A 68,238-nucleotide genomic window follows, 5' to 3' on the forward strand; every position below is an offset into this window, starting at 1 on the left:
ACTGGAAAGAGCTAGAGGTCCGCTCTTCAATCGACGTGATGCACGTGACGAAGAACCTTTGCGTGAACCTGCTAGGCTTCTTGGGCGTGTATGGGAAGACAAAAGATACACCTTAGGCACGGGAGGACCTGCAACGTTTGCACGAAAAAGACGGCATGCCTCCGAAGCAGTATGAAGGTCCTGCCAGCTACGCTCTTACGAAAGAAGAGAAAGAAATCTTCTTTGAATGCCTGCTCAGTATGAAGGTCCCGACTGGCTTCTCGTCGAATATAAAGGGAATAATAAATATGCCAGAGAAAAAGTTCCAGAACCTAAAGTCTCATGACTGCCACGTGATTATGACGCAACTGCTTCCGGTTGCATTGAGGGGGCTTCTACCGGAAAACATCCGATTAGCCATTGTGAAGCTATGTGCGTTCCTCAATGCAATCTCTCAGAAGGTGATCGATCCAGAAATCATACCAAGGCTAAGGAGTGATGTGGCGCAATGTCTTGTCAGTTTCGAGCTGGTGTTCCCACCATCCTTCTTCAATATCATGACGCACGTCCTAGTTCATCTAGTCGACGAGATTGTCATTCTGGGGCCCGTATTTCTACACAATATGTTCCCCTTTGAGAGGTTCATGGGAGTCCTAAAGAAATATGTCCGTAACCATGCTAGGCCAGAAGGAAGCATCTCCATGGGCCATCAAACAGAGGATGTCATTGGGTTTTGTGTTGACTTCATTCCTGGCCTTAAGAAGATAGGTCTCCCTGAATCGCGGTATGAGGGGAGACTGACTGGAAAAGGCATGCTTGGAGGGGGGAACTCAATAATATGCAGGGACGGATATTCTTGGTCTGAAGCACACTACACAGTTCTACATAACTCTACCTTGGTGACCCCGTATGTCGATGAACACAAGAACAGTCTGCGCTCCAAACACCCGGAGCAGTGTGACGACTGGATTACATGTGAACACATCAGGACTTTCAGCAGTTGGTTGGAAACACGTCTCAGAGGTGACACCACTGTTTGTGATGAGTTGTACTCATTGTCCAGGGGACCATCTTCGATTGTATTGACTTACAAAGGATACGAGATAAATGGGAATACATTTTACACGATCGCCCAAGATCAAAAGAGCACCAACCAAAACAGCGGTGTCCGCTTTGATGCATCAACCGAGAGGGGAAAGGACACATATTATGGTTACATAATGGACATATGGGAACTTGACTACGGACATGATTTTAAGGTCCCTTTGTTTAAGTGCAAATGGGTCAATCTGTCAGGAGGCGGGGTACAGGTAGACCCACAGTACGGAATGACAACAGTGGATCTGAACAATCTTGGGTACACTGACGAACCGTTCGTCCTAGCCAATGATGTGGCACAGGTTATCTATGTGAAGGACATGTCTACCAGACCGAGGAAAAGAAAAGATAAGGAAGCGAATACATCATACGATGAGCCAAAGCGGCACATAGTTCTTTCAGGAAAAAGGGACATTGTGGGAGTGGAGGGCAAGACAGACATGTCTGAAGATTATGAAAAGTTTCATGAAATTCCTCCCTTCAAAGTCAAGGCTGACCCAAGCATCCTGATAAACGATGAAGATTATCCATGGTTACGGCGCAATAAGCAAATGACACAAGCGAAGAAAAAGTGAAGACTTTCTCCCGCAACTATTATGATGATACCATGGCAACTTTGTAACAGACGAGTATGATACCATTGTTCGTTTTGTACACGAAGTGCATCTAGTTTTTGCCGTAACCCTCTCAACTTTCTTACACATGCTATGTGGATGAAATGATGATACCATGCCAACTTTCAACCTTTTCAGAGTTAATTTGAAATGCTTTTCAATTTTAGGGTCTTATAGCTCAAAATAGTTAGTAAATGCATGAAAAATAACAGGCCAAAAATTAAAAATTATGCCACCTACTGGGCCACCACGGCCTGAATACGATTAGAAACCCATCCATGGGCCAGGATTCAGGCCCGCAGAAAGCCTAGTAGGCCCACAGGCATGTACAGAGAGGTTAGGCCCGTAAGCCTGCTTTAGAGAGGAGCTCGACAGCTCAGGTGCACCGCACCTTATAAACAGGTGCGGCTCTCTCTCAGCCAGCGAGGTGGGACTAAACTCACCACCACGCCGCTGTGCAAGGCCATTGGTCCCGGTTGGTGGCACGAACCGGGACCAATTCCACCCTTTGGTCCCGGTTGGTGCCACGAACCGGTACTAATGAGGTTGTGGCCCCACGAGCACCTTTAGTACCGGTTCGTGGCATGAACCGGTACTAGAGTTTCTTACTAAGCAGTTTTTTAGTCCCACCTCGCTAGCTGAGAGGCACTAGGAGCGGTTTATAAGCCCTGAGTGCAGAGACGATGAAGAAGAGGCGCAATGCTCACGTTGCTTAGCTTCAAGCCTTGAGGAATAAGGTAGACTGCATGGAGCTATGTGCAGTGCAGTCTACACTATTCCGAAAGGCCTGAAGCAAATCAACGAGCATTGCGCCTCTTTTTTATTTTTAATAACTTATTACAACTCCGGACTTCTTGTGTTCCGACAAAATAAAATAAACTTTAATAAAATTTATGAAACTAAAATTAACAAAGTATTTTCTGTTCAAAACATTATAAGAAACCTCTAGTATTATTGAAACTAAAATCATATAAAATTGATGCAACTAAAATTATCGAAGTATTTTCTGTTCAAAATCATTAAAAGCAAAAAGAATTTTCATAAAGAACTTTTTTTGATAGAAACTTTAATAGCAAAAAGAATTATCATAAAGTAAAATAAATAAGTAATTAGAAACAAAATAAAATAAAATAAATAAGTTTTTTGTTGTAAGTAGAAACAAAACAAAATAAATAAAGCAAAAAAGAAAACAAAAAAATAAATACAGCAAAAAGAATTTTCATAAAGAACTTTTTTTGATAGAAACTTTAATAGCAAAAAGAATTATCATAAAGTAAAATAAATAAGTAATTAGAAACAAAATAAAATAAATAAGTTTTTGGTTGTAAGTAGAAACAAAACAAAATAAATAAAGCAAAAAAGAAAACAAAAAAACTAAATACAGCAAAAAAAATTGTTGGGGCGCTGTCTGCTGGGCCCTCCAACCCTCGGGTTTGCAAATACAGGCCCAGAAGGGCTAGAGGGCTCAACGGGCAGCGCGCCAAAGTTAGGCCCAGAAGCCTGCTATAGAGAGGAGTTCGAGACAGCAGGCGCAGCGGGGCTTATAAACCACTCCGAGCCCTTCTCAACTAGCGAGGTGGGACTAAACTTTTGGCCGCGACGCGGGCAGCAAGAGGCCTTTGGTCCCGGTTGGTGCCACCAACCGGGACTAAAGGGGTGCATTGGTACCGGTTCGTGGCACCAACCGGGACCAATGCCCCCCCTTTAGTCCCGGTTGGTGCCACCAACCGGGACCAAAGGCCGCCGGGACCAAAGGCCGCCGCTTCCCGCCCTTTGCGCTGCTGAAAAGAGGGCTTTGGTCCCGGTTGGTGGCACCAACCGGGACTAATGCCTACCTTTAGTCCCGGTTGGTGCCACGAACCGGGACTAAAGGCTTTGCTATATAAGTTGACACTTAGGAAATTTTCAGAGTTACCTAGCAGTTGCCGCCCCGACGACGCCGACGCCGCCAGGCTGCCCTGACGCCGCCCGCCGCCCCGACGCCGCCAGGCTGCCCCGACGCCGCCCGCCGCCCCCGCCGTCGCCGTCGCCAGTGCCCGCCGTTGCCCGCGCCCTCGCCGTCAGCCGCGCCCCTGCCCCGACGCGCGCCGCCCCGGCCCGTCCCCGTCGTCGCCGTCGCCCTGCCCCGCCCTTCGCCGCCTCTGCCCCTGCCCCGACCACGCCGCCGTCGCCTCTGCCCCTGCCCCGACGCGCCGCCGTCGCCTTGGTCAGGACCGGCACTGCCCCCTAATTCCTCCCTGTTTTTTTTTGCACATTTATATGCTTATATGTATATGTATGAGTATATATATGTGTGTATATCTGTTTATATGTCCTTTTTATAGATCTTTTTTTTGCATTTTCTCTGTGTATATGTATGTATATATGTTCTCTGTGTATATATATGTTCATGTATATATGCAAAAGATAGATTTTTAGAAAAGTTAGGATTTTTTTTCTGTTCATAGATTTTTTGGTGATATTAATTATTGTAGAATATGCAAATGTTTGTATATTCATATGAACAATGCATTAGGCAAAACCTTTACTTTTTTTCGAAATTTTCTATTTGAACATTTTTTTATGAATGAGAGGAAAAAGGAAAATAAGAAGAGGAAGAAAGGAGAAGAAGAGGAGAGGAAGAAGAGGAGAAATAAATAAGAAGAGGAAAAAAGAAGAAAAAGAAGAGGAGAAGAAGAAAGGAATAGAAGAGAAGAAGAAAAAATAGAAAAAATTCTATTTTTTCTTCTTCTCTCCTCTATTCCTTTCTTCTTCTCCTCTTTTTTTTTTCTTCTTTTTTTGTTCGATCTTCTCCTCTATTCCTTTTCTTCTTCACCTCTTTTTGTTTCTTCTTCGTTTTCTTATGTTTTATCGGGTCTGTCGTCGTCGATATACCCCTCTCCCGATAACTTCAACACGAGGGGGGGTCGATATACCCCCTCCCCGATAATATTATTTTCCCATGTACGTTCATTGCCGTTCTCGATATAACCCCCTCCCGATAACTTCAACACGTGGGGGGGGGGTCGATATACCCCCTCCCCGATAACATTATTTTCCCATGTATGTATGTCGTCGTTGTTGATATATATAACTCCCTCCCAGATAACTTTGACATGATGGACGGTCGATATTTATACCCCCTCTCGACCGTGATAACTTATACCACGGGAGCACCCCCCGGCCCTCTCGCTCGACCAAAACTCTCGATCACTCCCAAACCGTAGAAAAAAACGATGTCGGTCTCCTACCCCGTCCCGCCGCGCCCCTACCCTTGAAGCGTTGCTGAGGCCACCCCAAACCCGGAATAAGCTAGGTCTACGTTTGCACTAACCACCTGCTGTCATGTTTGTGTAATAATTGTCATGTTGTAATATTTGCAGAAACAATGGAGCACGGACGAGACGAGCAAGCAGAAGAGGTGTTGGGGACATAATCTTAGCCGGAGGTGATATCTTGTCGTATCTTAACGACAATGATGGTCTGGAATAACATGGTGAAGAAGCAGGCTACGGTGATCGAAGAGTGGAGGAGGAAAGACATGATTATGATGGCTCCGGTGACCCAATGCTGGTGCAAGAAGGAGCCCGTGGTGACGGCTCCGGTGACCGAACAGAGTCCGGCCAGGTAAATATATTAGTTAAGCCTGTGCTGACTAGCTAATTGATGCATTCACTGTTTTGGTATGTACACATATTAATTAACACTCGTCTTTCTTCTTTTTTCTAGCCCTCCGGATCGAGCACAACTGCGGTAAAGAGACGAGGCCCGAAGAGAAAGTTGCGCTCGGATGAAAGGTTTGAGATCACAGCAATCGCGCGCGACGGCCAACCGATTGAACTCATCCGGACAAAGGATGCATTTGCTGCTCAGTGCGGGGTTCTAGTTAGGGACAAGATCCCGATCAGCATCCACCAATGGTATAAGCCTAAGAAGGAAGACCCTGAGGTGTCTTATGTCAATGATATGCAGAAAGATGATCTTTGGACTGAGCTGAAGGCAAATTTCACCCTACCGACAGAGGAGGATCCGGAGAAGCCAGTTAAAGAGCAATTAATCAAGTCTCATGCTCTTAAGAAGATGGTAGACCTATTCAGGAGGTGGAAGAATGAGCTGAAAACGTTTATCGACAAAGAAGAGACACCAGAATTCATCGGCCGGTATGAGAAGATCAGAGATCACTGGCCCGCATTTGTGGCCCACAAGACATCGGAAAAGAGTAAGAAGATGTCAGCGACAAACAAGAAGAATGCTACGAAGAAGAAGCTTCACCATCGCACGGGGTCAGGTGGCTACCTCAAAGCCCGGCCTAAGTGGGCCAAGGCTGAGAATGATCTGCTTGAAAAAGGGATCGAACCACAGACAATGAACTGGACAGACCGTTGCCGGACTTGGTTCTTCGGGGCTGGCGGAACCTTGGACCCTGTATCAGGGAGGTGCGTTTGGACGAACGAGCTTTTGAGAATACCAGTCAAGAAGATTCAGCAATATATCGATGCAGCGCAGGATGGGACGTTCGTTCCAGACAGAGAGAACGACGAGCTCACAATGGCCCTCGGGAATCCTGAGCACCCTGGACGGACACGAGGCACGCCAGGCTCTGTTCCATGGAAGGCTGGTTTTCCGGATGCAGGCGGTTACAAAAGCCAGGAGAGGAGGAAAAAAATGGAGCAGAACCAAATTCAGAAGCTGCACGAAAGGGTTCAAGCGCTAGAGGAACGAGACAGCAATCGACATGCCGAAACTACCCCGCCATCTCAGCGGAGAAGCAGCGTGGCTTCCACCGAGCTGCTTCAGCTGGAGCATGTCTTGACGGCTCTTGCTAGCTACCCCGTGGATGCTATCACGGAGTCTCAACATTGCCACCTTATGGCGCAATGGCAGAACTTCAAAGTCAAGGCGGCTGTTGGCTCTGTTTTACCTCCTAAACCCGGCGCAACCTACCATTGCCGGCCGATTCCAGAAGGATATGCTAGGGTGATGGTGGATGAAATAACGGAGGGATTTGAGGACCTCCACTTGACCACCCTACCGGTGAAGGGGAGACTTGGCTGGGTTTAGCTCTGAAGACTCCGTGCCTATGGCGGTAGGAGCTCATCAACCTTCCGAACTGGACGTCTCCGGCGAGTAAGGGCAGTCCGCCTCCTCCTCCGCCTCCTCCTCCGGCGAGTGATCAGGGCACTCAGCCTCCTTCTCCGGCACGTGGCGGCACTCCGCCTCCTCCTCCGCCTCCTCCTCCGGCGAGTGATCAGGGCACTCAGCCTCCTTCTCCGGCACGTGGCGGCACTCCGCCTCCTTCTTCGCCTACGCCGGCGCGCCAGAGCAGCCAGCCTCCTCCTTCTCCGCCTCGTCAGCAAGGGCAGATGAGACCCGCCGCCGCTGCGGCTGCTCCGGCGCGTCGTAGTCCTTCTCCTCCGCCTCGTAAGCAAGGAAAGAAGACAGCCACAGCCGCTCCGTCTGCTCTGCCGGCGTCTAGCAGTACAGCTGCCAGAGGCGGGAGGCAATACAGATTCGGTCCTTCTCTGAAGACTCCAGAGAAGTTACCATACGAGAGGACCGAGGAGGAAACCAGGAAGATCGTGCGAGCCGAAGTGACAAACTTCTTTGAAGGGGTGAAAGCAAAGAAACATCCACCTCCGGAGGAGAAGGTAGATCTGGTGAAAGCAAAGCGCACTCTGGCTGCCCTGACAAAACCACCAAAGTCTCCGCCGAGAGGCAACTATGAGCGCATTCTTGCAAAGACATATGCCGAAGCAGAGCGGTCGGGAAGTACTGTCAGTGATTAAAGGTTAAAAGAACGACGAGCTGGGAAAAAAATTGCCCAGCTCGGCGAACAAGCGAACCAATCGTGCCCCCCGCTCAAGGTGTCAAAAGACATCGTCGCTAATGATCCGAGGATGGTGCCTGGTTATAGCAATCTTGGAGATTACCTGCCCGACGATGTACATTATGAAATCATGGAGGTGGACGAACACAAATACCATTACGGGAAGCCTCTCGTCAAAGATGAAAGATCTCTAACAACGATGATGCGAAGATTACATGATTGGTACATGAAAACCTGCAGAGAGTCTGATGGGACGAGTACTTTGACGCTGAGAGTTAAACCGGAGCATGACCTCGTTGGAATTGAACTGCTGAATGTTCCATTTGAGGATTTCTTCTAGTTTTACAATCAAAAGGCCCTCGATAAAACAACGATCACTTGCTACTGTCTGTAAGTAGTACTACTTCTGTCATTAAGTCTCTCTATATAGGTCAGCTCTTTCATTGCATGTATTTATAATTATCCTCACTATATTATGCAGATTGAAGATCGCCGAATTGAAGAAAAGACAAATCGGTGATATTGGGTTCATTAACACAAATCTCATAGATGCATATACGGTTGAAAAACATCCCAAAGAAGCCGATGCCAACTTGCTACAATCGTTGGTATTAAATCAAAACAAAGATATAATACTCTTTCCTTACAACTTCAAGTGAGTGTTACTGTCTTGTGCATATTCGGTTTCCCTTATTAGTCCAGGTTATGGTAATGTAATTGATAACTTATGCATGCATGCGCAGCTTCCACTATATTCTCCTAGAGATTAAGCTTGAGTAGGGACTAGTAACCGTCTTAGACTCGAGACGAAAAGATCCCCAGGACTATGCGAACATGACTCAAATGCTCGAGAAGTAAGTTAAATCGATCATTATCCACCATATCAGCAACTTTGTTCATTTCCTGATATCAAGTAATTGTTTTCTTTGTCTGGCAGGGTTTGGAGAAAATTCACCACAAAAGCTCCGGGACTGCCAAAGAAGCTGCAATTTAAACACCCGAAAGTAAGTACTATAATAGCATGTTCCGCGCATCTCCTAGTGATTCAAGTGCTAGTTTCATCAATACCATTTAGCATGCTTGCTTATCAGTTTGATTGACCTCTATTTCTTGAAAAGTGGCTGTGGCAGGAACCCGGGAATAATTACTGTGGATACTACGTTTGCGAGTCCATCCGCTACACGACCTGTGAGCCGGGCTACTCTGAAGAACAATATGAAGTGCGTAAGCAATAATATTCACAATTTTATTTTATTACCATCATTTGTGTTGAGTTTCATTTATTCATATATATATGTATTGACCCCCTTCTTCAAATTAGATGTTTCGGAAGCGGGATGAACTCCTAGCACCAGATCGTATGCGAGGAATTCAAGAGGAATTGGCGGCATTCTTCCTTGACCACGTGATCGCTGAAAACGGAGAATACTATGTGGACCCTGTGTTCTTACAATTTAATTAGGATATTGTATTGTAAGAGATAATTATTGTATATATGTAGCCGGTAGTGTCGGATAGATATACGAGAACTTGTTGTTCGACCAATCTCTCGGAGAAGGAGAGGTGGTCGATATCACTTCTCTCTGTATGCATATGTTCATGACGATCTTCTGTTTCCTTCATTTGATTACTAGCTAGCGTGTCTAGTCCTCTCCATACGTATATAGTACGTACCGTCGACCAAGCACGGAGATAAGAGAGGACACTTCTCTCTATTAATTATCTAGCTAACACAATATATGAAACACCTAAATTAACCCCCAACCCCCTCCCCCCCTTTAAAAAAAACAAAAACCCCAGCCCCTGAAATGCTGACGCGTGGATGCCTATTGGTCCCGGTTGGTGACACCAACCGGGACAAAGGCCCTGCCTATTGGTCCCGGTTGGTGGCACCAACCGGGACCAAAGGCCCCCCTGCCTGGGCTGGCAGCAGCGGCCACGTGGAGGACCTTCTGTCCCGGTTCGTGTAAGAACCGGGACTAAAGGGTTAGGGCTTTAGTAACGACCCTTTAGTCCCGGTTCGAAAACCGGGACAAAAGGCCCTTACAAACCGGGGTAAAAGCCCCTTTTCCTACTAGTGCGAGTGGCATGTCAAAAGTGGACTTGAAACTGGGTCGGTGTCATGCAAGTTATGTGGGTGAGGTTGATCGTGCAGTTGCGTGTTTGATGGTGCACGTGCAATGCCAAAAACACTTACATATGTACAAAACAAACTTGTAATCCTATTGAAGACATGCAGTTGCAGCCAAGGATGATGCTTGAAGTTGTGTGTCTAGCTAGTAGGAGACACGCAAATGCCCTCTCGAGAAAGCACTTTCATCCTTTAAGTAGCAATCGCATTGAAGATGAGCGAACTTGCACTTGTTGTGTGGTGATGGACATGCAATTGACTCTGATAAAAAATCATGAGTTTAAAAAATATTAATTTACATTGCAGAAATGAAAAACAAGAAAAAATAAAGGAAAACAAAAACCGAAAAAATAGAAAACTGAACAAAAACAAATAATGTTGCATGTCGTTTACATTGACAAACTGAACAAAAAAAATAGAAAACTGAACAAAAACAAACTGTGGGTCAAAACCAAGTTGCATGTCGAGGGTGGAGTTGCAACTGGGACAAAAGGGCCGCCTCCCCCAGGTAGTTGCATGTCGAGGGTGGACTTGCAACTAGGACGAATAATGAGTCAGGCCCAATGTATCAGGTGTGTATTCTCAACTTGGACAAAAAAGGTTAGGCCCCCAGTTGCGTGACAAGAGTGGACTTGCAACTGGGATGAATAATTGGCCAGGCCTCTTTACACGTTGTAGTGAACTTGAAATTGGGACAAAAATAGACCGGACCCCCAGTTGCATGTCGAGGGTAAACCTGTAATTGAAACAAAAATATGGGCCGGGCCCGGTTGCATGTCGGGGATGAACTTGCAATTAGGACAGAAAAGAGGCAGACCTAGTTGTATTATGATTCTATGGAAAACCCCATTTACACCTTTGAAATCATTCGAGTTTAATACTCAATGACAAACCAGCCATAAAAATGTTCTTTCTCAACATAGAAGCACAAAGAAAATTCAATGCAAAAGTTCTTCCTCAAGATATATGCACAACAAGAGAAACAACTATCTACAAAAAAAACAATGTTGAAAACACGCGATAAGAATTTATGGGGGCATGCACAAGGGTAGCACGCTGTCACGCATGCCACACAGACTTCAAAAGAACTCATGCCCAACAAAAAAGTATGAAAATACATGGACATGCCCGGTTCACGGTCCGACAAACAAGACAATATACGAAAGCAAACATGGCACATGTTGGGCATAGCACGAATCTTAGCAGGGTCATCCAACGGTGGGAAACTAGAATGTGCAATTGATAAATCTCATCTAGATGAGAATTAGCAAATCACAAAAAGAAAAATCACAACTCGCAACAACACAGTGATACAACACACACGACCAGAGGAACACAAACACGAAATGCGGCTCGTTAGGGGGACAAGCAACTGAGGTAGAAAAGAAAGTCGGGCCCAGTTGTGAGCCAAAGGGTGGATTGTAAACTGGGGGAAAAATGATCAAAGAGCTCAGTTGCATATCAATGGTAGATTTGCAACTAGGAAAAAAATGTCAGCCTAGTTGTGAGTCGATGATGGATTTGCAACAGGGATAAAATGGAGTCAAGCTGAGTTGTGAGACGATGGTCAACTGTAATTGGATTAAAAGCACCGGTTGCGAATCAGGGGTGTACTTGCAGCTAGGACAAAAAGGATCACCGGCACAGTTGCATGTTAGTGATGGACTTGCAACTGGGATGAAAAAAAGGATCAGACCCAATTGCGAGTCGTTGGTTGACTTGCAACTTCGGCAAAAAAACAACGATCAAGAGCCTAGTTATGAGTCGACCCAATTGTGAGTTGTTGGTTGACTTTCAACAGGATAATAAGAAAGGGATAGGCCTAGTTGCGAGTCATGGGTTGACTTGCAAACTAGTGCAAAAAAGTTAGCCCCTGGTTGCGAGTGGATGGTGGACTTGCAGCTGAGGCAAAAAAAAGTCAGACCTAGTTACAAGTTGAGGGTGGATTTGCAACTAATGCAAAAAAAGGAGAGTTGGGCCCAGTTGTGATACAAATGAAATATCGAGCCCAGTTGCGAGTCGAGGGTTGACTTGCAATTGTGTCAAAATATGCCGGGCCTAGTTGCAAGTCAAGGCTAGACTTGCAACTCAGACAAAAAAAGATCAAGAGCCGAGTTGCATGTCAATGCTGGACTTGCAACTAGAAAAAAAATGGTCACGCATAGTTGCGCGTGATTGGTTGACTTGCAATTGCAACAAAAAAAGAACAAGTGTCCAGTTGTGAGTCGATGGTTGACTTGCAACTGAGAGAAAAAAAAGTTAGACTCCTAGTTGCTAGTTGATGGTGGACTTGCAACTGAGTCTAAAAAGTCAGGCACAGTTGCATGGTGAGTGGACTCGCAACTAATGCAAAAAAAGACAAAAAATACATGAAAATTGCCAGAAAAAACAAAAATAGAGGTCGAACAAAAATGGCCTAACAAAAACCGTCCGACAACTAGACATTGCGACGACATGTGATGTGCGCGACAAAAAAGAAGTAGGCCCAAATTTGTGGAAAAGATTACAGCAAATAAATTGAACGAGCGATGACTTAGATAAAACATTGTTAAAATCTTCATGAAATTTAGCAAATCTGATTTCAAAACCGTTCAGATATTTTAAAAATGTTCATGAATTTTAGAAAACATTTTTTTAAAGTGTCCACAAAAAAATAGTAAATTTTATTAAGTGTCCGCCCACTTCAAAAAGTGCCTCACATGCAAGATCATGAGTTATAAAATAAAGAAAGAGAAAATCTAAAGTGGAAGAATAAAAGCGAGACAACAAGAAGTGAGATGCGGAATGTATGGGCCATAGAAACCAATAGCCTCGTTGAATTGTTACAACGCAGTCAGAAAAGACAAAAGCAACAACGAAAAACAGGCTGGCCCGTGCAATGCGCGGCCGGACAAAAACAAACAAGCAACGATCAAGTGACAGCTATGTGCGCGAGCGACGCGGACACGCCAGCGGAACGCAAATCAACCTTGAACGATAATTACAGCAGAATAAATCTAACGGTTAACAACTTAGATGTAACATACTTAAAAAAGAGCTCTGATTGGCGAGTTACAACTCGTAATTTCGTGTAACTCCGCCTCTGTTTTTTTCTAAACCGTCGGATCTAAGAAATGACTTAAAGGGTTTTTTTGTGTGCAAAGGATAGAGTTGTAAATTAGCAGGTCAATCTAATCGCTAGTCAATCCCTGGCACAGCCCTCGTCGTTGTTTAGGCTCCTCAATCCCCTCGCACAGGAGCCGCCGCCAACCCTGCCCTCGACCGTGGCGCCGTCGGCGTCCCTCCTATCGCTCGTGCCACCGCCGCCTGCGACCCTCGCACAGCCGCAGCCGCCTGCTCTCCTCTGCTGCCCCAGCGCCCCGAGCATCGCCCCGTCGAATAGGGCCTCCCCACGGCAGCGCCTCCTCCCTGGATCAGCCACTGAAGGCCATCAACGCCGGCGACCCAATCCATAGGAAGGTAACCCTGGGGCTTAATCTTCCGCCGCCGCTGCCGCCGAGGACGGCCCTGTTTTTTCATGTACATCCTCTGACCCCGTTCTCCTGCACAGTCGTCCGCCGCCGCCGAGGACGGAGAAGGTCCGGTGTCTATAACTGTCGATTCCGAAAGCTCAACAGGTCAAGTGACCTTGTAGAAAATTTTGCTATGTAAAAGTTTCACTTATGATCAACATGTTCTTGTGGTTAAAATTTAGAAATAGTATCTTAACCAGAATAATCCGAATGATAGAGGTAGTGTCGTACAGGAAATAATCTTTTTTGCAGTAGAAAACAGTCAGTAGATATCATATCTTGTTTAAGTGTTCAGTTGCCGGTTACGGTTTGAACACTGGAGAGTGTGCCTTTTGTTTTGATACAATTCAGTTAGCATGGATGGTGTTTGTGATTGGGTGATGAATTTCACCGTGGCAACTACGGACAAACGTAATATTGGGAAGACTGTGCAGTGTGCTTTTTGTTCCGATGAATACAGTTCTGTTAGCTTGGAGGGACTTTGTGATTGGGTGATAAATTGTAGGTGTAAAGATAAGAATCTGGTTCTAATGGGGCAGCGACAGTTATTTGTTATTTTTGGAAAAAGAGGACCGATGCTTTGCTTCAGAAATATCTTCCCTATGGATTCTAGGCGTTTAGTTGATAAAGTTACAGAGAAAAGATTTGTGTGATGTGCAGGTAGCAGGCTGCACAAAAATGTTGGGTGGGCAAGGAATTGAAGGATGGAAAAACTTTCGAGCTTCGCTGGAAGTTGCGTGATCGATGAGCTTCTTTTAAACCAGTCGCTTGTTTTGTAAGGGTGTTGGAGTGAATTGATCCCTTACAAGGATAGGTTGCTTTGTTTTGGCAGAGCGCCATCGTTGTTGCTCTGCTTTGCATGTTGTTACGTCTTGCTGATGGTTTATGTTTTTTTCTCTGAACTGGACAAACCTAAGCTTGTATTATCCGTTTCATGCTGAATGACAGTGGCTCACTTGAGCTCCTTAATTTTACGAAAATATCTATCTTTCGCTCAAAATATCTACTCCTATTGATTTTTATTGAGTGGAACTTAATAGAGTTGGACTTCAGGGATTTATAAGGTTGCAAGTGTCTTTTTATTCTAGCAAAGTTGCTGCCTCATTTATTGAGGAAAGTGTTACTAATACTTTTGACCAAAAGAAGTAGGACTAATGTTTGCTCACATGGTCTCCTATGAACAGTGATTGTGGGCGTCCACGATGGACGTTGCGGTGCAGGGACTTGTTTCAACAGCGGCATTTTGAGGTCATGCATATGAAGATAGGAAATACTGTTGATGAGGTGGAGTTGATCGGAATGGGATGTGTTTGGGATCATATCGGGTTCCCCTGCTGCTATCTCTGCAGAGACGGTTGAGCGAGACCGCAGTTCTTGTTCTTGCAGATGCATTCTTGGATCATTTCTTCTGACTATAGTGAATGCCTAATCCTACGGTTATATGAGCAGCATTGTTTTGATGAACTAGGCCTTGTGGTTTTCCACCCTGTAGCTTGATTGCATTCTTCAAATGTGGCAAAGTAATGATCGAGTTGCATTTTTTTATTTGTGGGTTTGTGTGTGTGTATTGGGGGTTGTATTGCTCGCCTTGTGGTTTACAGAAATTTAGACGGGTGCATGACCTTGTTGGGCGTTGTATTTTCGGGGCTCCTGAAGATTGATAAAGTTGGGGCTGCTAGATTGCACGCCTATTCTTGTCATTGCCTCGTTATATATTTGCTGGTGCATAATACAATGAGATCGCAATTGCGCTATGCAAAGAATAATGCTTGGTGGGTAAGTACAGTTATGTCATAGATTTGATCCCTGTTCTTTGAAAGGACAACATTCCAAAAAAGTGGTCAACTTGTCTCGAACCGAGGACCACAAGCTAGAAGTGCAGATTGTTGCCAGTGCGATATAAGGTGGTTTCTGGTAGTGAGCTATATATCTACATGTCTACTTAGGCAACCATCTTGCATTCATGGACGAAATATAGTGTAAAGGACAAGTTTGTCCAGGCAACACCGTTTTCACATTGATGTTTAAAGAGAAAAACACCACCAAAGTAGTTCACTTCAAAAGAATGATGGAACTCGACAGATAACATAAATTAATCCGACGGTACGAAAGATTGGTAAAAATTCCAACCTCTCGGAGAACAAAATCGTAAAGTTAATGTCACTAATGATACGCTTTGTCCCGACACGAGTGAAAACACACCGGAGATAAAAACTCAAAGCCTACTATCTTAGCCGTTCGGGCCCACAAGTATCGCTCTTAGTCGTCTAGGCCCACAAGTATCGATCTTACTAGTTTGGGCTAACTAGTACCAATTTTATTGTGCGGGTCCACACATACTGATCCTAGTCGTTTGGGCGCACATGGAGCTAACAAATTTACAACTAATAAATCTAGGCCTAAAATAGGTTGTGCACGCGAACATGACAGAGAGGACTAAAATAGAGGCCACACTTCTTCTGTTCCATATTTGTCGACAATGATTAGGGCCGAGGCATGATAATGCATTTGTAGCAACGCGTGCATAGCGGGCAAGAAATTCATATAAAGTAGGCATTATTCCTAATTGAGCCAATTCTGGTTTTCGAAGATATACTATACATAAGTACTGCCCATTTTATACAGCACCATACATTGCCTAAATAATCAGAACTATGTTTGATGCGCGGGTCATGTACGTCTTGAGCTCCCGATTCACCTTCTCCTCGTCCCATATGAACCCCTGGATGTTCTGCACTCACTCGAAGTAGCTCACCATCACTCCACCGGAGTTGGCCATGATGTCCGCTAGGACCAGCACGCCCTTCTTTGCCAGAATCTGCACCATGAACATGTACATTTCTCTACTATCAGTCAATGTGTGAAATGTGTCAACAAATGCAGCTTAGTTTTGTGGAAAAATGTTGGTGTTCTTGCCTCGTCGGCCTCGGGGTCTGTTGGGTGGTTAGCAGCCTCGATGATGTACTTCGCTTAGTTTTGTGGCAAAATGTTGGTGTTCTTGCCTCGTCGGCCTCGGGGTCTGTTGGGTGGTTAGCAGCCTCGATGATGTACTTCGCTTAGTTTTGTGGCAAAATGTTGGTGTTCTTGCCTCGTCGGCCTCGGGGTCTGTTGGGTGGTTAGCAGCCTCGATGATGTACTTCGCTTTGATGGCATCAGCATTGTCCCTAAGAGAAGAAGAAAAACTGAAGATAAACGGTACAATTAGAATAGGCAGGTATTGCAGATTTTCTTAACAAACCTAAGTGTCAAACTCGACTGGCAACTTCCACTAGAGATGTCTAGTCCATTCTGAGAAAGCTTTCCATGCTAATTAATGTGTGGACTGCTGATACATACTACGTACTAAATATGCAAGTTCAGAAGATGGTGCGTTCTGAATACTGAAGATAAATGTGGCACAGACAGAATAGTCAGGTTTTGCGAAAAAATAGTCAGGTTTTGCAGATTTGCTTAATAAACCAAGGTTTCAGACATGACTGTCAACTTCCGTTTGGGATAATAGTATATATATTGAGTCCATTCTGAGGAAGCTTTGCATGCTACTGAATGTGTGCTGAATAGCTGAGACATTATCTAATCTCTGAGCAGTTGTATTCGAATGTTTGGCAAATGCGGTAACAAGCAGCGAAACGACAGATTCTGTGAGGGGGTATACCTTGAGAGGCTCGGCGCTGCCCTCCGCCACCGGCACGTTGGGACGGCTTGCCTTCTCACACTGCCAAGCCAATCAAACAACTGTTTAGCTTTTCAGCAGAGTTGTCAGTTAAAATTTAGCAAAATATAAATGATTTTGGTCCTTCTGTCTTGTATCAATCCTTATCCAAGATGGCAAATTATGGCACAAATGATGTATAACTTATTAATATGATTCTTGCGCTTTGTAGGTGACGAACAATAACAAATTATGGCACAAATGATGTATAAATTATGGCAAGATGAGCTGCACATCGGCGGGGCCGGTGTCAACTGGGCGACCTCGACCAGCAGCGGCGACTGCAGCGTAGTTAAGGTCGACGACTAGATGCAGGCGTTGGGGACAACCTCCTCCGAGCGCGGCTGCTCCCCTCCTCGGCGGCACGGGCAGACTAGACCTCTTCTTTGTGAGGCCGACGTCAGCGAGGGGACGTGGTTGCGCGGGCCCGTGGAGATATCTCCCCCGCGCATGGAGCTCGTCCGGCGACGCCGCTGAAGATGCCGCCGCCACAACCACCCGCCTCCTCCGCTGAAGATGCCGCCGCCACTGAAGATGAACGCCGATCTGGTCGAGGACTCAGCTGTGAGGAGAGGAGCGGGGAGGAGAAGACGCAGGAGAAGCGGCTGAGCCGGCGGCGCATCGACCCGGGAGAGGAGGAGGCGAGCGGAGAGGGGATCGACAGAACGGGGAAGAAGCGTGCGGGGCTAGGTTTTCTTTTCTTTTCTCCCAGCCCTGCACACTAAATTGGACGGATCTACCCTTTTAGAAATTGATTAGCCCCACCATAATCTTGTAATGGTCCCACAAGTATTTGTAATTTTATGTAATCCTCGTAACTCCTATTTCTCCACCGTTTGATCGCAGTGAATGGACGGCTCCTAAATTCGCCAATCACTGTAACAGTTGTACTTAAAAAAACATCTAGATGCGTCTTAGCAATTTTGATTTTTTATTTGCAGAAAAACTAACCACCATACGGCGCTGAAAAATAACGCCAAAAAGGGGGGCTCCAGGTCTCAAACACAGGCCCTGTCACTAGCCCTTTGGCCAGTACAGCCACTCTGCGCATCAGGATTTTCTGTTTACTAGGGATAACAAATTTAGATGTATGAAAAGTAACACATGTCGAGCTTAAATGGGCTGCAGATACTGCGGCCCAGTTTGCACGCGCTATTTTTTTAACTACTTGCAAATGTAAGTAATAAAAGTTATGTCCAAATATTTGGGTGTTGTCCCTAGTTCTTCGGACTCAGCAAATCCTTCTTCTTCGGATTCCTCTTCGGCAGCTGAGATGGTTGAGATGATTGAGTTGGTGGAGGTCCATAATCTTCATCGTACTCCTCCCCATTGCTCTCATCCTCCTCATCCTCCTCATCCTCCTCCTCCTCCCCTTCTTCATGTGTGGCCTCCTCCTCCTCCTCCTCAACCAACCTAGACGACGAGGGAACATTGCTCGATGAGCCGATGTGACCCTGTGTGGCTACATGCTGATAAGCTTCAACCGACCCAGCTTCAGCACACCCATGCAGCCCTACCAGCTTGCGGCAACGCTTTACGAACTTCTGCACTCATAATGAAACAAGGGCATAATAAGTATCAGATTTATGATTGCAAGTGAACAAGATGCATATGTTTCGAGGAGGCTGAAATTGTACCTTCATCGTCCCCCTCATATTGTTCTCAGATTGTACGCTCCTGGGGGCATCACCTAGTGCATTTGAGGCTTCAAAGATGCATCTGTTCAACTCACCGGACTGTAACGGCATAAGCAAGTCACGATGACGAATAAAACAATTTAAATACAACCATCGGTTCAAACTTACCACTCTGTTGATGAGGGGTGCAAACTCCCTAAATCCACTATGCATGTCTGTGATGCCGGTCTGGTAGGCCTCTTCCTCGGGGTCATCCCTCTCCAGCTCCGCGATGTCTTCCCCGTCCACCGAGGCCTGAGACGAAGACAGTGCCTCTGGCCATCATCGTACCACCTCATGTGTCGGCCCAGGTAAGCATCCCAGTCAGCCACTTTCCTCTCCCCATCTTTATGGTACCTCCGTCGGTTCCACTCCGTCAGATGAGTGTTATGCTCCTCTCCCCAGTCTGTGATCGACTGATTCTTCTGCCGGCTCATCCTGCAAGGCATAGGCCACAAGAAACATCATAATAAAGTCAAACACAATGAAATCGTGGGCACGAAGAACAAGCGCACTCACATGTGGAGCGCGTGGCCGCCTGTATCGGTCGGCGGGCCCGGTGGGGTATGCTGATACATCCCAAACTGCGTGGCCACGCGGTGCGGCAAGTGCCACTCGACGGTGTACACACAGATCATGGGCACGATGCACCGCCAAAGACCACTGTCTGCATCACACATCACGTTCAGATCGAAGTCCCACTCTCGGTCATGATATGGCCACCAGTTTACCTATTACATATACATTGGTAAGTTCCCACTCTCGGTCAAAAGTGGAATCAAAGAGAAAGGTGGTGAGCGAGTTCATTCATATACCTGCGTATGCGTCAAAGCGTCCAACTCGTTGGTGTAGGTCTTGTACGGAGTCTTGTTTAGGCCCGTGTAGATTTTGACAACGTTCCCACTCGTAAGCTACGATGGGGTATCGAGTCTCGTCGCCGTCTTTGCTATAGGCACCCCATGGGCGTCTTGGCATCTTCTCCGGACGCCCCACCGGCAGCCGCTCCCACATCCAAATGGAGAGGGCCCAAACAAAGCCACCCATATTGGACTTGTCTCCCATCCTCTGGGTTGCGTCTTCAAGCTGCAAAACATCAAATGAGGATCAGATATAACAAAATGTCATGGACATACTTTCGTAGGTAGGCAATTAGATACTCTCTTACCGAACGGTATAGGTAGGCGAGAGATGCGGTCCCCCAACTGTACCCTGCATCCCAGTCGGCTAGGAAGAACATATATGACCAGTTGGCAGAGTTCCCGGAGCTGTCTGGAAACACGACCTTCGTCAGAAGATACCACATGTAGGCCCTCGCGTACCACTCCACAGTCGCCTCATCGGCGTCTTCGGGGCATGTCTTCCGGTGCTCCGAGAGCCAAGGCAACGATGCACCGGATGTAAGGCTACCCTTAGCACCGGGGCAGTCGCCGATGAGGGTGGTAACCCTCTGCTGCCAGTTGGTCCTCTCCACTCGCCCGGTGAGTGCATGACCCTCGATCGGCCTGGCAGTAATCATCGACCAATCCTCGAGGGTCACCGTCATCTCCCTGCATGGCAGATGGAAAGAATGGGTCTCCGGTCGCCACCGGTCAATCAAAGCTGTCAGAGCTGCGTGGACAAGCGTCGGCGGCTGACGCTTGGACTGCAACACGAAACCCAACAGTCGGGCTCTCTTGAAGTACGGCGCGTAGCGCTCGTCGTAGTCCATATTCCCGGCAACCCCATGACCCCTCATGCACAGTGGCTGGAGCATCTGTCAAAAAGTGGACGGCAAAAGTTAGGAACTTATTTTCATCAATCCGAAAACTTTGATCAATATTTCCTTCATATTACTTACCACTCCGTTCTCCATGAAACGGGCACGATGACCCTTGTCGAATGCGTAGTCAAGCATGGAGTACCGTGGGCCGATGTTGTCCGCAAGAGGTGCCCGCCTTAATAAAATTTCATAAACAAAAACATCATAAGCATAAGCATAAGCATACATAAACAAAAAATAAGTTTTCTTGGTTACATGAACTAGGGTTCATCTTAAGCATATTCCTCCAACAACATCTACTACACATGATGGATCAAATCATATCAACATGCATCATATCAAAATAAAATCCTCCAACATGCATCATATCATTATTTTTTAAACAGTTTTTTTAAAAATAGAGTTAATCTTGAATGTATTTTCCCCAAACAACATCTTCATATCATCATATCAACATGCATCATAAAACAAAACAAGTCCTCCCACATGCATTACATCATAATTTTTTTAACAAAAAAATCATGAACTAGGGTTCATCTTCACACTAACATATGAACTATTGATTAGAGTTCATGTTCAATACCACTAGTTACTAAAGAACTAAGAACTAGAACTACAATCAAGCTAAAACAATCCTAGGTGGAAAAAAATTCCAACCTAAGTTAAAAAAACATGAGGGATTTCAAGCAAATAATGCGTCGAATCGGAAGCAAGTTTGCAAAAACTATTTGGAGGGATCAGAGGAGCTTACGTTTCTCTCTTTGGGGCCATCTCGATCCGCAAAAACGATGAAGAAACGGTGAAGATCCGAGGGGGAGAGTGGAGGAGATGAGAGAGGGAGAGAGGGGCGAGGGGGGAGAAAGAAGAAACTGCCGACGGGGGGAGGGGGAGGGGTGGGGAGATGGGCAGGGGCACGGGGTCTCGGGTGAAATAACTGCTCGCACCCTACCGCCAGGGGTTCTGGCGGTAGGGTTAGACGGCCTACCGCCAGGGTCCCTGGCGGTAGGGTGCGACGGAGGGGGACGGCGGTCGTCTCCGCGCGCTGATGTGGATTTGTACCCTACCACCAGGGCCCCTGGCGGTAGGTTGTCTAACCTTACCGCCAGCTCCCCTGGCGGTAAGAAAAAGGGTCAAATCCCAAAAAAAATTCTAACTGGGGTCAGATCCTGAATTTGTATGCCAAAAGGGTCAAAACACGAAATTTTGCCTACGGACGATAATTAGTAAATAAAAACATTTGAATACAAAATTTTGTATTATAGAAAAATATATTAACTAAAAAATTTAAGATATTTGTAAAACATAAGTAATAAAATTATGTTCAAATACTTGTGTGTACATACAAATGATCATTAGTAAATATAAACCTGTGTCTTATATAAAAAAATAATTAGTTAATATGAACATTGAAAATGTTTATTAAATATATATGTTTAATGAATCCATACAAAATTATACACTCATGGCTTATAGTATTTAAATTGTATGAATTGATGAATACAAACATTTACTAAATTGTTATGAATATTAACTTGTGTATAATTTTTACTCATGACTTGTATTGAAAAAATTATATAATTTAAATATTAAACACAATTGAGTATTTATATAAACATTTTTAATTTTTAATTTTGAACGTTTTTAGTCATACAAACATTTTTACAATTCATAAATCTTATTTCAAATATATGAATATTTGAAAATAATACATGAATTTTTTTAAAGTAGGTTATTTCATTTGTATGTAAAATGTTTATAACACACGAATGTTTAAATGTTATTTTTATTACTGAAATTATAATTTACGTAATATCTACAAATTTATATAAAAAACGAATAGCTGCAAATGGGCTTTCAACTCCACGAGCGCGTTTGTTCTAGTAGATTAAGACTAGTTTATCCCTTTTAAAGGATTCTAAAGAAGAAAGTTATCCCTTTTAAAGTTGTACAGGTGGATGTTGTAGTGGCTAGAGCGGCTGTATTAGCGTGTTGTCTTCGGTTCTAGACCTGACGGCCTCAGTTATTTGTAACAGGTGGGACATTATTCAATACATTTAAAGTTGTATCCTTTGTACACGTGAGAACGTGAAGGGTGGAGTGGAAGGGGTGGCTAGCGCGATAAACGCATATCGTTTGATCGATACCTCGCAATCTGATTTTTTGGCGTCAAGTTTACCAATACAGTGGTCGACTTTTCTCTGCAAATAAAAAATGTGAGGGTGTTTAGTGCAAAAAAAAAGCATCACGATGAGGGCAATATGTGCAAAAATGCATCGACCGAGCGCTATCATTCCCTGACAGCTGTGCCCATATGTAATGTAGATGGGGTGGTGTCATGTCAAGGTAACATGGGTGGTGTCACATCAAAGCTCTAGGCCACCTCCCCATTATCCCTTGGCTAGCTAACTCGTGGAAGGCCTCTATGCCCCTGAGGATAAAGATATTTATTTGGCAACTTCTGAGGAATCGCCTCCCTTCGGGGACTGAGGTGCTCAAGCGACAGGGTCCGGGTGATGGACTGTGCCCTTTATGCAGGGTCCCTGAGATTGTGGCTCATATCATATTCTCGTGCACGGTGGCCCGGGTCCTTTGGCAGTTCGTCCGTGAGGCACTAGAGCCCGACTGGGAGGCCCTGGATCTTGTGGACTTCCTCCAGGCCAGGGCTATCACGCCAGGCCGACACCGCCGCATATTCTGTCTATCTCTGCGGACATGTCATGGACTCTTTGGACAACAAAAAATAAAATGGTGATTGAGAAGTTGTTCCCGAGGCAGGCGTCTGACTCTTTGTTTAAATTCCTTGCTTTTCTGCAGCAATGGCACCCGCTACTAGGCAACACGATCGCGAGCATCTAGACACCATGTTGGATGCGTTCGTGGATTTGGCACGTTGGCTTTCGTCAGCTTAGCCTCGCCCGTCGACAACCACTAGATTGTGCTGTTGCCCCAACCATTGCCTTTATGGCTTATTTGAGTGTTGGATATATGGATCTTTGCTTTATCTATAAAGCGGTGCGAAAGCCTATTTCGAGAGAAATGATTTGCAGGAATGCACAGGGACACTACCTGGGTTAATTACCTGTGCTTACATTATTGATGCTCCGACACTTGAGGCGCTTGCTTGTCGAGAAGCTCTGGCACTAGCAGACGATCTATTGGAGGACACATCCTGGTTTCTTCTGACTGCCAAAGTGGGATCAAGGGATCAAGGACATCTCCGAGAAATCTGGTACAGAAACTATGCGGTTATCATCAGGGGAGTGAATGCCCGTGCGGAGGAAGTTGATGTGTGTAATTTTATTTATGGAAGTAGAATTAGAAATTTTGAGGTAGATAGTTTAGCCAAACTCTCTCTTTCCCTTGATTCAGGAAGACATGTTTGGCTTAGCCAACCACATAACATTGCATCGATCCCTATTGATCTCTTTGATGAATAAACCAGTGTCGTTCCCCTAAAAAAAATGTTGCGGGTCTGACTCCCATAAGAAAAAATGTGGGTGGACCAAGACTTTGTTATTTCCCAGTCGGTGTCTAGACACACCCTACATGAAAATTTGCTAGTAACAGATTTTGTTATTTCCTAGCCGACTGATGTTTACGGTTTTGAGCAAAAACACTGACCCCGGCAGATCCCTCAAAATCGGCTGACTCATATTTTATTTAGATAAACCTTAAAACGAGCCTCCCATATCTCAGATGTTCAATATCCGGTGCAAATTTTTCAGTCCACCTTAAACAAAAAAAGATGGTTGATGCCTTGACGGGAGGGAAGTTTCAGGTCCAACCGTCAGAATAGTCTACATTCCGACCAAGATCCATCCTGCCGGTCTCGATTCCGGCCAAATTTCTGGCGGACAAGCCCGATTCGTAGTGATTCTAGTTGATTTCGGCGGGTTGGCGCAAGCTCCCTGCGCTGCTCCTTGGGAGGGACGACGACATGCCGCTGCTGCCACGGCTGTTCGTGGACGGGAGGTATGTTGGCATCGCTGAAGAGGTGGTCGCGGTGCACAAGCAGTTGCGGCTCTGCCCGATGCTTCGCCACGTGTGCGAGGCAGCCTGCGCGGTGTGCAGCAGTGCCTGGTTCATCGTGTGCAGCAACGGACTGTGTGGTGTGCGGCGGCCCAAGCTGCTTCCCATCCTGACCTGCCCGGGCCGTCGACTCCAAGTACGGCGACTCGCTAGGGGTCACGCTCCAGTCTTCCTGATTCAATCTAGCCTTCAATCTACACCATGTGTGCAATGGTTGATGATGATCTGTTCCGCTCGGGATTCAGACAGCCGCGCGTGAGAGGAAGAAGAAGAAGACCACGGGTGCGGTAAATTTTTGCAGTATCTGTTCCAACACATCACGGAGGGTACCGTAAAACAGGTTTTAGTTTTTCCTTATAATCTTTTACATACCGTGAGATAAGGATCTGCTAGACATGCTCTAGCACGTGAGATAAGGATCTCCAAATGAGTGAAGTGATATATCATTTCTTCATCCGAAGCTAACATGAATTTTAATAGGAATACAAACTTCACGCGGCAACACGACAACTCCGCAAGAATCCTCACAACAACGAGTCAATATGATCACGACAAGCTAGTGGATCAATCAATTCTAAACGCAGCCTTGTTTGCGCTGGCCAGCAGCAAGTTGGCGGGCCGTGCAGCTGGCACGACGAGAGCCACAAGCCGAGCATGGCCCGGCGCTCACGTACCATGGGCGCCACGAACAAGCCCAAGCACGGCGCCTCCTGACAACTCGAGAGACCGCTTCATGGCGGGACGCCTCCTCAGCCTTCCGCTTCTTCTTCCCGAGGAAGACGTCGGTGAGCACCGTCTTGGATCGCAGCGACGCCCTCAGTATCCCCAAGCCCTACACAACCGCATTAGCGATCGAGTACACAACATGAGATATGAATCCAATTTCGCTTAGAAATTTGACCAATTAACAAGTCATTTGTCACCTCGGCGTGGCCAAGCTGCACCGTCTTCTCCTGGAGCGAGCCGATGTCCTTGATGCCCAAGGATTTGAGGAGCGTGATCCCGGATATGGCTGACACGGGCGCGACCTTGAGATCGTCCCTCACCGTGTACGTCACGACCCCCTGCACAAATCCAGCTTGGGCAGCACGAGACGCCACGCCGCTGTCACCGGACTTCGCCGGCGCCAGCTGGAGAAGCTTACGACCGGCCAGCGTGCACAGAGCGGCCTTGGCATCATCGCGGCACATGTAAGAGTCGTCGAGCTTGTTGACGCTGGCCTGCAGGTTGCCGACGCTGCCGACCATGGAGCCTGGGTTGAGGAGGCCGGCGACCGTGCCGAGCGGCAAGGTGAGGAGGGAGAAGAGGAAGTCGACGACGTCCTTGCCGGCCTCCGCGTAGACCACGCGCTGGGCCGTGGTGTCCACCAGCAGCTTCATGGTCATCGCCGTGACATTGGCAGTGGCTCCCTTCTTTCCTTTCTTCTTGCGAGAGCCGGCGCTGCCTCCCTTTCTCTTTGCGTTGGCCATGTTTTTGGATGCACTTTTTGGATGAAGTAGTTCTTCTCTTATCGGGTGTATATATACATAGAGTACGGGCGAAGAGAAGCAGAATTCATGGGGAATCTTTTGCCACGAATTTTGGGGAATTGATTTACCCCAGCACGCGTGGTGAGTTTATTAGCGCAATGCTCGATGCCCATGCATATGCATGCTCACCCTGGAACTTGGGAAAGATGAAATATTGGAAAGACCAAAAGACCACAGCTGCATTAACTGCGTAAAAAAGATGGAAGAAAAGATGAAACATGGGTGCATTGGAAGATTTTATTTTAAATAGTTTAAAAATCACACTAAAAACTTCAAAAAATCCCGAAAAGAATTCTACAAGATCATATGGAATTATGGATCGTTATTACACATGTGTAAAGTTTGGTGATGAAATAAGTAAACATGTGAGCTATACAAAAATGACAAAATGGCCATTTATAAATCGTGAATAATACATGCACTGCTCATCTTTCAAAGATAATGGTTTTGTCATTTGTGTGCAACTCACATGGTTACTTATCTCATCATCAAAATTTGCACATGTGTAACATACATCCATATGAACGTGTGGAATTATTTTTGGAAGTTTTGAAACTTCAAAAATACCGTTGTCACACTATTCAAAATATAGGTGTTCAATGCATCCGTCCACCAAAGTGGCATTTTAGATGGAGCGTGGGTCTTGCGTTCGCTCTCAGAAGCAGGCCACCGGATCACCGCGTTCGGATTGGTTTTGAAAAAAAATATTGGCGCCGACTGTGCCTCTGAAGTCTGAACCGATCCAAAGTATTGTGCAGACACAATATTTTTATTTACCTGTAATTATTAAATGTGCAGATATATATAACCCGATACAAGCTGAATCTGACAGAACCAGGCTGAAACAGAGTGACGCTAAATAACTACACAACGCTCATGCAGGAGTTCATTGTATTATGCCTATGGGCCTGGCCCATCTTATCGATACGAACGCCGAACTGCTACACGCTACGCTGGCCAGGGACAAGGGTGTGGTGCTCACCTCTAGTGCACTGGGCAGGCGTTGGCGAGGAGGCACATCACGGGAGCGGCTGGGTTGCGGGGCTGGACACTGTCCCACACGGTGTTCTTGTGTAATTTGGAGTCTAATTCTATTACACCAATTAGACCGAGATTAGAGCCCGTCTAATTCAGAGCCTAATCCTTTAGGCCAATTAGACCGGGGCGCCCCTATATCACGTTCAGCAAGAGGGAAGGAGCCCTCGCGGAAGCGGAGACTGAGATGGAACGGCCAAGGAGCGTCGGATGCCACAACCTTCTTTTTCTGTTTTTTTTTTTATGTTTTCTCTTTTTGATTTTTGCTTGACTTTTGTACGTTTGTTTATACTTTAAAATATCTCTAATATATATATATTACAAAAAACACTTTACATAATAATTTGAAAAATATTGAACAAGTATCTGAAAAATGTTAATCTAGCATCGGAATTTTTTGAACGTGTATAGAAAAGTTGTTGATCGTGTATTAAAATTTAAAAATGATGATTTTTTATCATGTATATAAAAATGTTAATCAAGGATTTAAAAAAAAAATCATGTTGAACAACTATTTGAAAAATGTTAATCAAACATTTGGGAAATGTTAAATATGTATAGAAAAAATGTTCACCATGTATTTAAAAATTTTAATATTGCATTTGAAAAATCTTAGCCAAACATTTGAAAAATATTTCATGTGCATAGAAAAATGTTAACCATGTGTTAAAAAATGTTAAGCTTATATTTAAAAAATGTTGAAAATGTGTATAGAAAACATGTTGGCCATGTATTAAAAAATGCTAATCTTGTATTCGAAAATGTTAAACAAGCATTGAAAATTGTTAATCAAGCATTTGAAAAATGTTTAAAATGTGTATATAAAAAATGTCGACCATGTACTAAAAAAATGTTAAACTCGTATTTGAAAAATGTTAAACCTGTTGTTCATGAAGTTGGATCTGGACACCCTTGACAACTCTCGCTTATTCATGAAGTTCTCGAGTGAACCTTTGTTCATGAATACCATTCCCTTTGCTTTGTCATACGGTTGCAAAACCCGAGTTGAGATTACCGGTATCCCCATGATCAACACTTTGATCACTATACCGGTTATCGTCATTACCAGCTTTGTTCTGTCTACTCGTATTCGTATCCGGTATCCCGTGATCATAACCACAAGTGTCTGGCTAGATGATAATGATACCATAATACCAAACGAGTCCAGAGAGGATCACTCCAAAGGATAATATCGCAGTCTTGAACTACCGACACTGAGACATATGTTTCCGGTATCCCGTAAGTCACTTTTATTCAAATCCAATTACTGAGTGACATTCGGTAACCCCATGGTAACCATCCGGTATGTTGGTCCACAGTATTTCCATGGTCTAAGGACTAAGTAACTATTAACATATTATATAAAAATACCAACAACATAAAATTTAAAATTTGTCCACAAAAGAGTGTACTTCTATCTTCCCAATGCACTTTAAAGTAGAAAAAATGCTTCTCTCTCATCACACGGTAATCAAGACCAATAACATTCTACACATGATCTCCTTAATTTCTTTATGCACTTAGCTCATTGGGGGCTGGGTAATTAAAGAGGAGAGAGAGATGGTGGCTTGCACCTATCCAATGCATTTTTTTACTTCACTTCATAATTTGTCCTAAAATTTCTCTATGTACACATTTCACCGGACGGAGGGAGTATCTCTCAATAATTCATAAGTTGCACCAGAGTTCCAATCAACATTGCCAATGTCCACATCCATTGTTTCCTGAATGTTGGGGGGTCCCCCGGATTACCTCTTCCACCTCGAGAGGCACCCCTTCCTTCAAATCCCCTGCCATTTGAGTTACGAAAACTCACAATAATCCAATCACTCTACTCACACACCTTAGGTTTATGTAGGCAATCACCACATTCAGTTACATTAGGCCCTATGAGTCCACAGAAGTAACAGAAGCCCGTCAACTTGTCATACGCCATCAGGTATTTCCTTTTCTCCTTCAAGGTTAGAGGAACAAATCGAACCAATGGAGTATCTAGCTGAACTTAGACTCAAGTTAGCTCTGAGGTATTTTGAGGGGTTTAAGCACCCCCCCCCCCCCCCCCCATTCACATCGGCTTTGATCCCTGGCAACCCCACCATCCTTGTAGCCTTTTCAGCTAGTTATGTTTTCCTCATCAATCCATCTGGGATACCTATAATTCTCGCCCACACCAGAGTCCCATCCAGCTTATACTTTAGTGGAACCATCATATTCTTCGATGATAACTACAACATCTCGGATACCCAAGGACCTCCACTCATAACTCTATTCCAGTCTCCCAGGAACAAGAACTAGACAAGGAACAAATTATCATTCATTGTTTTGAAGGTCACCCCTACGCCGAGGCCCATGCGTTGCGCATAGCCTTAAATAGAGCTACATATGACTTAAGTGCTTTTGAGTATGAACCCAAAATATACCTAGCCAGCGCACCTCCTCAATTGGTGCATCAAATTCTCCAGACAAATCAAGATCTTCCTCACCCTACCTATGCAGATTCATCCCCCAAAGCTATCCTCCAGATTAGTATCCGCATATCGCCTATTTCCACCATGTCCGCCGCCGATGACTTCATCGTTTCTTCTACCATGCAGAGCCACTTGACAGGTTGCATGTGCTCGGGAAATCACCACAGATCCTTTTTGGGGAGATCTGACGTGAGAATTGGTAGCAAACACTGGATAGATGGGAATGCTATCAGGAATACCGCTAGAGGAACTCAGGAACCCTAGGTTTGCCTAGGGGTATAAAATATTTCCCTCCCCCGACACGCCCTTCCCAATGCTCCAAGGTGTACAGCTGCGAAGGACGCCACATAGGCAAAAAAGTGATCTGGCAAAGCAATTAAATAGGAGAGAGAGTATTATGATGACCCCATGAAGAAACGGTGCTAAGCATGCGAACCTATGTAAAAAGACTACCAACCAATACATGAGGGAGTTTAATTATTAAACAATTCCATGAGGGAAGCTTAGCTACCAAAGCTAAGCACCTATGCATTGTGGAGACTAGTTGCTAAGATTTTAAATGCTCTTAGCACCTCATCTAAGCACCCATGCAGTGGCAACTTGTATTGTTGCAACGCCTTTTATTGGGGGGGGGGGGGGGGGGATAAAACACTTGGTACATATAATCACACTTGGTAGATGGTGGTTGATGCAAGACGGACGGTGAAATGTATTTTACTGGGTGTCGGACAAAATGGACTAATGGGCAACTTGGTAGACCGAACTAGACGGAACACACATTGCTTTTATGGTCAATAATGTTTTTTCCCTTTGACAAAGGGTGAATTTTATTGGCTTCAGATCAAAGAGGATGCAAACACAAGGAGCATCTTATGGTCAATTAACGGCTTTGCTTCTTTTGGAAACCTTGCCAGATGGAGAATTCATGGCTGATTAGACATGTTCTGTTGCATTGATGGTGACGATAGGCACGTATTAACCTTTACCGAGTGTGCATAAAAGTTCACACATGAAATACTAGAGAAACAATTCTTGCAAATATACGATTAGTAGCCCATCTGTCATTTACGTTTACCAGTCGTAACACTCAGTAAAGTGTTTACCAAGTGTAATTGACATTCGGCATAAAATTGATTTCCTATAGTGAGATCTTCTGCTGGACGAGTATTAGGCATTTAGGCTGGCAAGTAGAGGGTAGTAGCAGACTAGCAGTTGGTAGAGTACTACTAAAGCATCATCCCATCCAAATAAGGCGATTCCAAACATTTCTTCAAACCAGACAAGAGTTCCAAATTATGGAATTTAAACCGGACACACAAACTAAACAACAGAAACAAACTGGACACTTCAAAAGGCAACACTGACGACGAACTCCCCACATAGCTGTTACATTAACACTGACACCAACGACCTGAACGAAATAAGCTAGGACACCACGGACAAGAACGACGAGGCCAAGGACGCTCCGGTGAACACAAGACAGCATGTGAACGCCAAACCGGCGCATGCATGGATGCTCGGAAATTCTTCATCCCTTGCGCTTCTCTTTGGAAGGAAGACGTCAGTGAGAACCGTCTTTGACTGTAGCGACGCCTTCAGTATCTCCAGCCCCTGCACAGCGAATGGCAACAATGGTTATACGGGCAGGAATGGCTTTTTCCCTATCAAAATAATTGATTTGTAGCAGGGGTTGGGTTGTTACCTCATCGTAGCCAAGCTGCACGGTCTTCTCCTGGAGCGACCCGATGTCCGTGACCCCACACTTGTTGAGGAGGGTGATCCCAGAGATGGAAGACATGGGCGACACCTTCAGGTCGTCCATCACAGTGTACGTCACGATCCTCTGCACGAACCCAGCTCCAGCAGCAGCAGAGGGCACCGCGCCAGCGGCCGGATCCACAACCTCCACCAGCTGCGTGGTCATCTTAGTGTTGCAACCCTGGCACGTCGAGCCACTCATCTTAGTAGCTGTGGATGTAGCTGTCGCAACGGTAAAATAAGCGGATTCAGGCGGCGCTGCCTCAAGCTGGAGCAGCTAGCTTGCCTCCATGACAACCCGTAGCAGGGGTGAGCAGGGCTTTCTTGGCGTCGTCACGGCTGATGTAGGTGTCGTCGAGCTTCTCCACGCTGCCGTACAGGTTGCCGACGCTGCCGACCATGGTGTCGGTGCTCAGAAGCTTGACGACCGTGCCCACCGGCAAGGTGAGGAGGGAGAAGAGGAAGTCGACCACGTCCTTGCCGGCCTCCGCGTACAGAACGCGCTGGGTCTTGGAGTTCACCAGGAGCTTCATGGTTAGCTTGCTGCTGGAGCTCTCCTTGGGAGCCATCGATCGACCTGAGTTTGTGTGGAGTAGCTGGAGTATGGAGGCTGGAGAGAGCGATACAGAAAGGTGGTCGTAACAGTAGTATTTATACACACAGTTAGGCACCTTGGGCTTCATGGGGAATATGAGCGCAATTGATGCGCCGTTGAGTTCATGGGGAACTTGCGAAGATGTATTGCTTGCCGTCATTTTTGGGCTTTGCTCGATGCGCAGCAGCGCGCATGCTAGCTCCATTAATTGGGAAGATAAAGCGACGGTTCATTTGAAAGGCCATCGGGAAGACCATATACTAGGATGCAACATTGAGTGGCACTCTGGCACGCCGCATGCTGATGGATGGTTGAAACGCATGAGATTGGCTCCGGCCGCCTCAGCCTAAAGGGTCTTTGGTTCAAAGAATTTTCAAAGGGATTTTGTATTCCATATGAATGTTTTCTTTAGAGTTCATTTGGCTCAAAGTAATGGATCCTCTAAAATTCCAATGGAATGCTTTCCTACACTACAATGTCATAGGATCCAAAATTCCTATGAAAAATTCCTTTGAATATGACAACTATCACATCCACTCTATGGGCTTATTCGGTTTGTTGGAAAACAAAATGTAAAAAATAGCAGTACAGAAATATTATATTGCCTCGTTTCTACGCAAAAATAATTAGCTTTGAGTGGATGTGTAATATCCTACAAACCTCAGGAAATGAATAGTATTCTTAAGGAATTCATGTACCCGTTTCGTTATTAAAAAAAAATCATGTACCCATTTCCTACAAACCCGATGCAAGGAAGTGTTCCTCTGGAATCCCCATTCCTATGTTTTTCTTATGACAATCCTTCAAACCAAATGACGGCATATATCTGTAGAAGATTCCTGTGTATTTCTTGAGCTGCAACCAAACAACGTCTTGATTCCCATGTTTCTAATTCCTGTAGCATTCTAAAGTCTCGTGACAGCCTAAACTGCATACACACATCAGAATAGCTTTTGGACGTGTTTTGTTGTCAACTACAATTTACCTGAATTGCATGCTTGATCTAGTTGGGTCTGGTTGAGAAAAAACAGGGAAAAAACTATCATGTGCACGTCATTTGGTTGCCTGCATCTAGACTTCCTGCATTAGGGGATCAAATTTGGCATGGCGTTTGGTGTCCTGCATTGGCTCGGCTCATGTGAATACACGGTGTTTGATTGTATACATGGGATATGATTATGAGTTAACAACTATACATAACACACAGAATTACACAGTGCCATGGCGACTGAGGTGGACGATGGCCGCGACGCCGCGCCCAACATGACGAGCAATCCCGCCGGTCGCGCGGAAAACTAGTTGCTAGCGTCGTCGCCGCAGAGAAAGTCCGCACAGAGGGACGGTTAGGAGGGCGCTGTGGCAGAGGACAGAGGAGGAGAAACGCAGTGCGCTCGCCATGGCAGCGTCAGTGTAGTACAACGCGAGTGAGTAGGCTGAGAGGAACGATGTCGGCGACGATGCCAGTGCAGCAAGACACGAGCACGGAGGTTTAGAGGAATGACACTGGCAGTGGTGACATTGCAGCAAGGCATGGGAGAGAAGGCCGAAAGGAACAACGCTGGTGGTGGTGCCAATGCAGTAGGACACATGAGAGAAGGCAGAGAGGCAACGACACCGCGTCCCACATGACGAGCACGGAGTCGCAGACGAGCGGTTCCGTCGGCGACACGACGAACTAGTTGCTAGCGTCGTCGCCGCAGAGAAAGTCCATGCGTAGGGACGAATACGAGGGCGCTGAGGCAGATGACAGAGGTGAAGAAATACAGTGTGCGTCCCATGGTGGTGTCAGTGCAGTAGGGTGTAGGAGAGGAGGCCGAGATGAACAATGGCGATGATGACACCAATGCAGCAAGACACGGGAGAGGAAGCTGAGAGGAACGGCGCCGACGATGGTTGTATTCGATGGAAGGAGGCAATGGACGAGGAGTACGCAACGTGGCGTTTGGTTCCACCAGTCAAGGGCATGAACATAATTGACTGCAACTGGATTTACGAGGTAAAAAGAAAATCCGATGGCACCATTGACAGGTAGGTACAAGGCACGTCTGGTTGCTAAAGGTTTTTAACAAAGGTATGGAATTGACTATGAGCATACATTTAGTCATGTTGTAAAGGCTGCCACTATTAGATTAACTCTCTCAGTTGCAGTATCTGGTGCATAAGATAAGAACACGTTTTTGTATGGTGTTCTGGAATAGGAAGTGTTCATGAGGCAACCTCCTGGGTATGAGAATCCACGCTTATCACATCATATTTGCAAACTTGATAAGGCTAGTCATAGTGGGAAGTAACTTAGGTGGTGTTTGGTTCTCTAGTCCTAGGATTTTTTCTAGTCCCTAGGACTTTTTGAAAAAGACTCTCGAGGAGGTGCTTCTAATGACTTTTAGCAAAAAGTCCCAAAAAAGTCCCCCCCTGTTTGGTTTGCTAGGGACTTTTAGGGACTTTTTTTAGTCCCAACACAAAAAAGTCCCTGAAACCAAACACCCCCTTAGACTAGTAACATGCATATGACTACCCACAGTGGGAGTAACATAGATAGTAACATCCCACATATCTAGATAAAGTAGATGATGTGGCAAGCAATAAGTGAAGAAAGAGAGGGGAGTAGTAACATAGCTAGTTACTACTAGTATGAGTAACATCACACATATCAAGGCAAGATGTGTCTATAGCCTTATAAATAAAGTGTTGCATGTTACCACACATATGTTACTCCCCACTACATGTTACTAGTCTATGTTACTACCCATTATGGCTAGTCTTACTACTCTATGTTACTACCTTTATAGTGGGAAGTGTCATATGTGTAGTAACATACACATGTGCATTTATTGTCTTGTAGACTCATTTTGCATTGGAAAGCGCTATGTGATGGTAACATATTTTAGGTTACTATATTTGCCTCTCCTTATTAACTACTTGCCACGTCAACATTTTTGCTTATGTGGCATCTATATTACTACCTATGTTACTCCCACTATGACCAGCCTAAGGCATTGTATGGACTAAAGCAAGCACCTAGAGCTTGCTATTCTTGGCTGTCCTCGAAATTACAATCCCTTGGTTTTGTTCCTTCTAAGGGAGATACTTCATCGTTATTTTACCATCGACATGGGATAATCATTTTTATGCTTATTTATATTGATGATATAGTTGTTACAAGCTCATCATCTAAAGCAGTTGAAACACTTCTCATGGATTTGAGCAAGGAGTTTGCACTCAAGGATCTTGGTAGTCTCCATTTCTTCCTTGGGATTGAGGAAAAAATGTAAAGAATGGAATTGTGTTGTCACAGGAAAAAAATATGTGCAAGAAATACTTCAGAGGATGGGCATGAAAGGATGTAAACCATCACCTACACCTTTGTCTACCTCTGAAAAAATGTCTCTTCATGATGGAGAGGTTCTTGGAGCAGAGGACTCCACCAGGTACATAAGTATTGTAGGAGCATTACAGAACTTGACATTAACTAGACGAGATATCTCATTCTCAGTAAATAAAGTATGTTAATGCTTACATGCTCCTACTAGCGTACATTAGGTTTTGCAGTATTTCTTGGAAATAACTTAATTTCTTGGAGTGCTCGTAAACATCCAATTGTGTCCAGATCAAGCGCAGAAGTTGAATATAAGGCCCTAGCTAATGCTACCGCCGAGGTTATTTGGGTTCAGAACTTGTTGACAGAATTGGGTGTTCAACATTCAAGGGCAGCATCACTTTGGTGTGATAATCTTGGTGCTACATATTTATCTGCTAACCCTATTTTTCATGCCAGGACAAAGCACAGTGAAATAGACTATCACTTTGTTCGTGAAAGGATGGCTGACAAACTGCTCAATATCAGGTTTATACCTACTGGTGATCAATTGGCGGATGGGTTTACTAAACCCCTCACTTTGCGGAAATTAGAAGCTTCTAGGCACAATCTCAACCTAGATAGGTTGTGATTGAGGGGGAGTGTTAAACATTATAACATGTGGGTAGTTGTGTGCGTGCGTATTCTTGTATTCAGTTAGGCTAAAGAGATACGATCCCATCCTTCTGTTAGCTAACTTGGAGATCAAGTCGTCCTTGGCCTAACAACCTTGTAATCAGTCTGGCCTTTGCGCCCTTATATTAACATGCACGGGTCCCTACATCGAGGGCATACGCTTAAGCCTAGTTTTTTACAGTACTAGTTAGGCTAAAGATATTTTGTATTGACAGGATTTAGCGTGAGTGGGTGATGTATCCTGTGAGCTATTTGTAGATGGTTTCAATGGATTAGTGTAGGATGTGTTTTATTTATCTAGAATACATATGGATGTTCTGATATCTGCCATGTCATTGTTGTGTTAGAAAAATGGAGACTGTTTCTCTAATCACACTAGATGCAAATTTCATGTGTTCTGAATCAGACTTAGTGAGATTAAGGCAGACAAGAAGATATAGACACCAAAAAATATTATTTGGATTTACGTAACTGTATGCTGTGCACCACACTCAGAGATTGGTGACAGATATACCTATTCTTAGGAAAATAAATATAATGGCATGGAAAATGATACATGACTAGCAAATAATGAGGCATCAAATTTTTCAGCTCAATTTTGACTTTGGAAATTCGAAAATCAATTTATTTTGTTCTGCTTGGCTGTACATGATACACATATATATGCAACGTAATGCATCTTCTAGATATATGCATACTATTAACTGTAGAAATTCTTTAATTGTGTGGGCATATGTAGTGTAGCTGAAGAGTAATGAGAACAGTGGTTCATTTCCAGTGAGATAACCGCAAAACTTGTACTCTAATAATGTTTTCCCAGAATGGTAAGAGTAGAAAGGTTCCCATTTCTGTCTTGGTCATTCTTCAAGCACACGTTTCACGGTTGTGTTCGCTATGAAAGGGATATGCATATTACTAGCCAATTATGCACTAATGACTGATCTTAGAAACCACAGAAATAGATAAGGAACATGGAGACGGTTTCAATCTCCAGTCCATCAAGCAACCATTATTTTGAAACTTGGAAACAAGCATCATACTATGAGAAGGAAAAATATGATACATGAACTGACAACAAATACTGTTGCAACTCATGCCTATCAAAGCGAATGCTCAGCATGTGTCAAGTGTAACTGCTCAGGTGTGTGCAGAAAATTCTGTGCGCAGTGGGTTGCAGACACACAATCATTTCATCTTCATATAACATTACTATGTATACAACATCAGTCAGTACTCAGCAATCAGAATTGGTTTTTAAGTTTCTCATATTTTAGAAGTATTAACCCATATATAAAAGAATGCTATTTCGGCGTACTACTCAACCTCGAAACTAGAGTTATCCTGCCTACGTGAACGCATCTGATCAAGAAAATATACGGTTGCATAAGGCCTGCTCACAGTGGAGCATTCGGTTCTGAGTCCAAATAAAGCATAACAATCAAAAGTCAGAACCAGTTACAAATTCCACGTAATTATAATGCTAAAAAAATCCGAAGCAGCACTAGTCACACAATCTGAAAACATTTTCCATAGAAGGAAATGAACTCTGAAAACTGGTCTAAAGTATAATAGCTCAACAATCTTTGGAGCTTGATCCTGTCAGGTTTCATTCAGTGTAACAAGGAAATATGTAGAGCTTGATTAAGCTTTGCATCCAATCGGTAGCAGCTTCCCATGCATGCATATGATTTCTTAATCACATTTCAGTGTTTCACCATGACCAAGATATTTTGACTTTGGAAATTCGGAAATCAATTTATTTTGGTCTACTTGCTTTACATGATACACATATGCAATGTAATGCATCTTCCAGATATGTGGATACTATTTACTGCACAAATTCTTTAATTGTGTAAGCATATGTAACATGCATGAAGAGTAACGAGAACAGTGGCTCATTTCCAGTGAGATAACCGCAAAACTTATAATAATGTTTTCCCAAAATGTTAAGAGTAGAAAGGTTCCCATTTCTGTCTTGGTCATTCTTCAAGCACACATTTCATGGTTGTGTCCACAATGAAAGGATATGCATGTCACATAGGAAAATATGTACTAATGACTCATCCTGGAAACCACACAAATAGATAGGGAACATGGAGACGGTTTCAATCTCCACACCATCAAGCAACAATTATTTTGAAATTAGAAAGACGTGGAAGCAAGCATCATGCTATGAAAAAGACAAGAACTGACAACTAACACTTTTGCAACTCACTATATATACATCATCAGTCAGCAATCAGGATTGGTTTTACAGTTTCTCAGATTTGATAAGTAATCCACATTAACAAGAATGCAATTTCAGCATACTACTCACTCTTGAAACTAGAGCCATCCTGTCTATGTGAACGCATCTGAGCGGGGAAATATAGAGTTACAGAAGGCCAAGTCACAATGTTACCTGCCTGATCCAGTGGAAGATTACAGTTCTGACCCCGATATAAAGCATAACAATCTCTCAAAAAAACTGAAAAGAAAGCAAGAATCACATATATGTATTGTGAATTTTTTTAGAGCTTCAAGTAAGTGGGAAACAAGAGCAAAAACTCCATCATATTATGCACATTAATAACTTACTATTTGCCTCTACTACATCCCTCGTTTTGGCCAAGCATGTTAAGACAGTCAGACTTTATTTGGAAGGCAACAGCAGCATTCAGTTGGATAGTAACACCTGACTCTATGTAGTATTTCATTGCAAAAAAAAAATGTATCAATGTAGGTGTAGCAATCTCACCTGGAATAATTCATGATGTTTAGAAAGACCCCTAATTTTCTGAAGAAAAAAAGATTCTCCTTTTCCTGTCATTTCTATTTTTTCTCAATTAGGTTCAAATTGAAACGAGTTACATTGCAAAATGCTAAATATGTAGTGAGGGCACAAACAGTTTCAAGCTCCACTCAGTGAAGCAACCGTTATATGAGAGAGATTTTTTACAGTGTGATTTGGCAGAGTAGTAACAGATAAGATCAGCCGTCCAATCATTGGCCTTTTAGGATTTTTACATTCACGAATTTGATTTTGATTTTATTTTCTCAGGGTTAATATGGTCCAAGCTACCTAGTCTATTTTCTTCTATCCTGATTCTCTCTTTATATCAGAATGAGAAATGCCTGTCAAGTCATGTCCACTTGATTCTCTCTTTACTGTCAGCAAAAATTACTCAGATTCTTTTATGCAGCATCCAGTTATATATTAGCTATCACGCTTTTTTAACTTCGGAAATTACACTTTATTTATTCCTCAACATGTCATCATGTTTCATTATAAACAGGAGTGTCATACAACCTTTTGAATACCGTACGAGAGCACTCTTTTTTTGTTGCTAAGGTTTTTGTCTGTCGATTCGAACTTTATTCAGAGACGTGAATCGATGATGACAGACTCGAGGTCCTGCATCCTGTCGCACTGTGCACGGACCCATCCGATACCGTTGACCTCGTTGTCATATATCACAAACAGATCCTGCATCGTAACATCTGCAAAATAGAAGATCACATAAAATCTTTAAAAACACGCAAGGCTTACTAGTTTCAGGACATAGACAATTTATATCTAAATCTGAGCTTCATACCTCCAATTAAGATGAGATGCCTCAGAACACGATCCGACGAGCCATCGAGGATGGCCAAGCACGCATTCCCGTCTTTCTGCCACGGAACATACAGAGACATGTTAACCATTGTGCTTAATTACCTCCAATGATTCACTGTCCAGTGATGCTTAATTGCTTATCAGTTGAGCTACTGAATGTTTACCGTCACGATGAGGTAGTTTTCAGGAGGGATGTCCAGATTTATGGAGGGTGTCTCGAACCTAAAAGAATCAAATGTCATGAGTTCCATGTTTATTATCTCTATTCAAATGTATGGGCATCAGAGTGCACTGTGGTTTGAAATCTACCTTTGAAACAAGGCCATTGTATATTCTGGCCAGGCATGTAGGTGTAGGTGGCTCCACTGTCAAATACTGTGGTGAATGCTGGACTATCTCTTATCGGCTGTTCGTCATAGAGCAATGTTGCTGGGCCGGGTGAGTAGTAAGGCCTGGGAGAAGACGATGGTATAATGTTTGGAACCAATTGAACAGAAAACAACTATCAACCATAGTCTTCTCTAACTACACATGTTAGATTTATGCAATGCTAGCATGGGCACGGAAACCACAAACTAAAAATGAAAGCCATGATCACAAACAAGAAGTTCATGAGCGACAATTCTTACAATGATGTACTCATGGGTGCCCAGGTGACGTCGCCTGGGGGCAGCCTGAAGTCCCCAATGTACAGGTTCCCATTTCCATGGATGCTGAGGCAATGTCCAATGACATTCCTGACTATCTTCTTTTGTGCCTTGAGTTGAGCGACAAATCCTACACTTCCCCTCCCGAGTCCAAGGATGCCATCTACCGCCGGTGGCGATGGCTGCTCTAATGGCTCCTCCTGCTCGTATCCAATCTGTGCAAAAAGAGAGTGACAATGCATCATCATCAACATCCAAATCCAGGTGGGTACTGAGCACGCAACATTAGTATTCAGTTAGCGCAGTACCCGAAAACGTAGTTCATATCATCTCTCCTATTGATAAAGATCATGTCGTTGGCAAGGTCGCCTTTTGACCTCCCGGAGACATATTGGATATCGTAGTGGCATCGATGTGGATCGCTGTTGGGGCATTGAGGGCTACCAGGCAGGTCTTTGCGCAGTTGAGCACATATCCAGCTGTCACATTTCACCATCAAGTTATGAGCTGCTGGCTTGTAATATGGGTGTGGTGTCCTCTGGCAAAACAAAGCAATATATCAAGATTGTGTAAGACTCCACTCTTTACCAATATCCTTGGATTGAACATGTAGCTTTAAACACAGAGTATTACAAGTGCAAGATAATATGCGATATTGCAGAATCGAGTGTTGTTACCTGGTTGCAGCCCTTGCAGCCGTGATCCGGGTGCTCACACTCCAGCCAAGTGAGGTTGCTGCCAGTGTCGATGTCCAGGAAGTAGGTCTTCAAGGGCTTACCAATCTGCAATGTAGCATAGAAGTGGCTGCAGAGGCACAGAAAAGAGTGTCAAATATACGGAGAAAACCTCAAGTCTGATAAGGGATTAGAGAAACATACCCATCAGGGTAGACGTTGCCTATGAGCGGGAACTTGATGGCGGAGGAGGGCCCGAGTGGGAGTAGGAGAAGGAGGAGACCGATGATCGGACACCACATGGCAGCCATGATGGGGGAAGAAGGCAGATCTGTGGTTTACACTCTGGGCTCTCACTTCTTCTCTACTGGAACTATCTGTTTCTTTGGATGGTGCGAACAAGGTGGTGAGGTATTTATAGCCGTTGGCTGCCAAGCTTAGTTTCCTCTGCTTTGCGTGCCTTAATTTCTTTTTCTTACGCATTTTTTGTTGGTTTTTAATATTGGTTTTCTTCTCAAGTCATGTATATTCGGGCTTAGCAATTTCTGTGGGCCGCAGGTACATATGTATAACTATATTTTCTAAAAACTATAATGAACAAACTGCACTACTAGTGCCGCACTAGAGTTACCTCACTAATATGTCCTTGTTTGGAGCAAATGATTTTTCCCCGTTTCCAGCAGAATAGAAAAAAATTCAGACAATTAATTTAAGTGTCGACAAGAAGGTTTAGACACCAAAATATTATTTTGGGTTTACATAACTATATCACTCAATTGAATATAATGGGTGGTCATATAATTAAACCACCCATCCATTTTTAAGAATTCACATAAATAAATGAGACCAGTAAATAGTGATGCTGCGCACGACACTCACAGATTTGTGATAGATCTACCTATTTTTAGGGCTAGATGACTTAAACATTTCCACCAAGATACTGTATAGAAGATACATTTCAAATAAATGATGGCATGCCCAATGATACATGTGTAGCAAGATAATGAAGTCCCACATTTTTCCAGCTCAAATTTTAACCTTGGAAATTTGAAAACCAATTCATTCCTGATAACTGCATAACTCATAATCAGTGTTTCCCAGTATGTTAGAGTAGAAAGGTTCCCATTCTGTCTAGACCATTCTTTAGGCACACTTTCCACAATTATGTTCGCGACGAAATGTTACATTGCAAAATATGCACTAATGACTCATTGTGGAAATTGCAGGCATGTTATTATGAACAGGAAAAGCATACAGTTCAGTGACTTGCTAGTTGCCTCTACTACATCCTCATCTTTGTGACCACTCATCCCTCATTTTGGCCAGACATGTTAAGACAGTCCAGACTTTGTTTGGATGGCAACAGAAGCATTCAGTTAGATGTAACAAAGTGTAGCAATCACACCTCGAATAATTCATTATGTTTAGAAAGATTCTCCCTATTTCTGTCATTTTATTTTTCTCAATTAGGTTCACACTGAAACGAACATTACATTGCAAACAACGTACAGTACTAAATATGTAGTGAGGACGGTTTCAAGTTCCGCCTCATGAAGCAACAATTATTTGAGAGAGATTCCGCGGTGCAATTTTCTAGTGATTTGGGGGAGTACTAACGGATCAGATCAGCCATTCATTCATAGGATTTCTAGGTATTTTACATTGACGAATTTTGAAACAATCTTGTTTGCCTCATTTTCCCAACCTGCTCCGGATGTTTCTTTTCTCTTGAAACTAACCTGATCTTTCTGCTACCTGAAATTGTCTCAAAGTGGTACTCGACGCAGCATGATAATTCATCTGAAATCCTTTACGGCATGTTAATGAAACAAAATATTATTCATTGGTTTGAAAAGCTGAAGGAAAACAAATGTGGAAAACAAGTAAAGCTCCAGAAATTTTAATGTCCAAACTAAACAAACTGAGCAGGACAGCCGTCATAAGCCTGTGTTAATGCTTTTCATAGTTGACACAAAGTACAAAAATGAATCAAGCTGCATGTCATCCGCAGCCCAAATAAGCATATGAGCTCTCCAAACAGAAAAAGAAAGCAATCATGTTTGACTCATTTTTATAACCTACTCCTGATTTTTCTTTTCACTTGAAACTAACCTGGTCTTTCTACTGCCCGAAACTGTCTCCAAGTGGTACTCCACACAGCATACTACTTCATCCGAAACCATTTATGGCACGTTAGTTGATTGTAACTTTAACGAAACCAAATATATTATTCACTGTACAACTCCAGACATTTTAATCTCCAAACTAAATAAACTGACCAGGATAGCCCTCCTATCATAAGCTTATTAATGTTGTTTCATGGTTGACACAAAGTATACAAATTAATCAAGCTGCATGTCCACACACAAAATCTGCCAAGGTGAGCTCCATCGGGGCGGTTTGTTCCAGATTGGAGGATCGAAAGTCAGAAAAAAATAGAAACTCCAAGCAAGTCTAATGCTAGAATTTTTTTTGAAGTGGCACTAGTCATTCCAAACAATCAACACAATCTGGGGACCTTTTCCGCAGAAAGAAATGAACTCTGAAAATTGGTCTAAAGTACAACAGCTCAACAATCTTAGGAGCTTGATCCTGTCAGGTTTCATTCAGAGGTAACAAATAGATATACAGAGCTTGATTAAGCCTTGCAGCCGGTCAATCGCAGCTTCTGATGCATCTTTGTGCATTATTATTTGTTAATCACATTTCAAGTATTTACCATAACCAAAGATTGTACTACAACCCAACTAGAAAAGACATGTTGCAGAACACTTGTGCAGCTTGTCAAAACAAGTAAAGTTGGATCTGGTGATTTTGCACCAGATAGGTTGAACAAAATAATCTTCAGTAAACATGTAATATCAGACAAGAACAATACCAACAACTTCACTGAAAGAGCGGCACATCGGCGGCATTTTCCAGGGAGCTGGAGCTCGCCGAGCTTGATGTGGCGGCGGCCGCCAGGCGGGTGCTAGAGCCCCACCGGCCACCGCCCCTTTCTGCCCCCGCCGCCGGCACCAGGCAGGTGCTAGGCATTCCTTCTGCCACTATGCCGCGCACTTGCCACCGACCGCGGGCCGCGGCACCTCTGTTCCCCTGAATCCGGCGTCGCGACTTGTACTCCCTGCCGCTCCTCCACCGCAGCTCCCCCCTGCCCCGCCGACGCGGCCCCTCCTCCCCCTCAGGCAGCTCGCTGCTCGAGGGGGCTGGAGCACACGGAGGAGATGAGGCGGGAGGATGCTCCTCGTCGCCGGAGGCAGCCGATGGTAGCGCCGCGTCCGCTTCACAAACGGGAGGCGGGTCGGGGTTGCCGCGGCGCACGGCGATCGCCGGACGTGAGCACGAGATAGCTACAGAGATTCAGAGAAGAAGTTTAGAGATAGAAAACGATTACGCCTTCTACAATAGGTTACGCCTTCATCACACCCTGTGGCTGTGGATTCCACGTTTGACATAATAAATCCTCCACGTCCAACTTTTTTTTTCCGAGTACCTCCACATCCAACTTCGTGCCATGTCTAGAGAAAAGATACGCAAGAAGGGATGCAGAGGATATACGCCCTCTCTCCCTTCTCTCTGGCCGGCAGAACCGACGGGGGTGACAGAGAGAGGACACGACGACGGCGACCGGGGGAGAGTTTCGCTAAGGAGAGAGGACACGACCGGCTGCAACTGGTTAATTTAGCACTCCTTTCAGGGCAGTCATTGAGTAAAGTATGTATGTGGTGCTCGCTAAGTGGACATAGGCTTTATGTTTTGTCCTTTCGTGTAAAGCATACTATTTTTTTAATTGTTTGGTAGCTCACGGTCACTTGGAATCTTGACTTCAAGAGATTTTGCTGCTTCACCTCCTTGTCTGATGACGTGCGTGGCATGGGTGAGGCTATGAGGTAGTGGCATCAACGACGCGAAACGATTGATGGTGACAAAGATGAGGGAGTGGAGTTTGTTGGGGAGAATATTATTTGGGAGGATAAACTCGAGGTTCATTGGATGATTGGGTTGATGCTAAAGTCAAAAGTTGGAGGTCATCGCAAACATGACGAGCTCGGACTGGGGGCATGTATGTTGGCGTCTGAGAGAAAAAAGAAGAGATAGGTGTTAAGCTAGAGGCCATGATGAGCATGACAAAGATGACAAAGTAAAAAAAGCCAGAAAAGAAGCCGATGATGATGAAATAACATTAAATGGATAAGATAATGTTGATAAAGTAAATGTGGTACAAACCAAAATATTCCGTTGACCCGTCGAATGCCATACATGACTAGTAGAATGCCCGTGTGTTGCCACGGGCTCTTGAAATATTTTACAGGAGTAATATAAAGATAGTGCATGTTAAATTTCACACGTAGAGACAATATAACACATTAATAATAATTGAAGTCCACTTCACTTGCAATGTAAATTGATAACAAAAATAAAAATTGACGACATGTTCGTGTAACAAATTGAGCGATGATCTAACTAAAAATATTTTACAAATTATTAAGATCTACTTGACGCGCTTAAGAACTCGCACAATATCAGAAAAGTTTTCTTCAACTTCATCTGCATGATGTTTTAGCAAGTATAATAAAAAGTGCTCCCTTAACTCATACCCATACTACACAAGAATTATATACAGTTGGCATGAATATTTCACATGGAAGGTCTTAAAACGTATAACAGACAATACTCACAGCGCAAACCGGCTTGACCAGTTCTTTACCGTTCTACCAGAGCATAAAATGAAAAACAAAATAGCCAGACACATCCCTGCAATTTTCTAAATTAATAACATATAAAATATAGTGATAACAAAAGTAAATGTTTGTATTATGAATTTATTACCCATCTGTGCTTGTTGAAATACCAATCGGAAATAAATGTTGCCATTTATAGATATATCAGTACCAACCGGATTACTTTATTTCAGGCGCTTCTTTGAATCCCCTCGCTAAACATTTTAATTTCACTACATGCCTCAGATTTTTATCCTCTGACGACTGTGATGTATGAATAGGGTCCATAATATATACACAATGTGCCTCTTTGTCGATGACGTACAAGATGTATCGGTCGATGGATGCATACGGAAGATAAATCTATAAGTGGTAGCTATTAGAAACAACAATAAATCATAATAACAATAGACAAAATACCTTACTTACCATGTTGCACAATGATATGTTGTTGTCTATCCCAGGCTAGCTATCAAACAATGTTGCCAATGTCTGAGTAGTTTCCTTCTCGCGAAACATTTGACCTCGTGTTGACTCTAGAATCATGGACTCAGTAAAAAAGAACTATTTTCGCAATATGACGAAGGAAAGATCGATAATAACACTGCAAAAATACCTCGTGCGGTACCATTTGAATTATCATCTTCTTTTTTTGTTTTTTTATGAGATATCGTTGGTTCATTATATTGTAAATAACTCGATGAATATTCGGCCCCTTTCAGTGGAGTCGGTTCAGAACCTTTGTTAATGGGTTCTTTTTAAACATCTCAAAAATCCATATCCATGTCTCATATATTCTAAAATAATACTAATATATATAAATGCACCTCTTGTATCATGTATAACATATATACAAAGAAGAATTAGCTATATGCATCTCTTCTCATGGTGTTTCTGTCCGGTCTGCCGATCGTTACATCAGTGTGGATGTCAGAATCCATTTTGTACTACATCATATAACAAAAATTGGAAGATTTAAAATATATATGATATTTTATCACTACAGCCAGTTCACTCCTCTCCGTCTACTCATCTCCCCGCCGCGTCACCCCCATCCTCCTCTACCGCGCATCGCCGCCGGCCTCCCCCCTCACCCCCACAGCCACCACAACCGACGACCTCACCTCCCACCGCTGCCCCCTCTCATCCCTCCCCACGGTTCATCAGAGAAGAAAAGTGGCAGATCGAGCGACCAGATCCGCCTACATCCGGCCAGTTGCAACAGGCGACGACCGCGGTGAGGGCGGGCGGCACCAACGCGCCGCTCTCGGCCGTGGAGCTGCTCCCGCCGGGCCACCCGGACCCGTCCTTCGCCTGCTCGCCTCCGCCAGCGTCTTCTCCGAACACACAACCGACGGCGGCCGGAGGCGGTACGCGCTTGGGCTGGCGTGGCCGTGGCTCCGCGAGGCTGTGCTTGAGCCCTTTGCGCGCGCCCACGCCGGCGTCCCCGCCTACGCCTACTACGGCCTGGACCGGGAGGCGAACGATGTGATGCTCCGGGCCATGACCGGCGTATCAGAGCCGTTCATGGAGGTGTTGCTGGACGGGTATTGCCCCGGTGGATGGTTTGAGGGCGTGGCCACGCTCGTCGACGTCGGTGGCAGCTCCGGCGCCTGCCTCGTGATAATCATGCGCAGGGTGCCCACCATCCGCCAGGGAGTCAACTTCGACCTGCCGGACTTCGTCGCCGCCGCGCCTCCCATCTCTGGTGAGACCATCGATCCCACAATCCCCTAGCCTACCTGCCCGTTGTCGTTGCCGTTGCCCTCTCCCCTGCTGTCTTCTCCTCATGACAGAGCTTACCCGTCTGAATTTTTAGTGAAGAAGGTGCAGGCACGTAGCCAGGGGAGCACGGGACGGCTTTATCTAAATGGCAAGCTGAAGTGCAGCATTCGTGTACTGACAGTAATACGCTAGGTACTTAAGTGCAGCGGTTGTGTGCTATTAGTAATCTTGTACATACTATACGGTGGGTACTTAACTGCAGCCGTCGTCACTGACAGTAATCTAGTAAGTTGAAGCAGTGATTGAAAGTTGTAGCAGACTAACTAACAAACAAATCGGCTGAACATAGCACCACAATTGTCTGTGACAATGCCACGACCGATCGTTACCACCACCACACACACAGAAAATCTAAAGAAACAGATGTTGTTTTCGGTATCGATGTCTGCAGCAGACGAGTTTGATAATGAGGTTTCAGAGCATACTTGGGGTCAACTATGCATAATGTACTCTTGCTGATACTGGCTTCAGAAAAATCAACCAGTTCAGAGTTCAGAGTGATGTGCCATCCCTGTACCTACCTAACATGGTAAAGATGAAAGGATAGGCACAGTTGTAGCACACTTATGGTAAATATATATGCATTCCGTACCATCTTTGCTTCAGAATGTTTAACCTGTTTAGAGTCCATGGTGTCAACATCAACAGTACACGAGTTACAAAAAAAAAAGATGAGTTTGATAATGAGTTTTTTCTAAGACCGATAATGTGGTTCACATGCTAATACTGAAGATATTGTGTACTGAAGTTTTACCATAGCTCCTCGCCTGTGTTTTGGTACTGAAGAAATCTAAGTCGTACATGGTATTTCTCTGTAAAATTGAACTGCTGCTGCATGAGCCAGAAGCTGATTATGAGCTGTAATCTACCATTTGTGTTGAGGCTTGAGACACGGTCATATTGTTAATTGCTTGCCCTAAAAACTGCTTGTCTACTGCTTGCCCTCAATACTTTTTGTCCACTACTTGCCTAGTTTCAGTTTTCAGTACATATGCACATGTGTGTGGTGAACTGATGCATTCATGACTGAAGTTTGCATTGTGCTTACAAGTCCTTAGAGTCATCTAATGCCAAATAATCTGCTGGGCAGACACAATTGATTTATGTGAAATAGTAGATGAGTATAAAATTAACTTAGCTAGAGTTTTGGCATGATCACATTCTATTTCATGAATTTGGTTGTTCCATATGTAATAATTACTACACATTTATAGACAAGGGAAATATACACAGATGTTCATACCTAGATCCACTTGCTTTACTTCTTGACTATCCTTGATGCTCATTCACATGTTGATGTTCCTTAGTTATCTGTGATGGACAAGGGGGGGGGGGGGGGGGGGGGGCGGGGATGGCAGAGGAGGTTTACAATATATAGGACGACAAATTACGAATGCAAATGCAAATCATATCGTCAGGCATTGTAGAGAATATAATTGTTTACAAATGCAAATGTCCAAAATAATTAAATTACTTAAATCCAGAAGCAGATCATGCACCATAAATTTACTAAAGTATGTTAGGGAAAAATGATTAATAATGCTGAACCTTATTTACCCCTCGAAGAATCTGTGAGATTGCTCAGGGTACAAATGCCATCATTTAAGGGTGTCATGTTGGTGGTAGAAGGGATTGTTGCTTCATGTATGAATAGGCTAGTTGATCTATGTGGGCCATGATCTTGTTGAACAATCCCTGTTCAAATAAGTAGAAATCCAGATCGTATCGTCAGCCATTGTGGATAACAAATTGTATGTTAAAAAACCATTTCACTATTGTTACTGAGTTATACCTGGACTCCCTTTGGAGAGTTGATCAATATTAGTGATGTCATGAAGATGCTGACTTTGGTCATTTCTCGCGTCCATCTGCCCAGTTCTCTTGCGCGCTCGTAGTTGTTTAGCAAGATTTACCCGTTCCCATCGGGATCCAAACGGAGTTAAGTTTTCCGAGCTCACTACTTTTGTACTCCCTCCGTCCGGAAATACTTGTCAGAGGAATGGATGTATCTAGTCATATTTTAGTTTTAGATGCATCCATTTTTATTCATTTTTGCGACAAGTATTTCCGGACGAGGGAGTAGTAAATTTCAGTGCTCAACCAGTTAAACCATATGACCCAATGCGATAAAGCATTCATGATATTTGGGAATTACCTGGCACTGGAAACATATGAGAATGATGGTCAACATTAGAGATATCACATAGAGGAGGTCGGCGCAGATCAGCGTCCATATCTTCAAGTGTCATGGTCTGTAGGCGCCCAAACAATGAGAAAGAATAGATCAGTCAAATCATACTTTATGGCTGAACATTATGCTTGTTATTTTGATATCATTCATAAAGTCTGATATCGAAACAACCTCACTGATTAGAAATAAAGTCTGATGCTAATTACGGCCCCGTTTGGTAGCGAAGTATTTTCTAAGCATTTTGAGAATACTGCAGTTTTTGAGATTACCACAGTTTTATTTACAACGAGCTGTTTGTTTGCCCCTAACAACTGTTGTTTTAATATTGTAGTATTTGGCAAACTGTAGTTTTTTCTCTGTTTAATAAAAAGAACCCCCGACCTGTTTTTAAAAAACAGAGGAGGCGAAAAGAAGGGAGTCCCCTCGTTATCCTTCCCCGCTCCTCGCTCTGGCTCGTTCTCACGCTGCCGCCGCCGCCCTGTCGTCTTCCATCGGCGGCCATGGGGAAACAAAGAGACGGCGATGGAGAGAGCAAAGGTGATTACTCTGCCCTCCATCCTCCCTCATCGCTCCTCCCGCCTCTCCCCGCCAACCGCCGGCTCCTTCCTCTGCACGGCCGTGCCGTTCTCCACTGTGCATGCCGCTGGTACCTGCGGACGGCGCCGCGACGCACAATCTCCTCGATGCCGTCCGGCCTTGCTGACGAGAAGGCCGTCCCCGATTCAGGGGCAGAGTAGATTCTCCTTGGATAGATTGAGAAGCAAGATTTAGTGGCGTAAGGCTAGATGCAACCTAGATGATCTTAGCTTGGTGATAGCTTTATGTAGTAGCCCGAAATATGGCGTAAGACAGTCTGCATCGCTGTGATTTTCAGAAATATGTGTGTTATAGAAGCATTGGCTATCTAGGTCGGCTTATATCTGAAGCCAAAAGAAAGTAGACAGCCAAGCTGCTGCTTGGTCGGCTTATATCAGGCTGTGATTTCAGAAATATGTATGTTACAGAGGCATTGGCTATCTAAGTTTTTGCTGGGTTACCAGCTTACAAATTTTGACAGCCAATCAGGCTGTGGAAGTGTAAATAGAGACAATGCAAATATCAAGTGAATGCGCCGAGCGTGGCCGCGCGATTCCAATCCTGGCGCAGCTCTTCGTGCCCCTCGGCAGTGACGCAGATGACTGGCCAACTACGCGACGTGTTGGGTCGTCACCTCCACGCGTAGCTCCGCTGCGCCTCGATGGTGACGTGAAGAACGGTCAGCAGCTCCGTCTATGTGTAGCTTCACCACCAGGCGATTCAAAGGAGACGCCGTGCCATGGATGACCTTTTTTGTATACACAAGCCACCCGTTGGGTTGTTATGCACGCTGATGGTTAGGATATCCAGCTAGCTAGCTACAAAAGCTCAACAGAATTTTCAAACGGCCGGCCAGCTGCACGTCCTTCCACTGCTAACGGCTAGGTAGCTGACTATTTGTACGCAACGGCTAGGCAGCAATACTGTGTTTTGCGGCAACAACCAAACAGGTCACATTAATCTCAATACTTCAAGATACTTTGGTATTATCAAAACTGTGGTATCTTGTACCCATTGACAAAAATACTGTGGTTTTTAATACTTCAGTTTTTCTAATACTTTGCTATCAAACGGGGCCTACATGTGCATTATGTTTCGACCGTACTTCTAGTGATGCTATTTTAACATATTGGACAGTTTCTCATGCATGACTGAACTGTTGTGGCTAATCATGAAATTTAGGTGGATTTGTATTCTGGGTACAAACTCCGCCTATGTCTTCTAGGCATAGCCGGTCCCAAGCCCGGGTAAAGGAGGAGGGTTGTGATAGGCTTGGCGAGCCAACGTAAAAACTAGCCAGTCCCATGGGTATGAAACCCATTTGAACGAGAGTAGTACTAGGATGGGTGACCTCCTCGGAAGTCCTCGGGAAAGGGTTTCATATCTAAGGGTTGTGATAGGCTTGGCAAGCCAACGTAAAAACTAGCCAGTCCTTTGGGTATGAAACCCATTTGGGCGAGAGTAGTACTAGGATGGGTGACCTCCTGGGAAGTCCTCGTAAAAGGGTTTCATATCTAGCCTACCCCAACTTGTTTGGGACAAAAGGCTTAGTAAGGGGGGTTGTATTCTGGGTACACTTGTATACTCATTAAGGATATGAGTGTGAGCATGTATGTGACAACCTCACTAATTAGAAAAAAGTCGGATTCATGTATGTGATCTAGATAGCATTTTATTGTAACCAGATGCAAAATGATAACCAACTATGGTACTTGCAGGTACCTCATAGATGTGCAGAAGTGCCTTGGACTATACTCTGAAAATGACCAACATTCCGCTGTTAACATCAGTAAAAATCACTCAAGGAAGAATATAGTTGGTCATCGGCTGTTAAGGGAAACCGTCTAAAATTGTAATCTCATTTGCATTGATATCAGTTTCTTGGTCTACTCTTGATGGAGGCATACTTCATTTTGTTTGCATTTTCATGATTGCTTATACCATCTGTAAGTAGGCCGTATAATGAACAACTCATCAACAGCGCATATCTCTTGATTTCCTAGAAGGTGAGAAATTCCGCGGACAAAGTTAAATTATGTCTGACAACACCATATAACATCGGTGACTACAGGTGCAGAAGAACGTGATTATGTTGCAAAGCTAGACCATATAACATCGGTAACTATTTATGCAATAACATCGGTAACTACAGGTTGATCCATTTAATTTCTGTTGCTACAGGATGATCAACCAAAAGGAAACTGAGTCCCCTGATCTCTGGCGTGAAGATGAACCTTATTAACCAAAGATCCGCCTGGGCGCTCCACTCAGACGTGCAAGGCCTCAAGTTGTGTAGGAGCGAGCTGAAAACACATTCTACTTACTTGCAGGAAGGAAGCGTTTGTGTCCAGGGATCAAAGATGAACCTGATTGACCAAATTAATGAAAGTAGTATAAGAACCTTCAGGTAAACCTTACCACAGACCAAAACACTTAAACATGGAAGTTCAGTAACAAAAGCAATGGTTCAAATGAAAACGGCTGACCTGTGCCTCCTTCTCCGGTGCAGAAGAAGCGTTCGTGTCCAAGATGTATGAGGTAATACCATTTGAACTTTGTGGTACATCTGTCGCATAATTTCGTGTCAGATTACTGGGAGCCGGCAACGAATCTCCATTATATAGGAATGAGATCGGAGGGTTGTCTGCATCATGTAAACGTAACAAATATTGGTCCGAAATAAGGCAAAGTTGTAGGCACATGGTGTTTCAGCAAAACAATACTTACCCGAAATCAGATGGGAAGGTTGATGCACATATGTGCTATCACCATCGGTCTGTTCAAGTATGATCCGTTCAGATGGAGTAATATGGACTCCTACAAGTCACAAGTCTGTTAGGTATGATTGATCACATAAAACACATAGAATTAAGCTATGTATATTTGCACAGCCTTAAAACCTGGACTACTTGGGTAAATATTGTCAACTTTGTTGCCTACGGGTATAATATCTGGGTTATAGTCGTCAACATTTGTCCCATCCATCGGGTCTGCAACACATTCAGTCTCCTGTGATGGTGCTTGACATGTATAGCAAAATTTGTAGTTGAACATATACCTGGAGGTACATATATACCTGGACTATCATATGTGCTATCACCATCGGTCTGTTCAACTATCACCCGTTCCGAGGGAGTAATATGGACTCCTTCAAGTCACGTGCTTGATCCATTAGAATCGGTCGTGCCCAAGTCTGTTAAGTATGATTGATCACATAGAATTAAGCTCTGTAATTTTGCACAGCCTTATAGCTGGACTACTTGGGTAAATTTTGTCAACATCGTCGGCTACGGGTATAATCCCTTGGTTATAGTAGTTAACATTTGTCACCTCCATCGGGCCTGCAACACATTCAGTCTCCTGGGATGGTGTTTGACATGTATAGCACAATTTATAGTTGGACATATACCTGGAGGTACATGTGACGATGTCGTCTGCTCCGTTGGCTTGCTGTGTGGATTCCCCATATGTAACTATAAAAAAAAGAAAGACATGTCCAACAGCCTTAGGTTATTAGCAAATACTTGTAAACTGACTTTGCTGCTTACATATTAATAATGCTAACATCAACTGTTTGTCTGATTGCAAACCGATCACGTGAACAGACTGCTACTTTGATATATGAGTTTTGATGTAGAGGTCAAAAAAGAAAGACATGTCTAACAGACTCTGCTACTTTGCAAACATGAACTGTTCATCTGATTGCTCCTTACATGTTAAAAATTCAAAATGCTAACACGAACTGTTCATCTGATTGCAGCGAGATCAAGTGAAACTGCAACATTTCTGAAGGTTGTCGAAGATCACAAGGGCAGCTCGCTATTGTACAGGACTTCGGTCCATAAGGGCAGCTTGCTGTAGATTTATGCTATACATGTCACAGAACAGGGATCAATATGAGGCGTCATTTGACTGAACTTCATTCAATATGGGGCGTCACTGGATTGAACCCCAGAATTGTTTGACCTCTACACAACGACCTTACAAAGAGAATCCGTGTACAGCATACCTGGGGCGCACCTGGGGCGTGCACTCCTATCGATTTGTTTAACCCCAGATTTGTTTGAGCTCTACAGATTATTGAGTTTTGTTTGTTTGATCCCGTACAGCATACCTGGGGTTGAAACCGACATGCGTCCGCGGCGGCGATCCAGAGAGCCATGGCGCCGGTTCCGTAACGTGGAGGCGAGATCCGGCGGGGTCTTTCCAGTGAGATCGGCGGCGGCGTCGTTGTTGTGCGTCTGCGTCAGTTCGGGCGCCGTGTCCAGGAGATCGGGCGCCGAATCCGTAACGTGGAGGCGAGATCTGGCAGGGTTTTCCCAGTGAGATCGGCGGCGGCGAAGGGAATGAGCGGCGGGGACGTTAGCGGCGTGGACGTGGGGACGGATGGCGGCGGCGAATGACTCGTGCGTGCGAGTGCTTCGAGGGCAGGATGAATCGCTCGTACGTGCGAGGGACGGTTAATTTTCGTAGGTTTTTTTTTTCGTAGATTTTTTCAGAACGAGTTTTTTGGATCAACCGGAGGGTTTAGCACTGGACATCATGGGAGCCTACTGTTTTTTCTTTCCTGGTTCGAGGGCGGAGGGGGGAATCGATGGGATGCGGGAGGTGGGATCGAGGACGAAAAAAAACCGTCTCTGGTGGGACGAAAATTGACCGGCGGAGACTACCAACTGCTTCATTAGGAGTAGAGATACAGTAAAAAAAAGAGTTAAATACACTGGAGGTGCCTCAACTTGTCATGCACGGTCAGTTTAGTGCCTGAAGTTGCAAAATACATGAAATTGATGCTCGAACTTGTCTGGTTGTGTAAATACGGTGCCTTCATCCGTATCTATAGGGGTGGGCATAAAAAACCGAGGACCGAAAACCGCACCGAATAAACTGGTACCGAACCCGAATTCACCTAAACCGAATATTTCGGTCAGAACTTCGGTCGGCGATCTTGGGAAACCGAAGCTAGATCGGTGATTTCGGTTGTACGTGTCCAGTAACCGAAGCCCCGAACACTCATGTACTCCGGTGCTTTGTAAATACTCCCTCCGTCCGGGTTTATTAGGCCTAAAGACAATCTTTCTTGGACCAAGACACATAGTAATTTGCTCACATTAATTCTTCCATTCCACTCCCAATGCACTCTCTCACATGGATGCAACCAATGAAAAAGCACGCATAAAGTGTATTAGGCCTTATAAAAAGAAACATGTTTGTGATGCTAAGAGGCCTAATAAACCTGGACGGAGGGAGTACTAGTAGTATACTAGGAGAAAGCCCAGCTGCCGTTAAAACTTCACAGCCCACGACCCAATTTTCTATGTTGTTCCAGAGTAGTCCACGCGGCGGTCCATCTCTTATCTCTTTCCGTTTCAATAAAAAAACTTATCTTCCCGTAACCCTCGCCGCCCCCATCTCGCTGGCTCGTAGTCGCAACCTTTGTCTCGCCTCGCAGGTCGCTAGCCGTCTCGCAGGATTGCCGGCGGTCTCGAATGGCGGCCATGGGAAGAGGGACCGAGGGACGGAGGGAGTCGTAGGCTCGTAGCAGAGGACGTCCGAGCGGATCTCATCAAGGTGCGCGCTGAAGTGGGGTGCGGCGAGGTGGGCGTGATGGAGGATACGTATACTATCTCTCCATTCTTGTGCCATCTCCTATCTCTTTCCATACGAGGGTTCGACCGCGAGGGCATGGGCAACCAGCGATTCATGGGGAAGCATCGAATTCCATCGTTGATTTCTAACAGATCGGTGCTGGTCGGTCTTAACCGAGGACCGAACCGATGTTCTGGTCAACCGAAATCTCGGTTGTTGCTTTTAGAGGAAACCGAACGGTCAACAATTCCAGTAAACCGAATTTCACAATTACCGAAGCACCGAACTGATCGGTTCGGGGGAACCGAATGCCCAGCCCTACGTATCTAGACATATGTCTAGCCCATGTGGCATGCCAACGCGGCAGTGGCCCACTTGTAAGTGGCTGAGAGCGGGGAATGCGCTAGGTGGCCGGCGCATGAGATTTTTTTAGAAAACCTCCTCCTGTTTTATTTAATCACGTATGTAAACGTGAAAAATTAGAGAAAACATTGCGTGAGGGAGGATTGATCGTGAGACCTCGCGATAGCAGATTGTAGTGCACTCCCAGGTTGTCTACGAGGACATACTCTACCCATCTAAAATTAACGAGGACGAACTATATATATTGCATTGCTATGCGAAAGGTAGCATTGAAGCACGGGCACATTGTGTCGCTTGTTTTGAAGTTCAAAGAATGGATTTTTACAGCTCGCATGCACACACAGAAGTGTAATATTTTTTTTTTGAAGTTGTACTAACTCTGTAGTAAACTAGCATCAATCAATATGGATCCGATGGAGTGATAATAAATTAAAACTGCCATAAACTTAAGAAAGTTTTAGTACATTTGAAAAAAGTTCATCACGTTTTTTTGAAAATTGTTTCATTCGTATTAAAAAATTGTAACGTGTGTTTTAAAAATGTCCGTGTTGCATTAAAAAAAATCACAATGTGTATTAAACAAACTCAGTGTGTATTAAAAATTTATTCTGTAACATGTTAAATAATTGTATTAAAAGTTCAACACAATACTTTTTAATACATGTTGAATAGTTTACAAATACTATGTTGTCAATTTGTTAATAATTGGTTATTTTAGAAATACAATGAAGATAAACAATGATTGTATGTGCTTGTTGTCCAGAATGAACATACATAAATTTATAAAACAATTTCTAATATAGGTTCAACTATTTAAAGCCCCATAAATTTTGAAAAAGTTCATGCCTACCTCTTCAAAGTACACAATAATGAAAACAAAAAAAGGATTTGAAATACAGAATAATTGCATGTTGTATTTTTTGTATGTAAAAAATTATGTGTCATGAAACAAAACAAGAACTTGGGCAAAATAAAAATAAAACTAATAGATAATGCATTAGGAAAATTGCAGAGCGATATGTGAAAAGTGTCTGTATAGCTTTCTAGCTAAGTGTCGTACGCATGTCATATTTCAGCCGGTTGACCAGATCATGCGGTAGTTATCCCGGAGGAGCTAAGTTCAAAACCCCTTCCCGTTGATATTTTTTCATGTTAGTTCTCGCTACCATACGTTGTATTTGATGTCTTTTTTATGTAATTATGTAAAATATGAGGAGGTTTCTGCAAAATAAACGTCTGCATACGGACGGAGGCACCGTATTTGCACAACCAGACAAGTTCGAGCACCAGTTTCGTGTATTTTACAACTTTAGGCACTAAACTGACCATGTAGGACTAGTTGGGGCACCTCTAGTGTATTTAACTAAAAAAAAAAATTGGGCGTGTCACTGGCTCTGTTTCATCAAAATATTCAGAATCAGTAGTGCTTGCTTCCAGCAAGCTTCAGTTTTACAGAGCAATAATGCTTCTCTCAGACATCACGCAGTCAGAGAACATGGCAATTGCTGGGTGTCTGGGTGATTTTCATCATGTCAGATCACGCAAGCAATTGCAATTTGCATCGATCAGAAACAAAGAGCTCCAGCCAGAAAGCAATAATAGAGAATAATCTCGCATCTTCAACAAAATCTATACAGATATACTACGTAATCGATATGACAAAGGAATAAACAAACGAAGGCATATCAATGGGAGGTTTATACAGAAGAGAGACCAATATCTCTAGCTCCCTATTACAGGATGTCAACACCTGAGGCTCGCTGCCGTCCTCCGCGGTTGATTCGGCTGGCGCCGCTCCTCTGGTACGGATGGTGGCGGTGGGGCGGTGCAGACGTGGATGACTCCGCTTCGGACACCAGGGGCGACGGAGGCGGCGTGCTGGACGTGTAGTCCGGCGATGCGGCGCGCCTGGAAGAGGTCGATGGTGTTGGTGTGTAATACGGCGACGTGCACGACTCCGTGTCAGACACCACCAGGGGGGACGGAGGCGGCGTACTGGGCGTGTAATCCGGCAAAGAAGCGTGCCCGGGAGGAGCGGACATCAGCATGTGGCCGTAATGAGACGGCGGCGAGGACGCACCCCGGGTGTACGTGTACGACGGCGTCGTGCACTCCTCGTTGTAGTCGGCGGACGACGGGTTGTGGCACTCGCGGCGGCCGCCGAAGCTCGGGGGAAAGGGGTCTCCGAGCATGAGGCCGCACTGGGACGGAGGCGAGGGGGGACGACCCGGGGCGTACGACGGCGGCGTGTACTCCTCGACGTCCTCGTAGTAGTAGTCCGCAAACGAGGGGTTGTAGCACTCGTCGCCGACGCGGAAGCCCAGGTAGAAGGGGGCGCCCAGCATGTGGCCGTACTGGGATGGAGGTGAGCGCGCACCCGGGGTGTAGGACGGCGGCCAGCGTACGGAGGCGCCGCTGGAGCCGGGCGCGAGCGCCATCGTCGCCGCCTGAAGGCAGTGGATCGAGAACTGGAGCGCGTACGATCGATGCGGTCAGACCGAAAGGTGGAGAGGAAAAGCGCGGTCGAATCAGCTGGGGTGCGGGGGATAATACGGCCGTCGTGGCGTGGCGGTCACGCTCCGAGTTCTTCCCGGAGTCGGATTTGAAATCCCCGGCGTTGCCATAGCGGCAACACACCGTAACGCGGCGGGAGCGAGCAATCCGACTGTCACACAGCGAAACATGCAGAAACGCGCGGAGGTCGGGCTAAGAAGGAAACCAAATCACGCGTGGGCCGGTTGGGCTCACTGGCCGAGGCCTCCATTCTTCGTCTCTCCTTTTTCATGTACGATTGTCTAAAAAAAATCAGTCATGTAAGAGCAGCCTTTGGTCGGCGGCGGCGGCGGCGGCGATTACTCCGGCGAGGTATACCTCTGACGAACCACCAGGTGATTCCCAAGACCGCATCTCTCACGTTTAACCGCGTGCAGCTTGTTTTTATGTGCGTCGCCTGGTATTTTCGTCAAACAGAGAGGCTGCACGCGCGCACCTGCTTGCAGCTGTCTGTAGGTGTCGCAAACCTCTTTTTACCGGTGGAGGGAGGTACCGGTGGATTCCAAACCAATAGAATGCTGCCACCTCAAAAGCTATGGGATCACATGCATATACATGCCAAGTATTCTCATGTTTGCATGACTCGTATTTCTTACGGTCAGGCCCACCACGTGCAATCTCTGCCGAGCAGTCCACATGCGTGACTGCAATGAGTGTTGTCCTTTTTTACCCCATACCAAAGCAGCTAATTTAATAATCAGTCGAGATTAGGAAATCTGATTAGCTTAATATTAATCCATGTTTTTAATTTTATTTCACTTAGAGATATTAAAAAAGGTGTATTAATAATTTCGAAAACTAAATCAAATTATTCCAAAGAACCACTTCCAAATATCTGAAAATAACTGATTTTGCTCATTTCAAAAACTAATTTTAGTTCTTTCACAAAAAAAAATCTCGTTTCAAAATACTAATTTGACTGATTTCCAAAAACTGATTTCAATAATTTCAATAACCCATTTTCGCATTTCACTCATTGAAACAGATTTCGGTTATTCCAATTCCAATTTCACATTTCACAACAAGTGAAACTAACTATTTTAAACTGTCAAAGAACAAATTTCAATTCTTTAAAAATAAGATTTCACTCATTGTGAAAACCTATTTCACTGTCATATTGTACAAAATACTGAAACTTACTATTTCAAAAGAGTGGCATAAACAATTTTAAATTTTACAATGTCATTTCAATTATTCCAATTCCATTTTCATATTTCACAATGACTGAAACTGATTGTTTTAACCGTGAAAGAACTGATTTCAACTCTCTGATAAGAAGATTTCAATCATTTCAAAAACATACACTATCATATTTTACAAAATACTGAAACTTAGTTTTTTACAAAGGTATTTCAGTTATTCCACTTCAAATGTCATATTTCACAACGAGTGGAACTGATTAGTTCAACTGTGAAATAACTTATTCCAATTCTACAAAAAGTACATTTCAATCCTTCCAACAAAAATGAACTGTGATATTTTTTATAAACGACCGAAACTTAGTATTTCAGCTATTTCACTGATTTCAGACATCACAAATATGGATTTCACATATTTGCACATCAATTTTGACAATTCCAGAAAGAAATTTAACTTGATTCACAATTGAAATATATTGTAATTGCACTGAAAGTGCACAAGTTGTATTTCAGTTGTTTCACAATTCACATCAAATATAACTATTGAATTCTCATTTCACCTCCAGAAAACAATAACTAATTATCTTCACATAACAAGAACTGAAACTGAATCCACGGCAAGGAGCAGGGGAGGCCATCTGGGAAAAAAGCGAGGGAAGTTCAAATCATGCACAACAAAACAAATTCATTTGGAATACAGAGAGAGATGCAAGGGGAGGTGGGCTTCATAGCTCACCAGAGGGATGCAGCCAAGTCCGCGGGAGAGAGAAAGTGGAAGGGATCTGGCGGCGGCCATGCTTGGAGTCGTCGGATCCGGCGGCAACCGCGCGCAGGGACGCGTCGTGGGGGCCGCGCTGCGAGATCCACTCATGGCGAGACCAGCGGACGGGCAACAAGGACGAAGGAGGACGGGAGCCTCGTGCCGGCCAGGGAAAGCCACGTCGTCGCCGCCAACCTGCCTCGCTGGATCTCTGGTGAAGACGAGGTCGTCCGACCATGAATCCGTCGTTGTTGGGCCGGCAACTGGCCGGGGAAGCGGATCCGGTGGCCGGAGTTGGGACGGTCGCCGGAGATTGAGAGGGGTTGGGTACGGGGTGGGCTGGGCTGGGAGAGACGGGGGCACGGAACAGGTTGGGAGATATTTATCCTTCGGCCCCGTCGATGTATTCCTTTCGTATATGTTCTGTATCAGCGGAAGAAAAGAAAATTAACTCTAGGTGGGTCCAACACAGCACTAATCTAAAAGCAACCTTGTGTGGTAGATTCTTCGCCGGTACTTACCGGAACCGGTAAAAAAACTTAGTCTGGTGTGCTCACCTGCAATTGCGGTTCCCTGTGATGTCCGATGCTATATGTTGGTGGATGCTATATCCACGAACAAAAAAAAAGATATTTTCTTGTAAAAAATAGAGAAATATAAATTTATAAATGCCATGGTATGAAAATACGAAAATTTTCCTGTTTCAAAAAAGTACGAAAATTGTCATGCTACTTTATAAAACTGCCATTTCTCTAATTTATGAATTTACAATGGTATGATTGAAGAAAAAGCGCCATGTTATCTATTTTTTTAATGAAATTTTTCCGTGGAGATGTTTCATTGTGCAAAAAATTCCATGTTTTGAAGAATAAATTTTCTTTATTTTTGCCATGGACCAAAAACAAAATCAGATGCTGCAAAAATTTGATTTATTAGGTCTATTGTGCAAAAATAATGAAAAATGTCATGCCAATCAAAAAATAAAACTGCCATGCCAATTAAAAAATACCGTCATCTTAGTAATAAAAATATCATGGCAACAATAATGAAAATGCCATGCTCTCAAATAATAAAACTAACATATTGTTAATAATTAAATTTCCATTATCCTAAAAATAAACCCAAATGATAACGCTCACATGTGTGGCATATTTGCACATCGCCCACACGCCTTGATCCACCTTGATTCTGTTTTGCACGAATCCTAAAAGAATCTGAGTGCCACGTAGGCATAGCGTGTTGTGTGGGCGTTAGAGCGCTCGCCCACACAACCTGTAGTGCGCGGTTGCCAGCTGCGCTGTGTGGGCGAACCAGTTTCCGCCCACAAAATCACCAACCAGTCCACGCACGTGTGGGTGAACTGCTCTTCGCCCACACGATGCTCGTACGGTGATAGATGTCAATTGCAGTTGCGCGTATGTGGCAACTAGGTAAACACACATGGCAACTATGATTCGTTGGTAGATGGCAACTGCAGTTGCGCGTAAGTGGCAACCTGATAAACACACATGGCAATTAACCATACATGGCAACTATGGTTGGACCACACGTGGCAACTAGATAAACACACATGACAACTATTTTGTTTGACCACATGTGGCAAGTAGTTAATCACACACGGCAACTATGGTTTAATTGCACGCGACAACTACCGTAAATTAGACATGGCAACTATAGTTAACCAAAACAGAGAAAGTTGCCATGCTTTTACAACTACATTTGCCATCCCAGATGGCAACTAAAGCATTATCCCGCGGGTAACTAACGTAGCTGCGCCAGGACGTGTGGTCATTTTTGCTTCGTGCCACACGCGTGGGGTGGGATGAGTAGTACTTATTGGACGTGTGTCACTAAGTAGCTGCGCCCACACGTGTGGACAGTTCGAATGTTCGCACACACACGGCCCGTGAACTGCCTCTTGCTTACACCACACGCGGTGTGTGGGCGGATGTCTAGTATACCACACGTGTGGGCATTATCAGCGTCCAAAATAAACTGCCAGGTTATTAATAATAAAAAATGACATGCTCTTGATAATAAAATTGTGAACCTCTTGATAATAAAACGTGACATGTTATTGATAATAAAAGATGACATGATCTTAATAATAAAATTGTCGTCCTCTTAATAATAAAAGTGTCATGTTATTAATTATTAAAATGCCATGCTCTTAACAATAAAATTGCCATGTGACAAAATAAAAAATCAATTCCAAACTTGCGATGAATAAGTGATAAAATTTCCCCTTGCTAACATGTCTCGAAAACCAGTCCTAGCTAAGTCATAACCCCCACAAGCCTCTTTATAAGTGCTCACTGTGACCTCATACAATGATCATCCAGGACATGCCCTTTGCTTTTAGGAAAAAAAAACATCAAATGATTGGATAAGCGCTAGTTGAAAGAATGCCCAATTAGGCCATTACACACTTATATTCTGTAGTAGTCAAAACATATTAAATATATTTTATACACCTTGAGGAGAATAATTACATCCAGGACATGCCCTGTGCTCAATCTCTCGGAGGTGCTCATAGGAGTAGGGTGTGTGTGCGTGCGTTCATAGGGGTGAGTGTATATGTGTATGTATGAGCGTCTTTATTATGTTAAAAAAAACTTCTATTAGGACAAACAGAGTATATCATCACATTTCTAGGGGTGGATTAAGAAGTCAATAACCGTTTATATAGTACTAAAAGAAGTTGCTAAACAGTTCCTATCCATGATTAGTGATCTAAAGCCAGTGCACCATGCATCATGCACTGCAAATGTTGATGATTAAACAAGTTTACAAACTTCAGTGCTTACTGGTTTGGCAAGCCTCACCACTGCATGGTGGTACCACTTGCCCACACCTGCACACTTTCTGTCTGCAATGTACACACATATACATTATTACCTTTTGGAGCTTATCTCATTGATGACATCCATAGCAATATGCTTGCGGAAGTTATAACCATGCTTTTTTTATCCTTGTGATCTAAAAGCATCTGACTGACTCATTTTGGCCTTTGATTTGTGGGCACAATAACATTGTTCACAACACATAGAAACGCAATGAGTTGTAGTTGGCAGGCAGAAGCATTGCTTGCATCTCTCCAAAACCAGTCCTAGCTAAGTCATAACCCCCACAAGCCTCTTTATAGTGCTCACTGTGACCTCATACAATGATCATCCAGGACATGCCCTTTGCTATTTAGGTAAACCCATCAAATGATTGAGTAAGCGCTAGTTGAAAGACTGCCCATTAGGCCATTGCACACTTATATTCTGTAGTAGTCAAAACATATTAAATATAATTTATACACCTTGAGGAGAATAATTACATCTTTGGTCTAGATGGAGCTAATTAAGTTTATGCCTACCATACCAATTGATCATTAAGAAAGAAGCTTCTCTTATGTGTATCACCATGATCAGATGGCATCATAGGCACAAAACTCATTCTATCAACTATGCTAACAAAGGTTCTAATTCTTTGGTAAACTAAATTCATCATAGTCATCTGGGATAGGAACACCTCATCTAAGCATGAAAACTCCATGTTATCCTTGTGGAAGCTCACTTGCGAATCATAGCTTGACTCAAACACCCGGCATTACCACCCAATTTATGCATCCCTGCAATGATCATCCATGCATGTTGGCACGTTTGTCATGCATATATGATGATGCTAAATGCATAGTTTAACAAAATGCTTGATACAATAACATGGATGCAGCACCCAAATTGTCTGGGTTGCCTTTCTTCTTGCGATGCCACTTGTGTGAACTACCCGAAGTGCTCTTACTATACCCCCATTCACGTCAAGTAAGTGGTAATCATGCATCACACCCAGGTTATTTTGGTTGCCTGAGGGCTAATTTGGTTGCCAGGGATCCCGGGGGGATCCCCCTACTTTCCCTGGATAGGAAATCCACGAGCTGAATCAACCCTGGGGAGCCTACCGCGCAATTTGGTCGCGTGCAAAGGGGAAGAACCCCCGCCCTTTCCTCGCCCCTTCCCCGGGTGGGACTTCCACGCCTAAAGAGGTCGGGGACGAAATCCTCGTCTCGCTCGCTCTCGCAACTGAGAGGCGGCGGCGTTCGATGACGATTCCCAGTTTTCTCCGTCCGGTCACCGGGAGGGCGGCCTCAACTTCCCAATTTTCTCCGTCCGGCCGCCGGGATCGCCGCCCCAACCCTCCTGTACCAAGCGATCCGCCTCCACGCTCCGCCAGGCCACCCCTCCAGCGACGGCAACAACCTGGCGGCCGTCCTCCTTTCCCTGAGCTCCCCTCCGCCAAGAAGCTGCTCTCACCTCCGACGATGACGCGACGGCGACACCAGGCCGTCATCCTCCTCCTCGTTCAACCAAAGCCCTTCCTCAGCGTTTTGCTTCCGGATGATGATGCCTTCCCATCTCCGCGCCCACTACCGCAGATCCATGCCTGGTGAAATTTTCTGCTATGTGAATCACGGGCAGGAATCATTACTCCCTTCCTGCTACCAAATGGTCAGGGCAATCTCCCGCTTCCATGGGAGGGGATCCCAGCTGACAGGTAAACTCCCCCGATGGGGTTTTGCTCCCCTGGTTGTGCTGCCCCGTGAGACCAAACAAAGCCTGAAAGGGCTCCCAATGCAGAAGATGAACGTCTTCTTCAGACCGACATTAGAACCGCCACTATTTACTGCCCCATCAGTACCGATGTGATCTCCAGTACCATTTCATGAGGTCCTACTATGTGTTGCATGGCTGATTATGTTACAGTATGTGTTTGTTTAATTAGTGATATAGGGATTGTGTATGCTGATCCGAAACTCTAGTTCAAGTTTATACTGAACTGTCAATTCTAAAATCCACTCATCGAAACAATCAACCGAGAGACACCAAAAGCAACATTGGCAGAATCTTTGATTCATCACGGCAGCAGCCGCACAAGAAAAATATGCCATCACGACTACATTCAAGTGATACTGAAAAATATATCCTTTCTATCATGATGATATGATGATGAAATTCTGAATTACTATTAGTGGACAATTGCTTCACTCTTGACTCTTGAGGAAGACATCGGTCAGCACGGTCTTGGACTTTAAGGAAGCAGCTAGTATCCTCAGCGCCTACATTCCAAGACAGAGAAAAGAAAATCAATCACCAGTTCAAAACTCCTAGAAACCGAAGCACGAGTCCACGCGTACCTCTTCCTTGACGATCTTCACGGTTTTCTCCTGCAGCGCGCTGAGGTCCTCGCCGCCAAATTGTGCGAACTGCGTGATTCCAGTAGCGACATGGTGGTGAAAAAAGAAGCCGGAGTAACCGACAGGTCGTCCCCGACAGTATACGTGGCCGTGGGTAGCGACGGCGTCGTGGATGTTCCCGCGGCGACAGCATTGTACGTGGAACTGGTGCAATGGCAGGTTCTGCCATTGCTTAGGTGCGCGCTCAGCAGCTGCTGCAGGCGGGAGAGCGCAGCGGGGCCGACGGCCGGGCTCAGGCGCCGCTCCTTGCCCTTGTAGCCGGCGTCCATCTTCTCCACGCTGCCGAGGACGTTGCCGATGCTGCCGACCATGTGCTCCTTGGTCAGCAGGTCGACGACGGTGCCCAGCGGCAGGGACAGGAGGCCGGTGAGGAACTCCACAACGTCGCTTCCGGCCTCGGCGAAGCGAACGTTCTGAGTCTTGGTGTCGATCACGAGCTTGATCGATAACCCCGCCGCCAAAGTAGCTGCGGCTGCCCCCTGTGCAGCTAATTCGTCATAGTCATCCTCATCCTCCGATCCCCACTCCGGCGCACTAGCATCATCCGATTCCGACGACATCGCCGCCCGCTGGCGGCGAGGCATTTTAAATCACGGCGCAGGCGCTCAGCGGCGGTGTGCAAAGGTGAAGGTCGAGGAGAAAGCAGTCGATCAGGGAGTGGCGGCGGCTAGCTAGGGTTTAGATGGTGTGGATGCAGATGAGCACGCGCACGAATTTATCCTAGGCATCAGACTACTGATGATATGCATCCATCAGACCTGTCATACGCCATCGGATTGGAAATAATATGGACGTCCGATGTGTCGTGTGCTCGCGTGGCGATGCCTAGGCATGCAGTTTGTTTGGATAGACACTAGTAACAGCGATTTTCTTTCCATAACTGCTTGCGTAAATCACATCTTAGCTCGGATGGTTAGCAGGCGGTCCTCTTCCTTGGGAAGCAAATATTGTTCCATTATCGATGCTAGGCGCCGGCGTAACGGCCGGACGCTTCGGCCGGTCCAACCCTAGCCGTCAGATCGGCCTGTTTCGATCCGTTGGATCCTTATCAACCAGGGCGTCGTCTTCCTCTCGCGAGCGCGGACGGGAAAAGGAACCTCGTCTCGCCGCCCATCTTCGCCGGCCGCCCCACGCTCCGGCACTCAGCTCGCCCCGCCCGCTCGCCGCCCCGGCCGCCGGTTGGAGCTGACCGCTCGCCGCCTCGGCCGCCCGTCGGAGCGCCATGGATGCAGCTCCGCGACTCAATTCGTCCAAGTCCGCTCGCCGCCCCGGCCGCCCGTCGGGGCTGCCCCGCGCTCCGGGACTCAGCTCGCCCCGACCGCTCGCTGCCCCCGCTGCTCGTCGGAGTGCCATGGATGCAGCTCCGCCTCACCGATGATTGGTTCCAGCAAAAAACAGAGATGCCCCGTGGTAGCATTTTCCCGTGTCAGTCGTAGCAAATGAAGACAACGGTTGCAGCAAAAAAAATCAATCGGTGTCGCCATTGTAGCAAACATGTTAATCGGATGTAGCAAAACACATCGCCAATGGTAGCAAAAAACGAGGTTGTTGCAACAAAAAATGTCCGTCCTCGTCGTCGCCGGTCACACCTCAGTCGCAAAAAAGTACCATGGCCGCATGAATGGATGTAGCAAAACACACAGACGGTAGTAGCAAAAAATTGACACGGTTGTAGCTTTTCCCCTCTACGATGGAAGCTTTTCTGTAAACGATTGAAACTTTTTTTGTTTTGAGCAGCGCCTGGGTGAAAAATTCATCTCTCGTTCGGTTGTTCGGTTGAAGCTTTTCTGTAGACGGTTGTAGCTTTCCTCGATGGCACTGAACGCTTGCAACTTTCTGTATATCCGATGTAGCAAAACTCGGCGCCGGTTGTAGCTGAGTGGTGTGCCGGTTGTAGCAAAATGTGATACAGGTTGTAGCATGTAACAAAAAAGCGCGATGTCTAGTGTTTGCTCGCGATGACGATGACGCCGTTTTGCTGCAACAGTAGTAGAGTTTTGCTACAACCGGCGATTGAATTTGCTACAACCGGTTCTAACAAAAAATCACCGTGGGTGTGTAGTCTGCCATGGCTGGGGAGGCTCGAGCGCTGCAAGGTCTGGCGAGGGGCGGCCGGGGCGGATTCCAGGGAGAGGCAGAGGGGCGGATTCTGGAAAGAGGCAGAGGGGTAGTAGTCCGGCGAGGGGCGGCCGCAGGCGGACGAGATCCGACGAGGGACGGCCGCACGCGAACGAGATCCGGCGAGGGGCGGCCGCACGCGGACGACAAGGCGCTCTTCTCTGGCGGCGGCGGTCGAAGGAGCCCGCTGGTCGCCTGGCCGGCGCGTGGTGCCTGCCGGCGCTGGTGCTCTCCTGTACGTGCGCTGCGCGAGGAAGAGGGAGACCGGCCTAATCGTTCCGCCGGTGCCCCGGCCCCAAACGTTTCCCTATTTAAATTGGCTTCCTTAACAAAAAAAGAGTTTCCAATGGATAAATGCGTTGCTTCCATGGTGAATTAAACTGCTTCCATCTACAGGTGAATTGGCTTCCACGGTGAATAAAACTTGATATAGTGTCGAGGTAGATGAGCACGAGGCGGATTGGATCCGGGCGTGTCGGGTGGAGACAGGTGGAAGCCGTGCGTGTCGGATGTGGATGGGTGAGCTTATGTGGTGATGTGGCATACAATTTAGGGAAGTATAGGCACCCAAAGACGTATGTGATCGTAGGGCAGATGCT

At 44.9% G+C, this 68,238-nt stretch overlaps 3 protein-coding genes, 3 long non-coding RNA genes and 1 pseudogene across 6 annotated transcripts; 1 reads left to right on the forward strand and 6 right to left on the reverse strand.

The window, feature by feature from the left end:
- The first annotated feature begins 12,807 nt into the window (after positions 1-12,807).
- LOC120976432 (uncharacterized) lies at positions 12,808-14,835 on the forward strand. The gene is made up of 3 exons (XR_005771903.3): positions 12,808-13,087; positions 13,179-13,245; positions 13,801-14,835. It is a non-coding gene; the product is annotated as an uncharacterized lncRNA (long non-coding RNA).
- Positions 14,836-15,623: 788 nt separating this feature from the next.
- On the reverse strand, positions 15,624-17,534 carry LOC123497805 (uncharacterized). Its single transcript, XR_006671735.2, has 4 exons — positions 17,182-17,534; positions 16,796-16,855; positions 16,057-16,322; positions 15,624-15,958 (listed from the first exon to the last, which is right to left on the reverse strand). It is a non-coding gene; the product is annotated as an uncharacterized lncRNA (long non-coding RNA).
- Positions 17,535-24,743: 7,209 nt separating this feature from the next.
- On the reverse strand, positions 24,744-25,776 carry LOC120975332 (uncharacterized). Its single transcript, XM_045234087.2, has 2 exons — positions 25,240-25,776; positions 24,744-25,148 (listed from the first exon to the last, which is right to left on the reverse strand). The coding sequence occupies exons 1-2, from the start codon at positions 25,699-25,701 to the stop codon at positions 24,891-24,893; spliced, it is 720 nt and encodes a 239-aa protein (XP_045090022.1). The 5' UTR covers positions 25,702-25,776; the 3' UTR covers positions 24,744-24,890.
- A 4,799-nt stretch (positions 25,777-30,575) lies between these two features.
- On the reverse strand, positions 30,576-31,284 carry LOC109749004 (uncharacterized). Its single transcript, XM_020308002.4, has 2 exons — positions 31,051-31,284; positions 30,576-30,959 (listed from the first exon to the last, which is right to left on the reverse strand). The coding sequence occupies exons 1-2, from the start codon at positions 31,270-31,272 to the stop codon at positions 30,774-30,776; spliced, it is 408 nt and encodes a 135-aa protein (XP_020163591.2). The 5' UTR covers positions 31,273-31,284; the 3' UTR covers positions 30,576-30,773.
- A 7,617-nt stretch (positions 31,285-38,901) lies between these two features.
- Positions 38,902-46,346, reverse strand: LOC109749005 (aspartic proteinase Asp1-like; annotated as a pseudogene).
- Positions 46,347-59,963: 13,617 nt separating this feature from the next.
- On the reverse strand, positions 59,964-60,661 carry LOC120975333 (uncharacterized). The gene is made up of 2 exons (XR_005771116.3): positions 60,259-60,661; positions 59,964-60,160 (listed from the first exon to the last, which is right to left on the reverse strand). It is a non-coding gene; the product is annotated as an uncharacterized lncRNA (long non-coding RNA).
- A 4,647-nt stretch (positions 60,662-65,308) lies between these two features.
- On the reverse strand, positions 65,309-66,081 carry LOC120975538 (uncharacterized). Its single transcript, XM_040402162.1, has 3 exons — positions 65,581-66,081; positions 65,462-65,530; positions 65,309-65,383 (listed from the first exon to the last, which is right to left on the reverse strand). The coding sequence occupies exons 1-3, from the start codon at positions 66,079-66,081 to the stop codon at positions 65,309-65,311; spliced, it is 645 nt and encodes a 214-aa protein (XP_040258096.1).
- Positions 66,082-68,238: the final 2,157 nt, after the last annotated feature.

Source organism: Aegilops tauschii, chromosome 3 (assembly GCF_002575655.3).
Source record: "Aegilops tauschii subsp. strangulata cultivar AL8/78 chromosome 3, Aet v6.0, whole genome shotgun sequence".
NCBI classification, from domain to species: domain Eukaryota; kingdom Viridiplantae; phylum Streptophyta; class Magnoliopsida; order Poales; family Poaceae; genus Aegilops; species Aegilops tauschii.

Excerpts from the sequence above, each read along its gene's own strand:
- LOC120975332 (XM_045234087.2), bottom strand. The coding sequence starts at position 25,701 with ATGACCATGAAGCTGCTGGTGGACACCACGGCCCAGCGCGTGGTCTAC. Across the intron at positions 25,149-25,239 it reads TGCAGCTTGGCCACGCCGAG|GGCTTGGGGATACTGAGGGC; the intron begins GTGACAAATGAC and ends GCGGTTGTGTAG.
- LOC109749004 (XM_020308002.4), bottom strand. The coding sequence starts at position 31,272 with ATGACCACGCAGCTGGTGGAGGTTGTGGATCCGGCCGCTGGCGCGGTG. Across the intron at positions 30,960-31,050 it reads TGCAGCTTGGCTACGATGAG|GGGCTGGAGATACTGAAGGC; the intron begins GTAACAACCCAA and ends TTCGCTGTGCAG.
- LOC120975538 (XM_040402162.1), bottom strand. The coding sequence starts at position 66,081 with ATGTCGTCGGAATCGGATGATGCTAGTGCGCCGGAGTGGGGATCGGAG. Across the intron at positions 65,531-65,580 it reads CTGTCGGGGACGACCTGTCG|TTCGCACAATTTGGCGGCGA; the intron begins GTTACTCCGGCT and ends GGAATCACGCAG. Across the intron at positions 65,384-65,461 it reads TGAAGATCGTCAAGGAAGAG|GCGCTGAGGATACTAGCTGC; the intron begins GTACGCGTGGAC and ends CTTGGAATGTAG.